The sequence below is a fragment of the Artemia sp. Qi Xiang Cuo genome, chromosome 16 (genome assembly GCF_049724085.1).
Source record: "Artemia sp. Qi Xiang Cuo chromosome 16, ASM4972408v1, whole genome shotgun sequence".
NCBI classification, from domain to species: domain Eukaryota; kingdom Metazoa; phylum Arthropoda; class Branchiopoda; order Anostraca; family Artemiidae; genus Artemia; species Artemia sp. Qi Xiang Cuo.
Genome location: NC_142809.1, coordinates 6,899,990 through 6,960,937, shown reverse-complemented (window position 1 = coordinate 6,960,937; position 60,948 = coordinate 6,899,990). Strand labels below are relative to the sequence as shown.

At 34.3% G+C, this 60,948-nt stretch overlaps 1 protein-coding gene across 1 annotated transcript; it reads right to left on the bottom strand.

The window, feature by feature from the left end:
- Window positions 1–1,622: 1,622 nt before the first annotated feature.
- On the bottom strand, window positions 1,623–37,642 carry LOC148942515 (multiple inositol polyphosphate phosphatase 1-like). The gene is made up of 2 exons (XM_089102140.1): window positions 37,582–37,642; window positions 1,623–4,238 (listed from the first exon to the last, which is right to left on the bottom strand). Exons 1-2 carry the CDS (start codon window positions 37,582–37,584, stop codon window positions 2,847–2,849), a joined length of 1,395 nt encoding a protein of 464 aa, XP_088958266.1. The 5' UTR covers window positions 37,585–37,642; the 3' UTR covers window positions 1,623–2,846.
- Window positions 37,643–60,948: the final 23,306 nt, after the last annotated feature.

Here is a 60,948-nt window from a genome sequence, read left to right as displayed (position 1 = left end):
CTTAATCTAAAACAATTGAAGAGTAAACATCAAATAACCAGTTGGAAAAATCCCCTCTTTTCTATTCCCTAAAAACCCAATCAGCAAGTAGAGTTAACGTAAGTGTTAATATCTTCGGGCTAAATGCCTCTCTAAATATCCCCTTTTTATGGATTTCCAATAGTTTGGCTTACGAGGGCGAGGGGAAATTGGGCTACTCTTAAATTTCAAGAACAGGGACAAATTTTAAAATTTGAACGATGCATCCTCAGCTTTCGTAAGCTCACAACGCTGTTGAAAATGAAAACCCCAAATCCATAAAAAGAAACTAAAACATCAAAGAAATACAGTTTAAAAAATAAAAAGGTAAAATCCACAAAAATAAATATACATATATCTAAGAATGCACAGTAAAGGTTATCTTTAAAATAAACATGATCTACAAAACAAATCAAACAAAACATTATACAGAATTGACACATAGTAAAAAAAAGTACTGTTAGCGCTGAGATGTCCTCTTTTTTTCGCTACTGCTAGCAGGGCACTGGAACATAAGATTAAAGTCATGACTCAGTAGATAATTGCTGAGAGAATATCAATGGTGGTCATAGTCCATTATGACAGGAGTACGGAGTAAAAAAATATTTTCTAGTTGCTCTTCCAAGTGTTAGAAATTTTTAATTTAAAAAACTTATCTTACTCCTATTCCCCTGTCCTGTACAAAAACTAACAATAAGGAGTGTTATATTATCTGCATTAGTGTTATATTAACAATAAACGTGAGATATTATCTGAAATATTGGTTGTTTCAGCAGCAACTATATGAACTGTGTCATTTTTGTAACTTGTTTCACTATGAAACCTGCAAAACAGCAAAAAATTATGAATTGTTTTTTTATGGTGAACTCGAACAAGTGCGATTCTTGAAAAAAAAAAAAAAAAAAAAAAAAAAAAAAAAAAAAACAGGATACTCGACAAAATAAGAAAGTGTCGGGGTATTGCCTAGAGTAGACAGAGCATAGACACAAGTGTTTTTTTTTATGGACAAGCAGTATTTATTACTGCATCATCGTGTATTTACATGTATGTTTGAAGTCAGACAACTTAGATAATAGTGAGCCATTTCCTTTGCTTAAATTACAGATCTTTAAATGTCAGCTTTACTCTGCCTACTGCACACACTACTCAAGGCACGCGTCTGTTTCAAATATTATAAAAATAAAATTATTAAAATATAAACACGATCATAGTCACAATTAATTTAAAAACGCAACTCCTGTACAGTTAATCAAAATTCTTCCTTTATCTGAAAAATAAACTGGCTACTAAAAAATCTCAACTTCTTATTTCAGATTATGTTGACGGTACCTAACTTGAGGGTTCTCAAATTCCAAAGAAGTTACCATAAGAAATCGATAATTAATTCAACTTGCATTTTTCCAACGTCAAACTTGGTTTGTAAGATTTTACTTAATTGTGATTTTGGAAGCATAATGATGAAATTTTTCTAGAAATCAGAATTTGCAACTTAAGACTTTCAGGCAAGGTGCCACTGACATATTAGCTTTATTAGGGTTGCTTATATAATACATCCTAGCATATAATAGCCAGGTAAAAATAATTTTTTTGGTGTGTATAAAAAAAAAAAAAAAAAAAAAAAAAAAAAAAAACACAGATGGAAATTTACATAACAGATTGGTTTACAAATTCTAAATTTTTATGATAGACTCAAATAACAAAGCCAATTTTTAAGCATTGAATTCCGAATAATTATGACTATAGATTAGCAAAATGGGACTAGATTGAGACAAAAAAAATTTTATGGCTTATGGCAGCTCTAATCCAAGTACGCAGAAGACCTCAGAGTAATAAAGAAATTACTGGAAAGCCAGAAAAAAGAAAATAAAACTGAATATAGAGAAGTCTTGGATGGCAACCATGTTCATGATAGTTAGCAAAGTAAGGTGCGAAGCTGAGTATCAAAACAAACACAAGAATGACACGTACTTCAAAATAGGAAACATAATGAATGAAAGTAAAAATAATTGCTCTGTAGGCACAAACAGGGAGGTCTGCCTTGATATTGAAGTCCTGCTAATTTCTATCAATTAAAAGTAGTGGTTGAAATTTAGAGAAAGCTTATTTTCATTTTTTTGAAATTGGTGTAAATATTTGTAACTTATAAAATAGTTTGAATTTTATTATAAATACATTTCTACTGATCACTTTGCTTTGCAAGTGGACTAGTTTCATTTGTGCTATTTTTAGTTCCATGCAGCTCTCCTCACTTGAAATCGTTTTTAATATTTGCTTCTGTCCCATCTCATCTGAAAAGCTGAGAAAAGAGATTAAAACGCCACTCAGACTTAGAATACAAAAAATTAAATGACCCCCCTCCCTACAATACAAAAAAAAAATAAAACTACATGATTTTAGACATTTTGAAAACAAATTACAATTTTCTAGCAAATAAAATTCTCTTCAAAAATTTGCTTGCAGTTTGCGCAAAATCTGTACTCGAATTGATGTATTTAATATCATGTATAATCTAGATCACTTGTATTTTGTTTGTGAAATGACTATGATCCCCACATTTTTTTTTAAATAATTATTTTTTGTGCAATGCAAATAAATAATAAAATTTAACTCTAATTGTGAACAGGATGTGCAGCACAAAAACTGCAAAAATAGCAGCATTAAAAAACAACAAAAATCAAAATGCAGTCTAAAATTTTTGACTGTGAGGACAAGTCTTGATGATAGAAAATGAAAAATGGCTGAAACAATTGCTTTTAGAACTTAAGATATTTAGCTAGAATACCGTCAATATAAACTAAAAACTAGAATCATCAATGTAAACTAAAAAACTAAGCATCTTCAATATCAATAGATTGGTCATTTGACGTTTCAGAGAAGCCAACAGGCAGTCTACAAATTGCCTCAAAATCACAGTTGTTACCAATATCATTGTATCCATTTAAAAATTCTTTTATTTTGCACATTTGGCTTTCACAAAAAGGCAATTTAACTGCTTTTTCTTGGAGGTAAACTGCCACCTTCTCCTCTTCACCACAATTATAAAGCACAAAAGCAATATTTGATGCAAAACTGTCAATAACTGAAGTGCGCCACAGTCTATTTTTTTGTGTCGAATAATTGTCATACCTTAAAGGAGTGGGATCTTTGAAGAGACCCAAACGGGCTAAAAATTTCAGCACTGTCCCAGAATGTGTAAAGTAAAAATGCCCAATTGTTTTATTTTGGGATGACCCCTTTAAAACACTAATTACGTCCTTAATCATAGGACACCCTTGTTGGTAATTAATATCATGTCCGTAACCACTATCATAATAATATTTCAAATCTTCACGATACTCTATGATTGCCAGGTCCTTTGGGGTAAAAACACTGCACCAAGGTGAATGCACAGTGGGGCGCCAAGCTTCGTCAAAGGCGCACATCAAATAAACGATGTCAACCTCACTTTGTGTCAGTGTGCGATTAAATCCAAGCCTGATTGATATAATATGACGCAAATTTGACATTTCTGGACTGTCTTCGAACATTTTTACATGAAATAAAGCATCAAAATTTTTATGAACTTCATAGCGCCATTTCTGGCACTTCTTATAAAATCTCAACAAGGGATCAGGAGTAACTGGAGGACGGAACCAGACTTGATGATGCTCATCTTCAAAAACACCTTTCACAAAAGCCACTGCACTCGCTTCTGTCCTTTGCGACTCAGTATAAGCAAAAACATAACTTTCATTATTATAAGACTCAAACAAAGCCGGGAATCTAGCTTTAAATCGCCTCCCGATGCTCTCAAGCTCTGTATAACCTTCATCAACTAAGAACTTTGCTTCTTGATCAGATGCAGTCAGCCTCCATCCATGTAGGAGTTCAATATCATATTTGCATAACTCGCCTTGCCCATTACCATGATTCTCCAAAATCTGATCTCGTAATAGTGGTAAGTGGTCCCTCATTCTTCGAAGATATTTAACACCAGGATTTCTTGTTCCATGACGTGCAAGAAACCAAATATTATTAGGACTACAGTTCGTCTCAGTTTCATTTGAATTATTCAGCCGAAATTTATTGTTCATATATGCTGTTTTACTCCCATAGTAAGGGTATGTGTCACTACTATGAAATAAACAATGCTCAATTGGTGCATATGCAACACAATAAGAAGACAACACTAAAAATGTGACGGATCTTGATGTCCAATAAGAGAACCCCAGAAGCTCCATCTGAAAGACAAGAAAATAAGCTTCAAGGTTTTGCTTTATTACCATTTGTTGTTGAAAACAGACTTTGAAACAAAGGTTTTGCTTAAGGGCACCCACATAACTTTTCTGGGTTTTGGGGTGGAAAATTTTTTATAGATTGATTGGACGTTAGAAAAGACAGTGTTTTCGCCCCAAAGTTTTTTTTAAGTATTATAAATTTTCATTTTCTTTTTGGTCTTTCACGGAGGCTGAGGAAGGGCTGATGCCTCCTATGGGCCCAACAGGATATTTTCTTGCTGTAATTTTAATTTCTGTCTGAATGTCATCAAGTTTATTTTGTCAAGTAAGTTTGTGAAACTGTGGCATCAGTAGTGATTTTTCCTTCTCCCTGGACCTATAATGAGTTGTAGAGACGTTTGTAAATTTCAATTTGTAGTTAAGCCATTTCAAAAAAAATTAGGCCTTAAACATTAGTTTCAGAATTATTTTACTGCAAAAAATATTTGCACTTTACTGAAAAAATACAAATGAATGTGCACTGTCAGTTTAATATACATATACTGATATTTAGTAATCAAAATGTTAATATTATTTGATTTATTAAAGTTATAAAAGTAAAAAATATCTATCTTTTTTTAGTAAAGTGCAAATTATGTTCTGGCCTTGGAACTGTATAGGGGTTTTGCGCCCAACTTATGTTAATTTCTGCTCGTTTTGAGTTTGACTCGGTTAATTATTATAATTTCTGTTCGTTTTGGGTTTCATTTATTTATCAATGCTGATTTGTGGTAGTTTCACGCTTGGTAGATTATTTGATTTTAGTTTTGCTCATTTTTTGTTTAATGGAGTTCTTTACTTTTCTTTGAAAAACTTATTTTGTGGAAAAAGTTTTTTTAATTAATATAAGAAAAAATTGTGAAAAAAGCACCCCTTATATTTGCTCCTGTCCTTATATTTGTTATACAAACTGTCATAAAAACTATAAACTACCAGTTATTCCAATAAAAGCAAAATTTTTCTCTTTAGGGCTATGAGATAAGTACGTTATGAGGTACATACAAATTATATAGGAAGGGGAAGTAAAATTGTCAAAGAGGAAAGAAAGACACAATTTCCAAAAAAACTGAACATCTCTGAAAGTTGCACTCACCTAGTTCAACTGCTCTTTTTAATAATAAAAAAACATATGGAAAGCGATTTTTTTAACCTTGACCCTCCGTCAAAGCAGCTGCGTCCTGGTGTATCCGATTATTTGGTTTGGGACGGGGTCAGTGGCGTGACTGTAAGCTCAGCCAGAGTCGACCCAGCTCTAAATGGGTACCTGGAGAAATCTGGGGAAGGTAAACAGGAAGGGTGTTCGGAAGCACATGATAGTTGCCCCCCCCCAACCCCCCATTGCACTTCCTGGCTGAAGGACCAAGAAACGGAGATCAGCACCGCCGGTAGAGACTGTAAAGTCTAATGCCGTATTCTTTACCTTATCTCTTTATGGACTTTTACCATATAATAGCCCCCCCCCCCTTAAATGCATCTTTGTATACATATGTTAATGCTAAAACACGTGGAAGTCATGAAACTTGAAAATATAGGAAAAACATGAAGATTTGACAGGTTCACCAGAGTTTAGTACCCTTTGGAGTGGACAGGAGTGTTAGTAGGAACTTCAGGAGGCTCAAGCATGGGCTGAGAAGCATTGCCTAGAATGCGCACAGGAAGACACATTATAAGAAAGAACTTAAAACAAACTTCAGATTTCAGGCGGGGGGGGGGGGTGAATTGTATATAAATCTTTAAGTAGTTTTTGATCAACTGTTTATCTAAGAATTTTTCACTCAAAGGCACGTTGGCTCTATTGGCCAAAATTGTTGTTTTATGTCAAAAAGTGGCTGTGGCAGGATTCCTTTCGTGACTTAGAAAGTGCAATAGAATTTCTAATTTCCATCTAAATTAGTCCCATCAAGGTCATCTACAATCTCTGATTCAGTGCAATTATCTCTAGGAAAAAAGAGGAGACACAACTTTTATAGTACCCATGCATTGCTGTCATCTGGGGGTAGGATAGGTATGTTCTCCCTAGTTCTTTTTGTGCACTTGCCTATTGCCTCCTTTGAAAAATATGTTTTTTGTGGTATTTTCATAGAAAAATTACTTTTCTTTGGATTTTCATGAAAAATTGAAAAAAGACAAATCCCTCCCCCAGATTTTGAAAAATACAATTTGCCGCACCCCAAAAATTTCGTGAATTGATGCCACTTTGCACATGCTAATATGCGATTTTACTTGATTCACTAAGACATGGCAAGTTGCCCATACTGTGCTAATTCCAAAAGCAAAGACTAGTCCTGTTTATATCGATTCATTTAATCCCCTTAATTAAAATTTTGATGGATGTAACCGCCCTAGAACCGACTCTCTTTAGATTCACCTTTGTTTTGTCAAACTGAGTATGCCTGTTCTTTCTGGAGCCATGGGTTCTTGATCTCATGTAGTAATAAAATTAAATCTATCCAAATGCATTCTTTAAGAATGATATATAATGAAGGTGAAACCCTAAATTATTCCCCCTTAAAACAATGTCCATTTATTCACGAAAGCAAAAATCTTGCTGATAAGAAGAAAAAACCAAACCAAGGAGAAAATCCTCGTGTAAATAAAGTGTACAAGTATTTCGAAGGAGGTTCCTGCAACAAGGCAGAATCTCTTTGCATCTCTGATCCCTCACAACCAGGCAATCTAATGTCAAATTCTATCTCTTAAAAACCACTTGCAGAGTTATTTGACTGTAAGGGCTTATAAAACTTGCTATAAGATTCTTTAAAATAATTTTCCATGCAGAAAAAAAAAAATTACTAATGGCTTGAAATGAGTCAATAACTCGTGCGCAGCTAACAGCATGGCTTTTTTTCTGGAAGATTTGTTGATACCAATGTCCTTGAATCATATGACCATATCACTAATTTACTTGATGCAGGGGTACCTAATGACATGATTCTACTTTACTTTTCTAAAGCTTTTGACAAAGTTTGTCAAAAGCGACTTGCAATCAAATTACGTGCTGTCAAACTTGAAGAGAAGTCCCTGCTCTGGATCCTTGATTTCCTTAAATGCAATCTCAATGTGTTCAGTTGTCAAAGCATGTTTTAAGTGTAGTTCCTCAGGGTAGTGTTTTGGGTCCTACACTTTTTAATATCTTCTTTAATGATGCTCCTTTAGCAGTAAACTAATGATGCTCCGTTAGCAGTAAACTAACGCTCTATGCTGACGACCTGAAGCTCATTCGACCAGCCTTGTCCTGTGAAGATAATACCCTTCTACAAAATAATCTTGGAATGCTTGGCCAATGGGCTGAGGCTTGGCAAAATGAACCCCTGTCAATCTTATTGTCTCTCAAGTCACCCACTTTCCTCTGTAAATACTGAGCAACATCCTGGGATTGCTATTGATAATGAATTAAAATGCTAATAAGTAAGCTGCTGGTGCTAATTCAACCATGGGGCTGATTAAGCATACTCTTTCCACTTGTTCTTCTAAATTCATCCGTCTTCTGTGTAAGGAACTTGTGCAGCCTAAGCTTGAAGGTGGAATGTCTCTAGCCTCTCTTTATTTTTAAAAAAAGACATAAAAGTGTTGGAAGATATGCAGAGACATGCCACCAAAGTGATATCTGACATGCAAGAACTTTCCTATCCTGCAAGACCAGCAAAGTTGAAACTATCAACTCTTGTATATGGGAGAAATAGAGGTGATACCATTTTAACCTATAAGTTAATGAGGGCTAATACCCTCTCAGCATTATTTTCCACTGTTGATCCTAAGTCAAGAACTAGAGGTCATAAGTTGAAATTTGTTAAGCAGCCTACCCTATCCAGAGTCCGCGCTTAATTCTTTTCTTCAAGAATCTTCAACACTTGGCATAAACTCCCTGAAATAACTGTTACTACTGAATCTGTGGACATCATTAAACGAAGACTGGATGCTGAGTGGTCCTCAAGAGAGTGCAAACTCAACTGGGAAGCTATGGATCAGGACTCAAATTGTCAACTCTGGAACTCTACAAGGAGAAATCCTTAGGTTGCTCCAAGCTGCAATTTCAGGTAATAGTACATTAGAGTAATATCAATCATACACTCCCTTTGTAAACAAAACTTTATAACCTTATTCTATAATACAGTTGATACTAAACATTTTTCATGGAAATCCCCAAAAATTTGAAGATAGGTGAAGCATTGAACAGAACACAATTGACGAGCCAAAAGTAATGAAAGAGAGAGGTGGTATCAAACTCTCAGCTCCCATTCTTGGGAGACACCTGACAGTTTTAAGAGGCCATAGAATTCCTGTGTTGTTTTAAAATCATGGTGGCAGAGTGTGGTGGCAGAGTGAGCTTGGCACTTTGACAATAAATCACATCAGTCCAGTTTTGTTCAGAAAAAATCACTCGCCCATAATGGAAAAATATACACATCTATTAGTAGAAGTATACAAATATACTACAACCACTAGTGTTGCTAATAATTTTGTGTTAGCATTGGTAGGTATAAGCTTTCCCATTTTGTTATGAATAATCTTTGGTTTATCCAATATACTTAATATAGTACTCTATTATGTTTGAATAACAATTCTTTGAGCAACACAAATATTCAAGTGAGAAATCTTTCTGTTATTTTTTCTGCTTTTAATTACAGCCAGAATGCCTTCTGAAATACATTTTAGCATTTTTTTTGTGGGAGTGCTTTTTTTTTATAAATAATTTAAACATTATTGCAATAAATTTGCAGGCTTGATTCACTTGGATATTAGTGCTGTGGTCTTACTCTCCCAAAGGAAACACAGTAAAGGTGTAGAGTAGGGGCTATTGAGAACAAAAGATGATAAGAAAACAATTTTTACTTCATAATATGTGAAATAATTGTAGCTAACACATTTTGACTACAGCTCTACTATACTTCACACAAGTCTAACATGCAAATATATAGCCCAAATTATATATTTCCCATACATTTTGCCACCTGTCACTCTTGTTTTCTGGTTCTTGTTTCATCACTCTTGTTTTCTGGTGCTTGATTCAATTTATGGGTACATGAGGTGAAACAAGAGAGATGCATTGATGGAATGCATGGGAAATATAAATTATGGGCTATATATTTGTACATTGGGGGGGGGGGGCTGTGGGTAAATTATAGTGAAGCTGTAGTCAAAATGTTATTAGCTATAATTATTCTGCATATTATGAAGTAATAATTGCTTTCTTCACATGATTCCTTCTCAATATCTCGTACTTTAGACCTTTACCAGCTTTACCCCCCCCCCCTTCCTGGTCAAACATATACTTTGAATCGTAAAAAAAAAAACAATGCAACAGCAAAGTCAGTGTATAGAAATTTTGGTAAATATCTATATTAACAGAGTATTCAAATAGCTAAGAAACAAACTTACCTCTAGAAAGAGAATTTACTCCTGAATCCAAATATGACAAATCTGTTTCTTTTGCAAATTCAATTTTCATTTAATCTAACTTAACATATTCTCTCTAACCTTACCCAAATATATAACCCATATTATATATTTCCCATGCATTTATTGATTCTGGATTTTGTCAGTGTCGATTCAATTTACGGGTAAACTAGTTTTAACAAGATTTACGCTAACACAGGTATATAGGTTGTATCTAAAATAAGAGAAAAAGGTATCATCCTTGAGGGCTTGCAAAGGGCTTAAAATTGAATTTGCAATGGAAACATATGTCATATTTGGATTCAGGATAGAATTCTGATTGTAAAGGTAAGTTTGTTTCTTAACTATCTGAATACTCTGTTAATATAAATATTTACCAAAATTTCATTGTCTATAAACAATTCAGGGTATACATTTGACCATGAGGGGAGTCGGACAAAGTTTATATACACATTAAGGAAAGGTATTAGTAGGCATTTTATAATGTTTCAAAGTAATTTTCAGAATAGTATAATGTACGCTGTTCTTATTTCCTAATATCCAGAATAATTGTAGATAACACATTTTGACTACAGCTCTACTATACTTTACCCCCAATCCTCCCCCTAATGTGAAAATATATAGTCCAGATTATATATTTCCCGTGTGACTTCTGACTGTGTCATAGTTGATCCAATTATGGGTTTAAACAAGAGGGATGCATGGGAAATATATACTTCATTCAGTAGCTGTACTGTGAGTAACTATCTATTATATAAAGGAGCTCGTGACGGGAATCCATTTATGGGCATAGAATGACGTAATCAACTAGGACAAATAGATTTCTGAGAAATTGATTACATAATCGGTAGAACCCTATCAGAAGGTCATGCCGGGAATCCATTTATGGGCATAGAATGACGTAATCAACTAGGACAAATGGATTTCTGAGAAATTGATTACATAATCGGAAGAACCCTATCAGGAGGTCATGACGGGAATTCATTTATGGGCATAGAATGACGTAATTGACTAAGACAAGCAAGTTACTTTCTTAATATCCCTCCTAAACCCATTTTCCAACTTGAAGTACTTATCTTTTTCACTCACAACTATACTTTACAGCTTTTTGGATACCTCAACACCAAGAAATACATTTCAAAGACCCTTTCAGAGCAAGTTACTTTCTTAATATCTCTAATAGACCCATTTTGCAACGTGAAATTACTTATCTTTTTCTCCCATAACAACATATTAAAGCTTTTTGTATAACTCTAAACCAATAAAGACTTTACAAAGACCCTTTAAGAGCAAACTGCTTTCTTAATACCCATCCTAAACCCATTTTCAACCTGGAAGTACTTATCTTTTTCACCCTCAACTATACTTTACAGCTTTTTGGATACATCAACATCAAGAAATAATTTTCAAAGACCATTACAGAGCAAGTTACTTTCTTAATGTTCCTCCTAAACCCATTTTTCAACTTAAAGTACTTATATTTTTTAGCCACAACTATACTTTACAGCTTTTTGGATACACCAAGAAATACTTTTCAAAGACCCTTTTAGATCCTTTTCTATTCTTAATGGCTAATCTCCACTCATTTTCAAACGGGATGTACTTATCTTGTTCACTAACCACCCGATATTACAGCTTTTGGGATAGCAAACCACACAGAATTCCATTCATTAGACCATTACAGTGCAAGTTCAAATATTATCAATCAGCCTAACACCAATTTCAAGTATGTGTTACTTGTCTTTTTAACTCATAACTACACTGTAAAGCTTTATTGAATCAGCAACCTCCTGAATATCACAACCTACACCTCAACAGAGCTCGTCAAAGTCGTAATGTCCATTCTAAACTCATATTCCAGCTTGACGTACGTATCATTTTCACCCACCGCTAAACATTCAAGAATTAATTTTAAATCAAAACCCACAACAACATTTATAAGTCAAGAGTTGAGAAAGTTCATTTCTTTATGACCATCCTAAACCCATTTTACAACTTGAACAACTTATATTTTTCACCCACAACTATACTTTACAGCTTTTTGAATGCTCCAACACCAAGCAATACTTTTCAAAGGCATTTCAGAAAAAGTTCTTTTCTTAATATGCTTCTTAAACAAATTTTACAAATTCTAAATTTTTCCATAGTAGATAGAAAAAGCTATATCATAGCTGTGAATGTTTTCTCGAAAGATAAGCAGTTCTATTTCAATTTTAAATTTTCTCAATGCAGTGAAGAAAAGTTCAAGTTCTCTTCTGAATTTTCTCAATGAAAAAGAAATTAGTTTTTATTCAATTCTATTTTTCCAAATAATATAAAAATTTTCCTCTTTAGTTCAGATTTTTCTCAAAGGGATGAAAAATTTAAAATACTATTCCAAATTTTCTCAACGAAGTGAAGAAAAGTTCAAGTTCTCTTCTGAACTGTACCAAAGAACACACTTCAATTCTAATTTCTCCAGAGAAAACAAAAATCTTCCACTTCAATTCTTTATTTCACAAAGACATAAAGAAATTTAAAGTTCAATTCTAATTTTTCGGTGGAAGATAGAAAAAGTAATACCATACTTGTGAATATTTTCACGGAAGATAAAAAGTTTTAGTTCAATTTAAAATTTTCTTAACGAAGTCAAGGAAAGTTCAAGTTCTCTTCTGAATTTTCTCAATGAAAAAGAAATTAGTCATTGATCATTTCTATTTTTCCAAATAATATAAAAATTTTCCACTTTTGTTCAGATCTGTCTCGAAGAGATGAAAAATTTAAAATACTGTTCCAAATTTTTCACAGAAGATAAAAAAGTTCAAGTTCTCTTCAGAATTTTACCAAAGAACACAATTGAATTCTGATTTCTCCAGAGAAAACAAAAATCTTCCACTTCAGTTCTTTATTTCACAAAGACATAAAGAAATTTTAAGTTCAATTATAAATTTTTAGGTGGAAGATAGAAAAATTAATACCATACTTGTGAATATTTTCAAGGAAGATAAAAAGTTCTAGTTCAATTTAAAATTTTATCAACGAAGTGAAGAAAAGTTAAAGTTCTCTTCTGAACTTTACCAAAGAACACACTTCAATTCTAATTTCTCCAGAGAAAACAAAAATCTTCCACTTCAGTTCTTTATTTCACAAAGACATAAAGAAATTTAAAGTTCAATTCTAATTTTTCGGTGGAAGATAGAAAAAGTAACACCATACTTGTGAATATTTTCACGGAAGATAAAAAGTTCTAGTTCAATTTAAAATTTTCACAACGAAGTGAAGAATAGTTCAAGTTCTCTTCTGAACTTTACCAAAGAACACAATTCAATTCTTATTTCTCCAGAGAAAACAAAAATCTTCCACTTCAGTTCTTTATTTCACAAAGACATAAAGAAATTTAAAGTTCAATTCTAATTTTTCGATGGAAGATAGAAAAAGTAATACCATACTTGTGAATATTTCCACGGAAGATAAAAAGTTCTAGTTCAATTTAAAATTTTCTCAACGAAGTCAATGAAAGTTCTAGTTCTCTTCTGAATTTTCTCAATGAAAAAGAAATCAGTCATTGATCATTTCTATTTTTCCAAATAATATAAAAATTTTCCACTATAGTTCAGATCTGTCTCGAAGAGATGAAAAATCTAAAATACTGTTCCAAATTTTCTCAACGAAGCGTAGAAAAGTTTGTTCTCTTCTGAACTTTACCAAAGAACACTTCAATTCTAATTTCTCCAGAGAAAACAAAAATCTTCCACTTCAGTTCTTTATTTCACAAAGACATAAAGAAATTTAAAGTTCAGTTCTAATTTTTCGGTGGAAGATAGAATAATTAATACCATACTTGTGAATATTTTCATGGAAGATAAAAAGTTCTAGTTCAATTTTAAATTTTCTCAACGAAGTGAAGAAAAGTTCAAGTTCTCTCCTGAACTTTACCAAAGAACACACTTCAATTCGAATTTCTCCAGAGAAAAAAAAAATCTTCCACTTAAGTTATTTATTTCACAGACATAAAGAAATTTAAAGTTCAATTCTAATTTTTCGATGGAAGATAGAAAAGTAATATCATACTTGTGAATATTGTCATGGAAGATAAGAAGTTCTAGTTCAATTTAAAATTTTCTCAACGAAGTCAAGGAAAGTTCAAGTTATCTTCTGAATTTTATAAATTAATAAGAAATTATTCATTGATAATTTATATTTTTCCAAATAATATAAAAATTTTACACTTTAGTTCAGATCTGTCTCGAAGAGATGAAAAATTTAAAATACTGTTCCAAATTTTTCACAGAAGATAAAAAAGTTCAAGTTCTCTTCGGAATTTTAACAAAGAACACAATTCAATTCTAATTTCTCCAGAGAAAATAAAAATCTTCCACTTCAGTTCAATATTTCACAATGACATAAAGAAATTTAAAGTTCAATTCTAAATTTTTCGGTGGAAGATATAAAAATTAATACAATACTTGTTAATATTTTCCCGGAAGATAAAAAGTTCTAGTTCAATTTAAAATTTTCTCAACGAAGTGAAGAAAAGTTCAAGTTCTCTTCTGAACTTTACCAAAGAACACACTTCAATTCTAATTTATCCAGAGAAAACAAAAATTTTCCACATCAGTTCTTTATTTCACAAAGACATAAAGAAATTTAAAGTTCAATTCTAATTTTTTGGTGGAAGATAGAAAAAGTAATACCATACTTGTGAATATTTTCACGGAAGATAAAAAGTTCTAGTTAAATTTAAAATTTTCTCAACGAAGTCAAGGAATGTTCAAGTTCTCTTCTGAACTTTACCAAAGAACACACTTCAATTCTAATTTCTCCAGAGAAAACAAAAATCTTCCACTTCAGTTCTTTATTTCACAAAGACAAAGAAATTTAAAGTTCAATTCTAAATTTTTCGGTGGGAGATAGAAAAAGTAATACCACACTAGTGAGTATTTTCACGTAAGATAAAAAGTTATAGTTCATTTAAAAATTTTCTCAATGAAGTGAAGAAAATTTCATATTCTCTTCTGAATTTAAACAAAGAACACAATTCAATTCTAATTTATAAAGACAAAATACAAATCTTCAAATTCAGTTCTTTATTTCACAAAGACATAATGAAATTTAAAGTTCAATTCTAAATTTTTCAGTGGAAGATAGAAAAAGTAATACCATACTTGTGAATATTTTCCCGGAAGATAAAAAGTTCTAGTTCAATTTAAAATTTTCTCAACGAAGTGAAGAAAAGTTCGTTCTCTTCTGAATTTTACTAAAGAACACAATTCATTTCTAATTTCAACAGATAAAATGAAAATCTTCCACTTCAGATCTTTATTTCGCAAAAGACATAAAGAAATTTAAAGTTCAATTCGAAATTTTTCTATGGAAGATAGAAAAAGTAATATCAGACTTGTGATTAATTTCTCAGGTGATGGAAAGTTTTAGTTAAATTTAAAATTTTCTAAGCTGAGTTAAGAAAAGTTCAAGTTCTCTTTTGAACTTTACCAAAGAACACACTTCATTTCTAGTTTCTTAAGAGAAAATAACAATCTTCCACTTCAGTTTTAAGTTCCCCGAAGAAATAAAGAAATTTAAAGTTCTGTTCTAAATTTTTAGATGGAAGATCTAAAAGATCAGTTTTAAGTTCCCCAAAGAAATAAAGAAATTTAAAGTTCTATTCTAAATTTTTAGATGGAAGATAGAAAAAGTAATACTATGATTGTGATTGTTTTCCGAATCGAACCGAATTCGATTCCGAACCGAATCGAAGTGTGTTCTTTGGTAAAGTTGAGAAGAGAACTTGAACTTTTCTTCACTTCGTTGAGAAAATTTGGAACAGTATTTTAAATCTTCCACTTCAGTTTTATGTTCCCCAAAGAAATAAAGAAATTTAAAGTTCTATTCTAAATTTTTAGATGGAAGATAGAAAAAGTAATACTATGATTGCGATTGTTTTCCATGAAGATCAAAAGTTTCACTTTATTTATAATTTTTCTTAAATTGAGTTCTGATTTTTCTCAAAGAGATGAAAAATTTAAAGTTCTGTTCCTAATTTTTCATAGAAGATAGAAAAAGTTATACATTGATTGTGAATATTCAACATGAAGATATGGAACTCCACTTTAATTCCGAGTTTTCTCGAAGAAGTGCAAATTGTTCAAGTTCTCTTCTGAATTTTCTTAAAGAAGAGAAAAAAGTTAACTCAATTCTGAATTTTACCAATGAAAATGAAAAAACCTTCCACTTCAGTTCTTAATTTCGCAAAGACATAAAAAATTTAAAGTTCAGTTCTAAATTTTTCTGTTAAAGATAGGAAAAGTTATACTATGATTTTGATTATTTTCCAGTGAAGATAAAAAGTTACACCTTAATTCTAATTTTCTTAAGTTCACTTTCCGATTTTTTGAAAAGAGATGAAAAATGTATAGTTCTGTTCCAAATTTTTCATAGAAGATAGAAAAAGTTATACATTGATTTGAATATTAGACATGAAGATAAGTTAATGAAGAAGAAGTTAACCTAACCTTTTCCGGCGAGTATGGTTAGGTTAGGCTAGATTAAGTTAGGTTAGATTAGGTTAGGTTAGCCTACATACGCCTCACTTAGGTTAGCTTAGGTTAGGTGAGAGACAGGCAAAAAGTTAGGTGTATGATTAGGTTAGGTTAGATTAAGCTAGGTTAGCCTACGTACGCGCGCGTACGTAGGCTAACCTAGCCTAACCTAACTTAATCTAACCTAACCTAATCATACACCTAACTTTTTGCCTGTCTCTCACCTAACCTAAGCTCACCTAAGTGAAGCGTACGTAGGCTAACCTAACCTAACTTAACCTAACCTAATCTAACCTAGCTTAATCTAGCCTAACCTAACCATACTCACCGGAAAAGGATAGGTTAACTTATCATTAGCGCTCATGATAAGTTAACCTAACCTAACCTAACTTAAACATGTAGAAATGTTTCTATTTATTTATTAATATTTATTTATACCTAACCTAACCTATTGTTTTGGAGGTTAGATGAACGAGTTTGAACGATTGTCTTTAATAATAGAACGAGTCACTCATTTTCTAATTTAAAAATTTGAGGGGTAAATCAATAAGACAAAGGAGCCAAAATTTAATTTAAAATTAGAATAGAACTTTAAAATTTTTCATCTCTTTGAGAAAAAAAACCAGAACTTAAGTGGAACCTTTTTATTTTCTTGGAAAAATTAGAAGAGAACTTTTAATTTTTTATGTCTTTGAGAAATTAAGAACTGTAGTGGAAGCTTTTTTAATTTTAATTGGTAAAATTCAGAATTGAGATAACTTTTTTCACTTCTTTAAGAAAATTCAGAAGAGAAATTGAACATTTTGCACTTCTTAGAGAAAACTCAGAATTAAAGTGATGTTCCTTATCTTCATGTCGAATATTCAAATCAATGTATAACTTTTTCTATCTTCAATGAAAAATTTGGAACAGAACTTTAAATTTTTCATCTCTGCAAAAAATCGAAGTGTGTTCTTTGGTAAAGTTGAGAAGAGAACTTGAACTTTTCTTCACTTCGTTGAGAAAATTTGGAACAGTATTTTAAATCTTCCACTTCAGTTTTAAGTTCCCCAAAGAAATAAAGAAATTTAAAGTTCTATTCTAAATTTTTAGATGGAAGATAGAAAAATTAATACTATGATTGTGATTGTTTTCCATGAAGATCAAAAGTTTCACTTTATTTATAATTTTTCTTAAATTGAGTTCTGATTTTTCTCAAAGAAATGAAAAATTTAAAGTTCTGTTCCAAATTTTTCATAGAAGATAGAAAAAGTTATACATTGACTGTGAATATTCAACATGATGATAAGGAACTCCACTTTAATTCAGAGTTTTCTCGAAGAAGTTCAAATTGTTTAAGTTCTATTATGAATTTTCTTAAAGAAGAGAAAAAAGTTATCTGAAGTCATAATTTTACCGATTAGAATGAAAAAAACCCTTCTCTTCAGTTCTTAATTTAGTAATTACATGAGAACCGTTAAGGTTGCTTCAAAATTATTCTATGAAAGATAGGAAAATTTATACTCTGATTTTGATTATTTTCCAGTGAAGATAAAAAGTTTCACTTTAATTCTAATTTTCTTAAGTTCACTTCCGATTTTTGCAAAGAGATGAAAAATTTAAAGTTCTGTTCCAAATTTTTCATAGAAGATAGAAAAAGTTATATATTGATTTGAATATTCGACATGAAGATAAGGAGCATCACTATAATTCTGAGTTTTCTCGAAGAAGTACAAAATGTTCAAGTTCTCTTCCGAATTTTCTTAAAGAAGTGAAAAAAGTCAGCTCAATTCTGAATTTTACCAGTGAAAATGAAAAAAGCTTCCACTTCAGTTCTTAATTCCTCAAAGACATAAAAAATTCAAAGTTCTCTTCTAATTTTTCCAAGAAAATAAAAAGACTCCACTTCAGTTCTGGTTTTTTTCTCAAAGAGATGAAAAATTTAAAGTTCTTTTCTAATTTTAAATTAAATTTTAGCTCCTTTGTCTTATGGGTTTACCCATCAAAATTTTAAATTAGAAAATGAGTGACTCGTTCTATTATTAAAGACAATCGTTCAAACTCGTTCATCTAACCTCCAAAACAATAGGTTAGGTTAGGTATAAATAAATATTAATAAATAAATAGAAACATTTCTACATGTTTAAGTTAGGTTTGGTTAGGTTAACTTATCATGAGCGCTAATGATAAGTTAACCTAACCTTTTCCGGCGAGTATGGTTAGGTTAGGCTAGATTAAGTTAGGTTAGATTAGGTTAGGTTAGCCTACATACGCCTCACTTAGGTTAGCTTAGGTTAGGTGAGAGACAGGCAAAAAGTTAGGTGTATGATTAGGTTAGGTTAGATTAAGTTAGGTTAGCCTACGTACGCGCGCGTACGTAGGCGAACCTAGCCTAACCTAACTTAACCTAACCTAACTTAATCTAACCTAATCATAAACCTAACTTTTTGCCTGTCTCTCACCTAACCTAAGCTAACCTAAGTGAAGCGTATGTAGGTTAACCTAACCTAACTTAACCTAACCTAATCTAACCTAGCTTAATCTAGCCTAACCTAACCATACTCACCGGAAAAGGTTAGGTTAACTTATCATTATCGCTCATGATAAGTTAACCTAACCTAACCTAACTTAAACATGTAGAAATGTTTCTATTTATTTATTAATATTTATTTATACCTAACCTAACCTATTGTTTTGGAGGTTAGATGAACGAGTTTGAACGATTGTGTTTAATAATAGAACGAGTCACTCATTTTCTAATTTAAAAATTTGATGGGTAAATCCATAAGACATAGGAGCTAAAATTTAATTTAAAATTAGAATAGAACTTTAAATTTTTCATCTCTTTGAGAAACAAAAACAGAACTGAAGTGGAGCTTTTTTATTTTCTTGTAAAAATTAAAAGAGAACTTTGAATTTTGTATGTCTTTGAGGAATTAAGAACTGAAGTGGAAGTTTTTTTTATTTTCATTGGTAAAATTCAGAATTGAGCTAACTTTTTTCACTTCTTTAAGAAAATTCAGAAGAGAACTTGAACATTTTGCACTTCTTCGAGAAAACTCAGAATTAAAGTGATGCTCCTTATCTTCATGTCGAATATTCAAATCAATGTATAACTTTTTCTATCTTCAATGAAAAATTTGGAACAGAACTTTAAATTTTTCATCTCTGCAAAAAATCGAAGTGTGTTCTTTGGTAAAGTTGAGAAGAGAACTTGAACTTTTCTTCACTTCGTTGAGAAAATTTGGAACAGTATTTTAAATCTTCCACTTCAGTTTTAAGTTCCCCAAAGAAATAAAGAAATTTAAAGTTCTATTCTAAATTTTTAGATGGAAGATAGAAAAAGTAATACTATGATTGTGATTGTTTTCCATGAAGATCAAAAGTTTCACTTTATTTATAATTTTTCTTAAATTCAGTTCTGAATTTTTCTCAAAGAGATGAAAAATTTAAAGTTCTGTTCCAAATTTTTCATAGAAGATAGAAAAAGTTATACATTGATTGTGAATATTCAACATGAAGATAAGGAACTCCACTTTAATTCAGAGTTTTCTCGAAGAAGTGCAAATTTTTCAAGTTCTCTTCTAAATTTTCTTAAAGAAGAGAAAACCATTAACTCAATTCAGAATTTTACCAATGAAAATGAAAAAAACCTTCCGCATCAGTTCTTAATTTATCAATGGCATAAAAACCTTTTTTTTCAGTTCTAAATTATTCTGTAAAAGATAGGAAAAGTTATACTATGACTTTGATTATTTTCCAGTGAAGATAAAAAGTTTCACTTTAATTCTAATTTTCTTAAGTTCACTTCCGATTTTTTCAAAGAGATGAAAAATTTAAAGTTCTGTTCCAAATTTTTCATAGAAGATAGAAAAAGTTATACATTGATTTGAATATTCGACATGAAGATAAGAAGCATCACTATAATTCTGAGTTTTCTCGAAGAAGTGCAAAATGTTCAAGTTCTCTTCTGAATTTTCTTAAAGACGTGAAAAAAGTTAGCTCAATTCTGAATTTTACCAATGAAAAAGAATAAAGCTTCCATTTGAGTTATTAATTCCTCAAATATATAAAAAATTCAAAGTTCTCTTCTAATTTTTCCAAGAAAATAAAAAGGCTCCACTTCAGTTCTGGTTTTTTTCTCAAAGAGATGAAAAATTTAAAGTTCTATTCTAATTTTAAATTAAATTTTAGCTCCTTTGTCTTATGGATTTACCCATCAAATTTTTAAATTAGAAAATGAGTGACTCGTTCTATTATTAAAGACAATCGTTCAAACTCGTTCATCTAACCTCCAAAACAATAGGGTAGGTTAGGTATAAATAAATATTAATAAATAAATAGAAACATTTCTACTTGTTTAAGTTAGGTTTGGTTAGGTTAACTTATCATGAGCGCTAATGATAAGTTAACCTAACCTTTTCCGGCGAGTATGGTTAGGTTAGGCTAGATTAAGTTAGGTTAGATTAGGTTAGGTTAGCCTACATACGCCTCACTTAGGTTAGCTTAGGTTAGGTGAGAGACAGGCAAAAGTTAGGTGTATGATTAGGTTAGGTTAGATTAAGTTAGGTTAGCCTACGTACGCGCGCGTACGTAGGCTAACCTAGCCTAACCTAACTTAATCTAACCTAACCTAATCATACACCTAACTTTTTGCCTGTCTCTCACCTAACCTAAGCTAACCTAAGTGAAGCGTACGTAGGCTAACCTAACCTAACTTAACCTAACCTAATCTAACCTAGCTTAATCTAGCCTAACCTAACCATACTCGCCGGAAAAGGTTAGGTTAACTTATCATTAGCGCTCATGATAAGTTAACCTAACCTAACCTAACTTAAACATGTAGAAATGTTTATATTTATTTATTAATATTTATTTATAACTAACCTAACCTATTGTTTTGGAGGTTAGATGAACGAGTTTGAACGATTGTGTTTAATAATAGAACGAGTCACTCATTTTCTAATTTAAAAATTTGATGGGTAAATCCATAAGACAAAGGAGCTAAAATTTAATTTAAAATTAGAATAGAACTTTAAATTTTTCATCTCTTTGAGAAAAAAAACAGAACTGAAGTGGAGCCTTTTTATTTTCTTGGAAAAATTAGAAGAGAACTTTGAATTTTTTATGTCTTTGAGGAATTAAGAACTGAAGTGGAGGTTTTTTTCATTTTCATTGGTAAAATTCAGAATTGAGTTAACTTTTTTCTCTTCTTTAAGAAAATTCAGAAGAGAACTTGAACATTTTGCACTTCTTCGAGAAAACTCAGAATTAAAGTGATGCTCCTTATCTTCATGTCGAATATTAAAATCAATGTATAACTTTTTCTATCTTCAATGAAAAATTTGGAACAGAACTTTAAATTTTTCATCTCTGCAAAAAATCGAAGTGTGTTCTTTGGTAAAGTTGAGAAGAGAACTTGAACTTTTCTTCACTTCGTTGAGAAAATTTGGAACAGTATTTTAAATTTTTCATCTCTTTGAGAAAAATCTGAACTAAAGTGGAAAATGTTTATATTATTTGGAAAAATAGAATTGAATAAAAACTGATTTCTTTTTCATTGAGAAAATTCAGAAGAGAACTTGAACTTTTCTTCACTTCATTGAGAAAATTTAAAATTGAAATAGAACTGCTTATCTTTCGAGAAAATATTCACAGTTATGATATAGCTTTTTCTATCTACTATGGAAAAATTTAGAATTTGTAAAATTGGTTTAAGAAGCATATTAAGAAAAGAACTTGTTCTGAAATGCCTTTGAAAAGTATTGCTTGGTGTTGGAGCATTCAAAAAGCTGTAAAGTATAGTTGTGGGTGAAAAAGATAAGTACTTCAAGTTGGAAAATGGGTTTAGGAGGGACATTAAGAAAGTAACTTGCTCTGAAATGGTCTGAAAAGTATTTCTTGGTGTTGAGGTATCCAAAAAGCTGTAAAGTATAGATGTGGGTGAAAAAGATAAGTACTTCAAGTTGGAAAATGGGTTTAGGAGGGACATTAAGAAAGTAACTTGCTCTGAAATGGTCTTTGAAAAGTATTTCTTGGTGTTGAGGTATCCAAAAAGCTGTAAAGTATAGTTGTGGGTGAAAAAGATAAGTACTTCAAGTTGAAAAATGGGTTTAGGAGGGACATTAAGAAAGTAACTTGCTCTGAAATCGTCTTTGAAAAGTATTTCTTCGTGTTGAGGTATCCAAAAAGCTGTAAAGTATAGTTGTGAGTGAAAAAGATAAGTACTTCAAGTTGGAAAATGTGTTTAGGAGGGACATTAAGAAAGTAACTTGCCCTGAAATTGTCTTTGAAAGGTATTTCTTGGTGTTGAGGTAACCAAAAAGCTATAAAGTATAGTTGTGGGTGAAACAGATAAGTAATTCAAGTTTGAAAATGGGTTTAGGAGGGACATTAAGAAAGTAACTTGCTCTGAAATGGTCTTTTATAAGTATTTCGTGGTGCTGTGTTATCCAAAAGCTTTAAAGTATAGTTTTGTGTTAAATAGATAATTACTTCAAGTTGCAAAATGGGTTGAAGAGGAGCATTAAGAAAGTAAATTGCTCTGAAATGGTCTTTGAAAAGTATTTCTTGGTGTTGAGATACTCAAAAAGCTGTAAAGTATAGTTGTGGGTGAAAAAGATAAGCACTTCAAGTTGCAAAATGGGTTTAGGAGGAACATTAAGAAAGTAACTTGCTCTGAAAAGTTCTTTGAAAGGTATTTCTTGGTGTTGAGGTATCCAAAAAGCTGTAAAGTATAGTTGTGAGTGAAAAAGATAAGTACTTCGAGTTGGAATATGGGTTTAGGAGGGACATTAAGAATGTAACTTGCTCTGAAATGGTCTTTAAAAAATATTTCTTAATGTTGAGGTATCCAAAAAGCTGTAAAGTATAGTTGTGAGTGAAAAAGATAAGTACTTCAAGTTGGAAAATGGGTTTAGGAGGAACATTAAGAAAGTAACTTGCTCTGAAATGGTCTTTGAAAAGTATTTCTTGATGTTGAGGTATCGAAAAAGCTGTAAAATATAGTTGTGGGTGAAAAAGATAAGTACTTAAAGTAGGAAAATGGGTTTATGAGGGAAATTAAGAAAGTAACTTGCTCTGATATAATGTTTGAAAAGTTTTTCTTGGTGTTGAGGTTTCCAAAAGCTGTAAAGTATATATGTGGGTGAAAAAGATAAGTACTTCAAGTTGCAAAATGGGTTTAGGAGGGACATTAAGAAAGTAACTTGCTCTGAAATGGTCTTTGAAAAGTATTTCTTGGTGTTGGGACAATCAAAAAGCTGTAAAGTATAGTTGTGGCTGAAAAATATAAGTACTTCAAGTTGTAAAATGGGTCTAGTAGGTAAATTAAGAAAGTAACTTGCTCTGAAATGGTCTTTGAAATGTATTTCTTGGTGTTGAGCTAACCAAAAAGCTGTAAAGTATAGTTGTGAGTGAAAAAGATAAGTACTTCAATTTGGAAAATGGGTTTAGGAGGGACATTCAGAATGTAACTTCCTCTGAAATGGTGTTTGAAAAATATTTCTTGGTGTTGAGGTATCCAAAAAGCTGTATAGTATAGATCCGTGTGAAACAGATACGTAATTCGAGTTGTAAAATGGGTTTAGGAGGGACGAAAAGAAAGTAACTTGCTCTGAAATGGTCGTTGAAAAGTATTTCATTATGTTGAGGCATCCAAAAAGCTGTAAAGTATAGTTGTAGGTGAAATAGATAATTACTTCAAGTTGATAAATGGGTTTAGGAGGGACAGTAAGATAGTAACTTGCTCTGAAATGGTCTTTGAAAAGTATTTCTTGGTGTTGAGGTATCCAAAAAGCTGTAAAGTATAGTTGTGGGTGAAAAAGATAAGTACTTCATGTTGCAAATTGGGCTTTTGAGGGACCTTAAGAAAGGAACTTGCTCTGAAATGGTCTTTGAAAAGTATTTATTGGTGTTGATTTATCCAACAAGCTGTAAAGTATAGTTGTGAGTGAAAAAGATAAGTACTTCAAGTTGGAAACTGAGTTTAGGAGGGACAATAAGAAAGGATATTGCTCTTAAATGGTCTATTAAAAGTACGAGTAGGATTAGATGTATCAAAGAACCTGTAACCTATCCGTGTTATAGACAGGGATTCCAACTTTAAGTTGGAAATGATAGTAGGTGGGACAATCAGAATGGAATTTGCTCTGAAATTGTCTTTGAAAAGTATTTCTTGGCGAGATGGTAACCAAAAGCTGTAAAGTATAGTTGTGGGTGAAAAAGATACGTACTTCAAGTTGCAAATTGGGTTTAGGAGGTGCATTAAGAAAGTAACTTGCTCTGAAATGGTCTTTGAAAAGTATTTCTTGGTGTTGGGACACTCAAAAAGCTGTAAAGTATAGTTGTGGGTGAAAAAGATAAGTACTTCAGGTTGCAAAATGGGTTTAGGAGGAACATTAAGAAAGTAACTAGCTCTGAAAAGGTCTTTGAAATGTATTTCTGGGTGTTGAGGTATCCAAAAAGCTGTAAAGTGTAGTTGTGAGTTAAAAAGATAAGTACTTCAAGTTGGAAAATGGGTTTAGGAGGGACATTAAGAATGTAACTTGCTCTGAAATGGTCTTTGAAAAGTATTTCTTGGTGTTGAGTTATCCAAAAAGCTTTAAAGTATAGTTGTGTGTTAAAAATATAAGTACTTAAATTTTTAAATTGGGTTTATGAGGGAAATTAAGAATGTAACTTGCTGTAAATTGGTCTTTGAAATTTTTTTCTTTATGTTGATGTATCCAAAAAGATGGAATGTGTAGTTGAAGGAGGAAAGGATATGTAATTCCATTTGGAAAAATGATCTTGGGACGGACCTTAAGAAAGTAACTTGCTCTGAAATGGTCTTTGAAAAGTATTTCTTGGTGTTGAGGTATCCAAAAGCTGTAAAGTATAGGTGTGGGTGAAAAAGATAAGTACTTCAAGTTGCAAAATGGGTTTAGGAGGGACATTAAGAAAGTTACTTGCTCTGAAATGGTCTTTGAAAAGTATTTCTTGGTGTTGGGACACTCAAAAAGCTGTAAAGTATAGTTGTGGGTGAAAAATATAAGTACTTCAAGTTGAAAAAAGGGTTTAGGAGGGACATTAAGAATGTAACTTGCTCTGAAATGGTCTTTGAAAAGTATTTCTTGGTGTTGAGGTATCCAAAAAGCTGTAAAGTATAGTTGTGAGTGAAAAAGATAAGTACTTCAAGATGGAAAATGGGTTTAGGAGGGACATTAAGAATGTAAATTGCTCTGAAATGGTCTTTGAAATATATTTCTTGGTGTTGAGGTATCCAAAAAGCTGTAAAGTATAGTTGTGGGTGAAAACGATAAGTACTTCCATGTTTGAAAATGGGTTTAGGAGGAACATTAAGAAAGTAACTTGCTCTGAAATGGTCTTTGAAAAGTATTTCTTGATGTTGAGGTATCCAAAATGCTGTAAAGTATAGTTGTGGGTGAAAAACATAAGTACTTCAAGTTGGAAAATGGGTGTAGGAGGGACATTAAGAAAGTAACTTGCTCTGAAATGGACTTTGAAAAGTATTTCTTTATGTTGAGGCATCCAAAAAGCTGTAAAGTATAGTTGTGGGTGAAAAAGAAAAGTACTTCCTTTTGGAAAAAGGGTATAGGAGGGATTTTAAGAATTTATCTTGTTCTGTAATGGTGTTTGTAAAGTATTTCTTGGTGTTGATATATCCAAAATGCTGTCAAGTATAGTTGTGGGTGAAAAAGATAAGTACTTCAAGTTGCAAAATGGGTTTAGGAGGGATATTAAGAAAGTAACTTGCTCTGAACCCGTCTTTGAAAAGTATTTCTTGGTGTTGAGGTATCCAACAAGCTGTAAAGTATAGTTGTGAGTGAAAAAGATATGTACTTCAAGTTGAAAAATGGGTTTAGGAGGGACATTAAGAAAGTAACTTGCTTGTCTTAGTCGATTACGTCATTCTATGCCCATAAATGAATTCCCGTCATGACCTTCTGATAGGGTTCTACCGATTATGTAATCAATTTCTCAGAAATCCATTTGTCCTAGTTGATTACGTCATTCTATAACCATAAATGAATTCCCGTCAGGACCTCCTGATAGGGTTATACCGATTATGTAATCAATTTCTCAGAAATCCAATTGTCTTAGTCGATTACGTCATTCTATGCCCATAAATGAATTCCCGTCATGACCTTCTTATAGGGTTCTACCGATTATGCAATCAATTTCTCAGAAATCCATTTGTCCTAGTTGATTACGTCATTCTATGCCCATAAATGTATTCCCGTCATGACCTTCTGAGAGGGTTCTACCGATTATTTAATCAATTTCTCAGAAATCCATTTGTCTTAGTGGATTACGTCATTCTATGCCCATAAATGGATTCCCGTCACGAGCTCCTTATAGGGTTCTACCGATTATGTAATCAATTTCTCAGGAATTCTCTCCCTTCGATTACGTAAACCATATATCTCTTCCCCATCGTTACCTTAGAAACAATAAATTAATTCTCCTTTCTTATATCAGTAATTCCCCGTAAAAACAACAATGAATTCCCCTTTCGTGAATCAATAACTCTCCTAAGAAACAAAAAAATAATTCCCCTTTCTTGAATCAATAATTCCCCTTAAAAAAACAAATTAATTCCCCTTTCGTGACATATCAATCAATCTTGACATCACCTGTCAGACATTATTAAACTTCGCCTGGAAACAATTTGATTAATGATTGCCAGTACCTGTCAGACATTATTAAACTTTGCCCGGAAACAATTTGATTAATGACTGACTTTAGGTCATTGACCCCATTAACCACGTGTTCTCCCTAATGACTCTATGCCCATATTTGGTGTGGGGTTCGGATCAATAGGGTCATTACTACTCTGGTGTTAGCCGTGCCAGTAACTAACATCCAAAACGGACAGCACGATAAGATCACCGTTGGTAAATTATTTATCTTACTAGAGGTAGGCGAATATTTTGATCTTAATTTTAATCTGAATTTAGTATGGGGCGTCATCTTGATTGCCATCTCGATCACTGGAAGCTCGATTGCCCAGGTTACCATGGACATTTTGTCACATAATTTTAACCAGGTGTTAGTAGCCATTCTAGAAAATGGAAAGAAACTTGACTTGGTGAATGATAAGCTAACAGTGCTAGCCGTCTGTGTTTCCAAATTAGATGTGTCCCAGCTGGAACAATGTACTAAAGTTACTAGCCTTGGAATTCAAATTGCATTTCTAACAAATGAAAATATGTTACTGAAATCGCAAATATCCATCCTTGTGGCTAAAACCCATTCACATGCAGTTTTAGATTTATTGAATAGGGCTTCTAAACTAGAAATTGAACAGAGGGGTAAAATATATTTGTTTCGAATGCAGCCTGTGAAAACGAAAAGGCTGCTACCTATTTATTTCATGATATAGTTACAATTGGGCTTGAACAGCCTACAGTGCCACCATTTAAAGTTATCCAGTGTAAAAAGGATGCCAGATTTTTTAAAGTTGAATTTGGTGACAAGGAAACAAAAATAGGCCTATTACACAGTACAAATAAACTAAAAAAATAAGGTTATTGGTCCATTCAAAGAATTGTCTCTAAGTGATGATGGACAATGGGATGAATAACACAATCTTTCAGCAGCAGCCTCTTCTGCAATCTTCAGCCAGTCCTTATCCCAACAATGTCTGTGTTGACGGAAGCCACCCCAAGGATCCAGGTCATTCTTGAAGGTCTGCAAGAGATTCTTTCTTTGGCCACCTGGTCTCCATTTCCAAGTTGGAAGGGGGTCACAGGTGAGGACATCGCGGGATATAGTTCCAGCTGGCCATCATAGTGTGTGCCCCAGGAATTTCAGTCGTTGGTGTTTTATGATTACTGTGAGGGGGGGCCTTCTGGGCACAACGCCTTTGAACCTCAGCATTTGAGATATGAAACTATCTGCTGATCAGTTGCATGTCTCATACAGTAATGGTCGAATACTTCTAGTGTTAATGTTTCTTTGGCCTTTAAAGCCCAAGTTTCACAGGTGTACAGCAGGATCAATCAAATAGTTGCCTTGAAGACATTCACAGAACTTGCTAGACCGGTTACTAGACAAGATTATAGCAAGCATAGTCAAAGAGGTCAATACAGGTGAAAGAATTGAGTGTTTTTTTGTATGAATGTAACCAATTGAGAGAGAATTTTATCATCATTGAAAGGCTATGAAGAAGTTTGTAGTAATAATAATCGATCAAGTGTTTGTTTACCCTTGTGCATGGTTATACTGTATGTTTTCTGCTGATTATACTGATTTCTGTTTCTGTTTGCCTTTATCTAAATGTTGTGTCTTTTTTTTTCTTTGATGTCCTTTTGTATTTTTCATTAATTATTTTGTTGTTATCTCACATTACAAGAGCTGAGAGCGTGTATTTACTTGTGCATAGTATTTGCCCTATTTGACACCACAGACCATTTAGTTCTTTATTAGATAGTGGATAGAGAACTTGTTCTTCCCCCAGGGGCTCATAGCATAGTGGATTTAGAAAATCAGAGGATAAATTTTTATGATTATTTTAATGAAAGTATTAAAAGAAATTTGGATTTTATAGTTCTGGTTTCTGAACCCCCTGAAGATACTAAATTTATATTTAGTTATGACTTTAATTATCTAGGGTGCCAACATGGTAGATCACAGGGTTTTAGGATTTTTCATTTGAATTGCCAATGCCTTAATACAACTTTTGATTTTCTAATTAATTTAGCTAATCTTAAATAAAATCTCAAATAGGGATAAAGTCTTTCTAATAGACAATGATAAATTTCAGAAACAGTGACACAATTCACAAAAATACTAGACATTTTGGTCACATATGCAGTGACTGTCATCAGTAGTAAAACTTCAGTAAAACCAGTAGTTTTACAACTGATGACGGTCACTGCATATGAGACCAAAATATCTAGTATTTTTGGGAATTTTATCACTGTTTGTGAAATCTATCTCTGTCTATTAAAAGAACTTTATCCCTATTAGAACTTTTATTTATTGTCATGGAAAGGCAGCGTGGTCTCTGAAATTAAGAAGCTAATCGTATTTTTTTTCCATGGCCTTGCTTCTTCTTCTTCTATTTCAGCAGGCGGGATTTCCAGTCAAGACTATTCAGCCCTTTTCCTTTTGCTTCACTCTGTGAGCTGAACAGAGCTACTGACTTGGTTGCCTCTTATTTATTGGATATCCTCAGATTTCTTTCAGTAAATCTTTTGACTCTAGGAGTTGAAATATAAGAAGATAGATATTGACTTCTGTGCTCTGTGTGCAGGTATAGTCAGCTTGACTCTTGGCTGATAGTGAGATTTTGTGGTGTTTGAAGCACTTTAACAGTTTACAATGCAAGATATACTGTGGAGACATCGGTATATTACATTCAAATAGATAATGGTCAATTGTTTCATTATTGATATTACAATACCTGCAAAGAGGGGAAGAGGAAACTGAGCCGCTAGAATTAGCGAACTGATAGGAAAATGCCAAGAAATTTAGTCCATTTGAACCAGATCGAATTCTATGATAAATTTTAAAAAAGACATTATTGGGAAAGGGAGATAGCAGTGGATTATTCTTATTAAGCGTAACATTCGATAGTCTCCAGCGGTAAATATCTTTAATAGAGATTGGTCTCCCACTTGGTTGGTCAATATTTATAGCATTTTTTGCTATTTCATCTGCCTGATGATTACCACTTATACCTGAGTGGCTAGGAACATACTGAAGATAAGTTCTTATACCTCTTGAAGCAAGATTATCAATAATTATAAGACAATGATAAGTGTCAAGGCTTGACAAAGAGTCAGAATAAACTATAATATTTGTAAATATAGCAATTAAGTGCTGATTATTCATAATGTGCTCTAATATCATGATTGTGGCATTTAACTCTGCAGACTCTATAAACACATTTTCATACATTCTCTCACCCATTGCCATATTCAGGTGAGGGACGCAAGCTCCACTTGCCACCTTCTCATTCAATTTGGACCCATCAACAAAAATTTGGAAGTGGTTTTTATATGTGATTGTACTAAATCCAGCAAACGTTTTCTAGATGAAAGCAATGGGGGTGAATTCTTTAGTCCACTTTTAGAAATCAGTATTTATTATGGGAATTGACCAACTCCATAGAGGGGATTGGCGGAAAGTAGGTAGACTTTGCTGGCATGGGGAACTTCTTCTGAGTATTGGCATACTCATTTGCAATGCCTCTACACATGGCTGGGTTTCTTAACCAATTACGCAGGGTGTGTGAGTTATGTGCTTCAATTTTTGGAAGATACTTTATCAAGAGAAAGCTACGTCTTTCCTTTATTGTTGTTAATCCACTCTCTGTAAGCAGAAACTTAGTGCTTGTGGGTTTCCTAAGGCCAAATATGAGACGGATTATATCGTTTTGTGTTGTTTCATTTTTTTTTTGCATCTGGGTCTTTGCAAACGCACCATAAACAATGAGCCCATAGTCAATATGGGGTCTTATATGTAACTTATAAAACTGGAGTAAGGTTTTCTCCTTACAACCTCAGGGTGTAGAAAGAAGTCTTTTTAATATACTTGTTTTTCTACGGCATCTTTTTTATTGTGTTTGAAATGTAGAGGTAGAAGCTAAGTTTTTGGTCAAGCATGAGACCAAGGTAATTCATATGATTATCATCAGGAATAGTTGTTCCATTTAGAGTTAATCTTGCATTAACATAATTTCGCTTGTGGCGAAATTGGATTATTTTCGACTTGGTGGGTGCAATGGGTAAATCTGAATATTGTGAAAATTTTTCGAATTGTAAAAGTGACTTCTGCAGCTTTGACTGTGCGATCTCAATGGTATTGCCAGTTGACCATAGTACCAGATCATCAGCATATTGTAGATTTGTGTGGGGGAGGTTCATGTCCCAGAGATAGAGGGCAAGAGGAGCCAGCTTAGGACTGTAGAAGACCTTTGGTTATTGTTTTTTGGGGTGAAGAGGCTGAACCAACACACACAATGAATCTTCGATTTTCTATGAAAGGTTTTATAAAAGATACTAGCATGGGGGGTAGTCCAAGGTTTGCAATTTTAGTTAAAAGGAATTGGTGGTTCACATTGTCATATGCCCCTTCAAAATCTAGGAAAGCTGCAACTATTTTTTTGAGAATGATTCATTATTCCATTTGTTAACAATCTGAAAGCATCTGTTGAGGAGTGGTGTTTCCTGAAACCAGTTTGAGTGTGAGGTATCATATTATTTTTCCCAACAAACCAGAGGAGTCGATGATAGATCATTTTCTCCATTATTTTTCCCATCACAGGAGTAATCATTATAGGCCTATAAGACTCAGGGTTATATTTGGGTTTATTTTCCTTTAAAATTGACAGGAGAGATGAAAATTTCCAGATATTGGGGGAATGTAGATGAAGCCCAAGCATGATTATAACAATTTAGGAGTTCCTGTTTATATGAAGGGGTGAGATTCTTTATCCATATAGGGTGTATGTTGTCATAGCTGCTGGTAGCCTTGGCCCTAATATGACGGATTGTATTATTCATTTCATGGATTGAAAATGGACTGGTTATGTACTCGGACCCTGGGCGAGATTGATAAATTGGATTTATAACAATTGGGGAAGTGTTGCTGCAATTATTTGACGTAAGCTTATAAACAAAAAGAGTTGCAAATAGCTTTGACTTTTCATGATCATTGTCATAATTGGTATTATTATGTATTAGCTCATACTGGAGCGGGTTGGGGGGAGTTTTTTTTCCCACAGATGTGGCTTATGAGTTTATGTATAATTGGTTCACGTGTTTCTCTGGAGAGATTATGTGTAAAATTATTCCAGTAATTATATTTAGCATTTATTATAGTCCTTTTTAGATTAGATTCTGCTCGTAATTTCCTTAAATATGTAGCAGGAGATGGTTTCTTAGGAATGTTCTCCTAGCTGCCTTTTTTGTTCTCCAGTTATTTTGGCACTCATTCGTCCACCATGATTTGGGAGTGTATTTGGGGATTGTTTTTATGGGTGTCGTTTTGGGGACAGCATGATTAGCTGTATTTATTAGTATGGATGCCAAAACTTCAGCATGTGTGTCAGCTGTTGCATTTGAGATGCATGATTTTGGGTGAAAGTTGTAATTTCATCATTAAGCTTATTTTGGAACGTAGTCTAATTTGCTTTATTGGTAACATATTTGGAGGTATGTGGCAGAGATTCAGCAGGTTTATTTAGAGAAGAAACTATGGCAAAGTGGTCTGTGCAGAGGTTATCAATTTTATTTATATAAATTTTATTTAAAATATTTACTGATACAATTTGTAGATCGATTGTAGAGAAACTGCCACTTTTGGGGTTGAAATATGTATTTAGATTTGGAGGGCTAGCAACTGCTAATTCAGTATTATTTGAAATCAAACACTTAATAAACTTACCAGCTTTATTTGCTGGTTTATCCCCCCACAAAAGGCTGTGGGCATTAAAATCTCCACAAATAATAATATTTTTTAACATATTAGAATTACTTATATAACTGAAGAAATCCATGGCATCTGTAGTTTGGCCATTAGGGTTATAAAAGCTTATTATGTAAGTTTTGGTATTATTCAGCCAAACATTGATACCAATTGTATCAACATCATTTACAAAATCTGGAAAGTTGATGCCACAAAATTTTATATTATTATTAATTACTAGAGCTATGCCACCTCCTTTTCTCTCTGGTGATCTATCCTTTCAAAGACTTAATTTACTGATTTTGGGTCAAATGAGTTTCCTGGAGGCAAGCGTTATTAATGGATTTATTATCCATAAAAGATATTAGTTCATTCAACATATTTTATTAAAGTTATCTTATGGTCTACTTGAGTTTTGATTGATATGGGGTTGGGTGTTGAGGTGTTTTTCATATGTCTCTTTATAAATATTAATCTTAATTAAAAGTAAATAACGATCTTTTTTGCTTGAATGATAATATGGCTAGTTCTGTAGGTGTTTTCAAATTCAGCTATTAGTTTTGTTTTCTCTGATTGCTGTATATTCATGGCCTGATCTGCATTACAGTTAGAATGAATAGGCATATATTTGGAGTTGGCATGTTTGGTTGTACATCTGGCTTGTCAGTTAAGGGATTAATTCCTGGTAGTGTTTCTGGTTTGTTTCTTCTTTGGAGGGGGGCAGGGGCAGGCAGTCTTCATCTCAATGGATGAGGAGGCTTGTTGGTTTGGTGATTCTTTCTGATAGGGATGTGAGCTAGGGGCTTAGATGATGGAGTTTTGTGGGGGGTGCTTGTTGCATTGGGAGGGTTTGACTTGGGAGTTATGGTAGATTTCATTACAGGTATTATTTGGTGTGGTTGGGCAGCATTTGCTGCCATAGCTGCAAAAGGGTGTGGAGTGGCCTTCTCTGTTGCTATTTGGAGTGTTAGTGCTCTTTTTCTATATGCAGGGCACAGTAATTTATTGGTAGACTCATGTGAGCCTTTGCATTTTATACATGTAGCCTGGGTGTTGTTACAAGTTGTCAATTCTTTAGGATGGGGGCCTTTACAATTACTACAGGCTTGGAGAATTTCGCTGCATCTACTTGTTGTGTGTCCCAGTTTCAGACACTTCTGGCACTGGATAGGCTTTGGCCTGTACACCTTGTGTGGTTTGATTTGCCCAAAAAGGAATAACTTTTCTGGAATATTAATTTTTTCTTTCAGTGCAAATAAGAAATATTTGCTTGTTTTTAGGGCATTAGAGTCAGGTTTACCCAGTGAGGTGACATCTTCAACTGGGATTGTGTTGCCAGCTCTATCAGAGAGCCCTTCTTTTAACTCCTGAATAGGTATTTCTGGGGGGATATTGTACACTACTATTTTTGTTAGTGATTGGTTTGGGTTCCATGTAGTAGAGCTAATTGTGATAGTCATCAGAGTTTGGTGGTTGATTATTATATCTGCTGATTTCTGATCTTTGACTTCGATAAACGAAGATTAATGACGGTTAATGTTTACAGAGAGAATTGATTTTAACAATTCGACAAGTGCAACCCTGAGTGTATTAATATCTGGCTTCTCCAAGGGGGTATTAGGAAAATATTTGATGTAAATTCCTTAGTTTTGAGAAGGAAAAGCTTGGACAGGAGGAGGGGAAATACTTTTGATTGGGGAGAATTTTTTTCCTTTTTTTTTTTGGAGCTGCTAGAAAGGACCTCTTGAAATCCATTTTCATTGATAGTGACATTAGCCTCAACACTAATCATTGTCCTGTTCTCTGAATTTGAACTATCATATGAGCTTTGAGATAGTGTGCTTGACCAGCCTGGGTGTTTTCATCTTTTTAGGGATTTTATGGGGTAGGGTCTGGGGGGACCTTGGGAGATGTTCTTAGAATTGCCATTGCCTATTTGAACGAGCTTAGATACAAAAGAAAATTACAATACCAGACTGTCTGCACTCTTGTGAAGAGAAAACTTCACCATCCACAAGAAACCCACCACACTGTGGTCCAGAGGAGGGTTTTGAGCACAATTGGTTGGGTTTGCTGCTGATTAATTGGGAATAATATACCACAAGAAATTTTATTATAAATTTCTTAAAGTGTTGTTGCTGCTGCCCTCATCAAACTTACACTATCTTTTAATATATGTATAGAATACAAATAAGAAATAATGCTGTAGCTTCAAAAGTGCATCAGACATTACCAAAGTGCTTCTTGATGGAGACTTCTTGCTTTGATGGAGACTTGGCTGGGTGATCATAACTCTGCTCTTCTGGATATACTGGGGTATATTTTGCTTATACAGAACTGAGAGCTACGTCAGCAGAGGGGTCTTGCAGCATATGTATGTGAAAATCCATGATGATCTGGGCAAATATAATGAAATGGTGCATGAACACTAGTTCTACAAGCTAGATTAAACAATGTTGATGCTTATTTAGTCTTTGTGTACAGATCTCCCTCTGGCTCTATTCAAGAATTCATTGATAATTTTCATGAACAGCTGGCAAAAGTGCAATTTAGCAATTAGCCTTGTTTCATTCTAGGTGATTTCAACATCAACATGCTAGATATCAAGTCTTTGGGGACTTCCCAACTTTTAAATATATGTCTTTCTTATGGCTTAATCCCTACAGTTAACATTCCAACTAGATTTTCTAGGACTTCTGCAAAGCTTTTGGACAATATATTTTCAAATGTACCTTTTAGATCTCCAGTGGTTTTTGTAAATGTTGAATCTGACCACTTTGGTGTTTTTGCTGAATTTGAGGCATTTACTTGTAAGTGAGAAATTTCTGACTTGAGTAAAAGGGCTGTAGTTCTTGATCAAAATGCCCCCTTAAAACTAAATAATAATTTGGTTCATATTGATTGGATGTCCCTGCTTGGAGAGGAAAATGATGCAAATATTAAATTTGTGTTTTTTTATGGTAAGCTATTGGAAAAGGCTAATAAAGTGGGAGTTGTTAAGAATAAGGGCAAAACATATTGGGAAGAAGCCATGGATAACACTGGATCAACCTACACAACCTTACAAGCTTTAAAATTTACAGATGAGAATAAAGAACAATACTGCGTTTTTTGTAATGGTTTGACTAATCTTCTCTGAGTGGCAAAAAAAAGGTACTTTAGCATGAAATTTGGTATAGCATATAGCATATACAAAGGTATTTTAGCATGGTATAGCATACATGGTGTGGTTTCCCACAGGGATATGTTATTGGCCTTATTTCTCTTCCTTTTGTTCATTAATGATATGCCTAATTGTGTCCATAGTTGTTGTTTTAGTGTTAGTGATATGACTAAAAGTCTCCAGAATGAAACTGTGTCATTATTTGTGGGTGACACTGTGGCTATCAGCACTGCAAAGACAGAAGAATTACTCCTGACATCGATGAAAGATAATGTGGATAGGTTACATTCCTGGTTGAAAGTAAGTAGGCTTAAGATTAATCTTGGTAAATCAAATTTTATCATTTTTTCCCAATCTCCTGTTTTTTATCCTTGGATTCATTCAAGTGCCATGCACAGTCTGTGAGTAAAATTTTGTGTTGAAACCTAGGAATAATGAGAAAACTTAGGCATCTTTTCTTGACATATGTCCTATGCCTCCTTTATTTTCCCCTTGTCCATCCATATATTCTGTATTGTAGTAGCATTTAGCTTGGAACATTTGCTTCTATTGTCTGGCCTGTACAAATTCTTCAGAATAACAATGTTCATTTGTTGGTTGGTCTGCAACCCTGGGATCCAGTACAGAACAACTACAGGCAAATAAGGATACTATCAGCTCCTGGACTGCAAGAGCTTTATACACTTTTGTTTATTTTTAGACTTCAACATGATACAAATCTTTCATGTTTTGACAGTTTAGATAATTTGAGATCCATGATCCACAATTATGACACTCAATTCTTTGGAGAGATTAATACTCTATTGATTGTTTTGACCTGGTCAATGCTTTCTGTGCTTCATAGGAAGATTAGAAATTGGAATCATCTACATGAGAGTTTTAAAAATAATAGTGACATTTCTATGTTTAAGAGTGCAATTAAAGAAATCCTTTTTAGTAAGTATGAATTCTAGTTCTTTTGTTGCTTGTATTTTTGGTGGGTCAGGGGGCAAACAAATAAATATTTGAGTAGCTTATTATGGCCCCTTGGGGATTGACCTTAACAGTAATGTTGAGTTAGCTTTGTTTTGTTGTAAGGTTTGTGATGCTGAATAGGGTGTACAATTTGTCTTAGTTTTTTTTCAGAATTTATTTAGTCCTGTATTATTTTCTAATGTATTTTTGCCATCCCCTCAGACATATTTTTCTACTTCTTGGGGTGGCTGTTATACTGACATTGTTTCTTTTTTGTTTATTAATTTTATCTCTCTGCATGCACTTTGAAAATTGACTATAGTAGTCAACAGGAGTAAAATTCTAGTTTGGCTACTATTTGCTATCTTGGAGAGGGGTTAGGTTAGGAAAAGGAAACTTTCAGTTATGAATTCAGGGCCAAAAAACCACTCTGAGAAGGTATTACAAGCTTCTATGTAAACCCTGTTCTGATTTCAAAGTCTTAGAAATTAGCCTACTTGACAGGCATATAGCCTAACTATTAAAATTTTGAGAATTTTAGAAAGGGCAAACCAAGGACTGAGAGGGGTAGTTGCCTCCTCAGTCTCATAGAAAAATATGCCCCTGAATACTTTCCCAAGGTAGCCTATACTTTGGTCTTTAGACATATCCCTGAAAGTTTCATTGACCTAACCTAACCCCTTTCCAAGATGGCAAAAAGTGGCTAAAGTAGATTTTCACCATCATCAAACTTTTATTTATGTGGTGCAATTATAAAACTGGCATAGCTTAGCCTATTGGAAATATACAAACAAGAAGTCACTAGGCTATACTAAAATTCTATAAGATTCTGGGTAAATTTTAAATTATTGTCCGAAGTTAAAGTAGATTTCTTTACCATTTCAACTAAATTTGTTCCATCAGCCTCTGAAAATTTTGTGACTTATTTGATTAGAAATTTTGCTATCAAATGTCAGTGTTGCGACTCGACCGATACAAAAAAGCAGTGCCGCTCCATGAAATAAGCGGTGTTTTTGCGGTATCCTTTCTACAAAAACGTGGTATAATTTATAGTATACTTTGACACCCGTAATGGAAACACGTCGCCACTAAATTCAACAAAAAACTTACTTTTAAAAAGCAATTAATTCCTTGCTACTTTTCAAGCAAATGGATACTGTTCTTTATTTATTTTTTTTTATTGTGGATTTTGCAATAGACTTTGAACAAGAAAGGTAGAATAAATTGAAAAGAGACATCCCCCAGATATCCACCCCATATAAAAAAGGGAAAATTATTCCCCAATGATAAATCCATATCTTTTTCCCACTTTCTGGGACTCTCACCCGTTCTTCATCACTAATAGCTCGTCCAGACCATCCGTTCTCTAGAAAAATGAAAGCAGGATAATCTACTCTTTTTTTTTTTAAACTAAATTAAAAATTTATTTATCAATATTCGTTTCATTTTCGGTACTTTCTCCAGAAATACTGTGTATACTGTCGTTTTTGTCCCATTTTTCTATTTTTGTATCCTCTCATATACCGACCTTGAAAACGAAAAAGAGAGATAAATGTGCCAGTCTACATTTCCAGTCTTCCGCCACATTTTTTTTTTTTTTTTTTTTTAATAAAGTTTACAGTTTGACGCACTCCAAAAGACGATAATAATAGATTTAAAATTTTATACTGGCTCAGCAAATATGTCAAACGAAATTCTCGAACCAGATGCTCATTTTTCCCCCTTTTTAATTTTAGACGCTTTGCGCTACAGAAGCAGTTTTTACACAACTTACTTCCATAAAATATATTTCAAAAAAATTAATTTATAGAACAATAAAATTCCTAGTGATGTTCTTCTAAAATTTTCAACTTTTCGAGAGGGCATATTATTTACTTGCTTTAAAAAAATATCAGCGTGATTTGGTTTTTAATTTGTCAGCATATTTTTATTCCTTCTGTCGCTCCAAAGCAAAACAGGTGGTGACACCATTGTCTATATAAGTGCCCAAGGCTTAATTGTTTGAAACTTTTTCTCTTGACCCCCCTCCCCCCTTTCGTTGCCGCAGACTCCATCACCAGGACAAACCCTAGTTAAAATGACTGATCATAGGCAGCCCAATCGCAGTGCCGAAGTAAATAACGATGTTATTTATCTTTACGAACGAATTCCAGGGCAATTCGTAACGAAGGAGTTGTCGTAGAAACTTGAAAAGGTCTCATTTGATTGGAAACTGGAATGGCTAGTGCCCTTTTTAATAGTTTAAAGTGATTGGAAGGCAACTAACACCCCTTCAATGCCCACCATTTCCCCAAACACATCCAATCAAAATTTTGAGATAGACATTTTGTTCAGCGTATGTTTTTAAGGAAGACACTCCCCCACAGCCCTAGGGGCAAGGGTCGTAAGTTATGCCCTGGGGACATATAAGGTTATCATGGAAGACTTTGTCGTAGAAACTTCATAAGGGGCCCATTTGATAAGAAATTCAATGGGCTAGTGCCCTTTTTAATGGTCGAAAGTGGCTGGAGGGCAACTAACACTTCTCTCAGACCCACCTTTTCCCCAAACACATCCAAGGGCAAGGGTTGTAACTTATGCCCTGGGGTATGTAAGGTTTTTCTTATAGAAAGCGTTGCCGTAGAAACGTCAAAAAGGGCTCATTTGATTGGAAACTGAAATGGCTAGTGCCCTTTTTAATAGTCGAAAGCGACTGGAAAGCAACTAACGCCCCTTTCACGCCCACTATTTATCCAAACACATACAATCAAAATTTTAAGATAGCCATTTCTTTCAAAGTAGTTGAAAGGTTGGGAAATTATATCTTTGAGGATGATACTCCCTCCACAGCCCTCAGGGTAAGGGTTGTAGGCTATGCCCTGGGGGCAAATAAGGTTTTTATTGAAGGTTTTGTCGTAGAAACTTGGAAAAGGGCTAATTCGATTGGAAATTCAAAGGGCTAGTGCCCTTTTTAATAGTAGAAAGTGATTGGAGGATAACTAACCCCTTTATCATGCCGACCTTTCCCCCAAACAAATCCAATAAAATTTTTTAGATAGCCATTTTGTTTAAAATAGTAAAACATTTTTGAAATTAGGTCTTTGAGGATGATAACCCCCTCAGAGCCCTTCGGGCAAGGGTGTTAAGTTATGTCCTGGGAACAAATAAGGTTTTTATAGATAGTGATGTCGTAGAAACTTCAAAAAGGGCTCTTTCGATTGGAAATTAGAAGGGCTTGCACCTTTTTAATGATCGAAAGTGATTTGAGGATAACTAACACCCCTCTCACACCTCCATTTCCCCAAAAACATCTAATCAAATTTTGATATAGCCATTTTGTTCGATGTAGTTAGAAAGTCTGAAAATTATGTTTTTTAGGATGACACTCCCCCCACAGGGCACGGATTGTAAGTTATGCCCCGGGGGCATATAAGGCTTTTTTTTATCGAAAGTGTTGTCGTAGAAACTTCAAAAGGGAATCATTCGATTGGAAATTGAAACGACTAGTGCCCTGTTGAATAGTAGAAAGTGATTGGAGGGCAAGTTACCCCCCTCTATCACCCATCATTCCCCCAAACACATCCAATCAAAATTTTGAGATAGCCATTTTGTTCAATGTAGTTGAAAGGTCTGGAAATTATGTCTTTGAGGATGATAACCCACTTACAGCCCTCAGGGCAAGGGTTGTAAGTTATGTCCTGGGGTATATAAGGTTTTTACAGAAAGTGTTGTCGTAGAAGCTTCAAAAAGGGCTCATTCGATTGGAAATTGAAAGGGCTAGTTCCCTTTTTAATATTTGGAGTGATTGAAGGGCAGCTAATCTCCCTCTCCCGCCCAACATTTCCCCAAAAACACCCAATCAAAATTTCGAGATTGCAATTTTGTTCAACGTAGTTGAAAGTTCTGGAAATTAGGTCTTTGAGGATAACAACCCCCCCCCCCCCCACCCGGCCCTATGGGCAATGGTTGCAAGTTATGCCCCGGGGGGCATATAAAGCTTTTATTGAAAGTGTTGTCGTAGAAACTTCAAAAGGGGTCATGCGATTGGAAATTGAAAGGGCTAGTGCCTTTTTTGGTAGTTGAGAGTGATTGGAGAGCAACTAACGCCCCTCTCACTCCCATCATTTTCCCAAACACATCCAAGCAAAATTTAGAGATAGCCGAATCGTTCAGATTGGTTGAAAATTTTGAAAATTACATCCTTTAGGATGACGACCCCCTCACAGTCCTAAGGGCAAGGGTTGTAATGTTCGTCCTGTAGGAAGATAAGGTGTTTATAGAAAGTGTTATCGTAGAAAATGAAAAAGGGCTCGTTCGATTGGAAATTGAAAGGGCTAGTGCCCTTTTTAATAGTAGAATGTGATTGGAAGGCTTGACATTATCACAGACAGCCCGATAGCGCTGCCTAAGTAAAGAACGATGTGGGGACAATGTATTATTTATTTTTCTTTTTCTTCTTCATACCCGGGTACTTCGTATCGAAGGAGTTGTCGTAGAAACTTCGAAAAGGGATCATTCGATTGGAAATTGGTGGGACTAGTGCTCTTTTTAATAGTCGAAAGTGACTGGAAGGTAACTAGCCCCCCCCCACGCCCATCATTCACCCAAACACTTCGAATCAAAATTTTGAGATAGCCATTTTGTTCAGCGTAGTTGATTTCCAGATAGAAAATATGTTTTTGAGGAGGACAATCCCCTACAACCCTCGGGGCAAGGGTTTTTAGTTATGCCCTGAGGGCATATAAGCTTCTTATAGAAGGCACTATCGTAGAAACTACAAAAAAGGCTCATTCGGTTGGAAATTCAAAGGGCTAGTGCCCTTTTTAATATTCGAAAGTGATTGGAGGGCAACTAGCCCCCCCCCCCCTACGCCCATCATTCCCCAAAACACATCCAATCAAAATTTTATTGGCTTGTGCCCTTTTTAATAGTCGAAAGTGATTGGAAGGCAACTAACACACCTTCAACGCCCACCATTTCCTGAAATACATCCAATCAAAATTTTGAGATAACCATTTTGTTCAGCGTAGTTGATTTCAAGATAGAAATTATGTTTTTAAGGAGGAGAATCCCCCACAGCCTTCAGGGCAAGGTTGTAAGTTATGCCCTGGGGGCATATAAGGTTTTTTATAGAAGGTGTTGTCATAGAAACTTCAAAAAAGGCTCATTCGAATGGAATTTCAAAGGGCTAGTGACCTTTTCAATAGTCAAAAGTGATTGGAGGGCAACTAGCTCCCCCCACTCTGATAATTGCCCCAAACACATCCACTCAAAATTTTGAGATAGCCATTTTGTTCAGCGTAGTTGATTTCCAGATAGAAAATATTTTTTGGAGAAGGACACTCCCCCACAGCCTTAAGAGGAAGTGTTGTAAGTTATGCCCTGGGGGCATATAAGGTTTGTATAGAAGTCGTTGTCGTAGAAACTTCAAAAAAGGCTCATTCGGTTGGAAATTCAAAGGGCTAGTACCCTTTTCAATAGTCGAAAGTGATTGGAGGGCAACTAACCCCCCTCTCACCCCCACTTTTTCCCCAAACACATCCAATCAAACTTTTGAGATAGCCATTTTATTCAACGTAGTTTTAAGTTCTGTAAATTAGGTCTTTGAGGGTGACAACCCACTTACAGCCCTCAGGACAAGGGTTGTAAGTTAAAAAAAAAGGCTCATTCGATTACAAATTGAAATGACTAGTACCCTTTTTAATAGTCGAAAGTAATTGGTAGGCAACTAACACCCCACCAACGCCCACCATTTCCCCAAACACAACCAATCAAAATTTTGGGATAGCCATTTTGTTCCACGCAGTTAAAGTTCAGGAAATTATACTTTTGAGAAGGACACTCCCCCACAGTCTTCAGGACAAGGGTTATAAGTTATGCCCAGCGGGCATATAAGTTTTTATTGAAATCTTTGTCGTAAAAACTTGATAAAGGGCTCATTCGATTGGAAATTCAAAGGTCTAGTGCCCTTTTAAATAGTTGAAAGTGATTTGAGGGCAACTAGCCCCCCCCCTCCTTCACCCACCTTTTCCCCAAACACATCCAATAAAAATTTTTAGATAGCCATTTTGTTCAGTGTTGTGGATTTTCAGATAGAAATTATGTTTTTGAGGAGGACACTCCCCCACATCCCTCAGGGCAAGGGTTGTAAGTTATACCCTGGGGGAATATTCGATGACCCCAGCCATTTTGTTCAGGGTTATGGATTTCCAGATGGAAATTATGTTTTTGAGGAGGACACTCTCCCACAGACCTCAAGGCAAGAGTTATAAGTTATGCCCTGGGGGTATATAAGATTTTTTCGAAGTCTTTGTCGTAGAAACTTGAAAAAGGGCTCATTTGATTGGAAATTCAAAGGGCTAGTGCCCTTTCTAATAATCGACCCGGATTTGAGGGCAACTAACCCAACTCTTACGCCCATCTTTCCCCCAAACATATCAAATCAGAATTTTTAGACAGCCATTTTATTCAACGCAGTCGAAAGTTTTGGAAATTCGGTCTTTAAGGATGAAAACCCATACCCCCCAAACCCCTCAGGGCAAGGGTTTTAAGTTAGGCCATTGGAGCATGTAAGGTTTTTAGAGAGAGCGGCGTTGTAAAAACCTCAAAAAGGGTTCAGCCGATTAGAAACTGAAAGGGCTAGTGCCCCACTAATGGTCGAAATTGATTGAAGGGAAACTAACCTTCCTCTCACGCCCACCATTTCCCCAAACACATCCAATCAAAATTTTCAGATAGCCATTTTGTTCAACGTAGTAGAAAGTTCTGGAAATTAGGTCTGTGAGGTTGAATACCCCTCCCCCCTAGCCCTTAGGGTGAGGGTTGTAAGTTATCCCCTGGGGGCATATAAGGTTTTTATTGAAAGCGTTGTCGTAGAAACTTTCAAAGGGCTCATTTAATTGGAAATTGAAAGGGCTAGTGCCTTTTTAATAGTTAAAAGTGATTGGAGAAAAACTAACGCCCCTCTCACGCCCACCATTTTCTCAGACACATTCAATCAAAATTTTGAGATAGCCATTTTGTTTAACGTAGTTGAAAGTTCTGGAAATTAGGTCTTAGAGGATGAAAATCACCATCACAGCCCTTAGGGTAACGGTTGTAATATATGCCCTGGGGGCATATACGGTGTTTATGGAAGGTGTTGTCGTAGAAACTCAAAATGGGCTCATCTGATTGGAAATGGAAAGGCCTAGTTCCCTTTTTAGTAGTCAAAAGTGATTGGAAGGCTTGACATTTTTATAGTAAAGATCGATATGGATATAATGTATTATTTTTTTGTTGGTGTTGTTGTTTAGACCAGGGCACATTGTATCGAAGGAGTTGTCGTAGGAACTTCGAAAAGGCCTCATTCGATTGAAAATAGAAAGAGATGATGCCCTTTTTAATAGTCGAAAGTGATTGTAGGTAAACTAATCCCCCACCCACGCCCACCCTCCAATTTGACTTTATTTTTAAAAAATAAATGTTTCCATAATATTAAATCAAAATGCACTGTGTTAATGCTAATTCCCAAAAAGGCATCTCAGCAGTATCCCAAGAACGACTGAGGGTATTATGTTCAAACTGTCGGGGCTGCTTCTGCTCTTAAAATTTAACCAAATCAAAATAGCGTAAGTGTACCCAAGCTATCAAAGAAAATAAATATATTTTTTTTGCGAATGGTATCAAGTTTTCCATTTCAGGTCAACTAGAGGAAAATAAATCAACTAGAGGGCAGTATGAAACTAAATTAAACACTACTATTTGTTTCCAGATTTTGAAAAGATTGCATGTTGTTAAAAATTGCTGAAAATTTTTCTCCAGCATACTAATAGCAGGCCAAACGATAAATTCTTAAAAAAACGAAAAGATTTAAAATATTATTTTTTTCTCCCTGAAAAGACTATATCAATATAAAACGAACAGAAATTAATTAAAAAACTTTTTCCACAAAATAAGTTTTTCAAAGAAAAGTAAAGAATTCCATTAAACAAAAAATTAGCAAAAATAAAATCAAATAATCTACCAAGCGTGAAACTACCACAAATCAGCATCGATAAATAAATGAAATCCAAAACGAACAGAAATTACAATAAATAACCAAGTCAAACTCAAAACGAGCAGAAATTAACATAAGTTTGGCGCAAAACCCCTATTTTTTCCCAAGGCCAGAACAAAATTTGCACTTTACTGAAAAAAATATAAATTTTTTTACTTTTATAACTTTAATAAATCAAATAATATTAACATTTTGATTACTAAATATCAGTATATGTATATTAAACTGACAATGCACATTCATTTGTATTTTTTACACTCGATATGAACTGCCATCCCGGGTCCATCTTTGCCTTATTCCATGTGCCAGAGGTATAGTACTAAAAGAACTACTGATGACTGGGAACTCTTAGCTCGTAACTAGAGGGGTCAGAAAATAGAGGAAGTCATTTATCTTTTCAGTGCAGCAAAATGGATCAAGTGTTGGTTTGATGATCACGTTTGAGGGATATTTAATAACAAGAGTCCCAATACACTGTGTTAGCATTACAAAACTCGAGAATACGCCTTTTCGAGTTTTCAAATGAAAGACAACAGGTAGAAACCAAAGCAAGGAATATCTGTTGTTCCGCCTGAGTGAAGACTCAGATATACTTGTTCCTATATGCATTTTGTCATTTTGCACTGTGTTAAAATTGATTGCGAAATTTTTGCATAAATCTTCCCGACTCTTAGATTTTTTTTTTACAATTATGACTTGCAACCAGGGCAATATTAATGACAACTAAATTTCAAAACTGTAACCCAAGGTTATTTTTCTTCAACAAACCTCTTGACTAAGTGATTTATTTCCATTGGTGGTGGAATCTCCAATCTTGTTCTGTATGGGAACGCCCGTCTCCTTAACATAGTCCGTCGCTCCAACCAACTGACTGAAAATAACAGACACTGATCCGTGATTACCCTCTAACAGATCATTTTAATCTACCAGTAAATCCATTATGACATTACAGAAACTGACACAGAAATGTTTTGCTATAGACTGATCTATTGTCTAGTCAATATCGACTGAGAAAAGGTTAGTTGACAAGGTTTAGGTTGACAAGAAGCTTTTCATGGAAATGAAATGCCAGAGCCAATGTTAGTGGCCAATGTTAGTTGAGGAATGTTAGTTGCTTTTATTCTAATCAGACTACTATGGCTCAGCAAATCTGGCCATGGCATACGGTTCACCAACTTCAGCAAGTTTTCAGTAACCGAATAGGGTATATCATGTTCAACAAGAAATGAGACAAGCCTTGCTTCAATAGTGGTCTCCTACTCGTTTTTGGAAAAAGTGATGAACAAGTGGCAGAGTCTGAGAAGACGAAGCAATCCATGTATTTTCATTAACCCCTGACAATAAAGGTTACAGATGGGCTTCCCAATGGAACCATCAAACAGCCTAGGCTACAAGAAGGAATAAGCGGTTTATAACCTGCTTCCTCTGGACAGCAACTCTGCAACTTTGTATTCACGTTTGATTTGCATATCAATGAATGATATGCAATAAGAAATCGGTTAAACTTAAACAATAGATTATTTTCTAAATTTTGGAATGCATGTTCTACAGGAAATGAGTGTTAGCCTATATTCAGCATCTCATTCAGCATCCGCCAGTGAAGGTCACATATATTTTGTAAAGGATTAAAGAGTGACACAATTTTGTAAAGGATTAAATCTTACGCAATTACCTGAATGCACTCAAATATCGTTGAAATGAACTCGGAGTGATATTTATCTCGTTTGCACCGGACCTAGCCAGAAGAAGTTCAAGATTTTGGCGAAAGCTGTTGTTGGATTTTTTTGTTGCTGATCTTGAAACAGCTGTTTATCGTGGCTAAATTAACGGTTTAGCATATTGCACGGAGCTCCGCGTGGGTAAACCAGGAGCACTCTGAGGTAGGCCTCTATATATATTTTTTTTTTTTTTTTTTTTTTTTTGCTGGCTGATTTTAAGAAGATGACGAAAAATAAAAGGAAAAAGATTGAAAGTTTCCTGAATGATTTGGCTGCTTCCAGTGATCGAGAAAATTCTGTGATGTTGCAAAATCTAGCGGACAATTTAAGCTTAGTTTTGACAACGGCTCAAGACAATTCCAAAGCGTTAACTGATCTTTTTGCTAGTATTAGAGGACTGGAGTTCAGAATTTCAAAGCTTGAGAGTGCGACGCAAGATTCGAACCGGGAAGTATCTGAGTTAAAACCAAAAGTAACAAAGATTGAAACTGATACTGATAGCTGTAAGCTTCAAATGTCGGTTGTGGTTGAGCAAACGGTTAATTTATGGTCACAGTTTTCTAATATGCGACAAGCTTTGATGAAAGTGGAAAGTAAAGAAACAGAAAAAAACATCTTGGCTTGGAATGTAGTTTCTGCAGACATAAATAAAATTTTATTGCAAAGATTAGAATGCTTAGGTGTTAAAGGAGTGAGTTTGAAGTGGTTTGAAAGTTAGTTGTGTGGGAGGTCTATTAAAGTGATGATTGATGATGCTATTTCTTCCCCTTATCAAGTGTCGTGTGATGTGCCACAGGGATCGGTCCTTGGTCCACTTCTATATCTGGTTTATGTGGATAGCAGGAGGTTTTATATTCCAGATTGTTGCTTAAAGTCATTCACTGATGACACTGCAGTTACGTTTTATGTCGTTGTTTGGATAGTATCGTATTGAAAGTGAATTGTGTTCTGAGGTATTTCCATGTTTTTACTAGTTTGAGATGGTTATCATTAAATTTTACAAAGACTAATTTTATTTTATATTATAGATTAGGTAATCCCAGTGATATTGATGGTAGAATTCTGTTTAATAATAAGCCAGTAGTTCAAGTTCAAGAAATCCGGTACTTAGGCTTTTACATTGATTGTAATTTTTCATGGAAACGCCACAGTGATGTTGTTGCCACAAAGGTTGCACGTGGCCTTGGAGCGATTCGTTGTTTTAAAAATTTCTTACCTCAGAGAGTTTTATTGCTTTTATACCATGCTTTGATCCACCCATATAATTCGTATGGCTGTATGTTATGGGCAAGTAATTTTTATGTGAATTTTAAACGTGTTCAGACTCTTCAAAATAGAGCGATGCGTCTTATTGGTGGGTATGTTGAAGGTGTAAACAACACTTCAGCTTGCTTCAACAAGTTGCAAGTGTTGAATGTAGGACAGCTACGAGACTACCAAATGGGAGTTTTTGCTTGTCAATGCTGGAATGATGTTAGTCCAGAGGTGTTTTGTGGTTATTTTAATGACAATAGGTCTTTGCACCATTATGAAACTCGTCATGTTAGTGATTTCATTGTTCCGAATAGAAGTGGAACCAGGGCCGGCTTCCATACTAGATTTTCAGGACCTAATGTGTGGAACTCTATTCCGTAGAGCAATTGGGCGGCTGAGCACCTGGGGTTGTGTAAAAATAAATTAAAAAAGTATTTGTTAGGTCAAGGCTCATAGTTTTTTTTTTTCTCTTTATTATTATTATTATTATTTATCTTTATTATTATTATTATTAAATGAATTGATGAGAGATTGATTGATTTTTGTTGTTGTTGTTTTGTAGTGTTTGTATGTAATTTGTGTGTGTTGTTTTTTAGTGTATGTACCCGCCCTGTCGCAAGTGCTTTTTGGTATCTTTCTTGGGGCGGGTATTGGCATATTTGTTAAATGTATTTTGATGTTAAATAAAATTAACTGAACTGAAAACTGAACTGAACTACTGTAATTGAGTCAATCCAATAAAAGAATATGTGAAAGTTCAAGTGGAATCGAGAGATGCCAAACTCGCTATTTTGAAGAATAGTAGGAAGTTACGCGGAAAAACAGTTTCGAACCAGTCTGGAATTTATTTGACACATGATGCCCCATTATCTGTGCGTGAAACGCGGAAGAAACTAGCGTCAGTGCGTGATAAAATTCGTGCATGTAATATCCAAGGACTTGAAACCTGGGTAACAAAATCTATCCCGCCTATGATCTGTGTGAAATGCCAACATCGAAACGTACCGGAAAAATATTCACTTGACGAGTTGCCGCCACTAAGCAATTTTATTCATTATGAAAATCATGGAGAAGGTCAAAGCGGCAGTGACTTGATGGATACTGTATAGATAATTTCGGAGACCACACTGCCTTTCCATGACGATAAAATAAAAGTCCAAAATAGGGATAAATTCCTTTTTAATAGACAGTTTATAATAAATTTTACAAAAAATACCAGATATGTTTACTACTGATGACGGTCTCTGTATATGTGACCGAAATATCTGGTATTTTTGTGAAATTTATTATACACTGCCTATTAAAAAGTAGTTTATCCCTATTTTGGACTTTTATTTTACCGGATACTGTGTAATAATAAAGAAGTGACGAAAGTTTTTTTTCCTTTGTTATAGGTGGTGGGTTTTATTATCATTTATTATTATATTATTTATTATATAATGAATGTTGAGGAGAAGAAAATAGTGATGATGTGCCGCCCGTTGCATTATTATCTTGCTGAGTTGTGTTGTACTATTGAATGATGAGTTCCAACAGTAATAGCGGTTGTTTTTGTTTTGTTATTTTTGAGTGTATATTTGGATGTAAAGCAAAACAGGAAAATTTAGTATTATGGAGACATCATGTATCAATTGTTATGCATTCGGGTTGCCAAAATTTTGAATGTATTAGGTAGGCCTATAACCGCGGACCTTAGAAGTAAAATTGAGCTGCTCGAGAGAAATCCGGTTGATTTTTTTTGAAAAATGGAATGTTGTTCTACAAGAAGGTTTGGATGAGGATAGCCAAGTGCTAACGTCTGATTTTAGTGATTCTGCGAAGTATGTATTTTCTAGTAATTTGTTTAGAGATAACCCTGTAAAAGATAGAGAGTTGAATTTGTTTCATCTAAACTGTAGAGGTCTAAATAGTTCACACCTATATTTGTCAGAGTTAGTTGAAAATAGCCATGGTATTCGCGTATTAGGTCTGACGGAAACGTGGTTGAATGTTAGTAATGAACATTTATTAGATATTAATGGCTATGTTTCTTTACGGGAAAAATAGGTGCGAGTACAGGCATGGTGGATTGGCGGCTTACATATGAAAGATCTTAAGCCGAACCGGCCAGCCATGACAAAAAACCAACAAAGAGAAAAATCTCTAAAAAAAAACAAACAAACGAGACTGTGGCCAGTGGAGAGAAAAGGAAAACAACATAAACAAAACACCGCGAATATTTCGCCTGTATAACAAAAAGGCGTATTAAGCACGAAAGACACAAACAAAAAACGACCCCCAAATAAATAAAAAGATAAAACTAAAACCCAATAAAACCACCACCAAAAAAAAAAACAAAAATTTACAAACGGCGCAAACAGAAACACGGATGGAAAAGATGCTAATATAGAGTTAATTCAGTGAGGACACCAGAGTAACTGAGGAAAAATAAAAAAACTGAAAAGTACTATAATTATTTAGATGCGAAATAATACTTTTGTACGCTATTACTGAAGCAAATCGTTTTGGTCTAACAGGTAAAATAGTCCCCTGGTGATTATTTAAAATCTTTACTCCCTTATTGACAATTGATTCACTCTTTAGAAGGTTATCATAAATTGGGTCAATATTTAAATTACCCGTGTCCCTATTTATGGAAAGGTTAGCACACATATGTTTTTTAATTTCTATGGCTTCCCTGGCCCATTGGGTGTACCCCTTATCATTAGAAATAGCCAAGGCTTCATCAAATTTTACAAAATGGTCTGGTTGAATCCAAATATGCTCTGCTAAAGCTGAAACGAAAGTTTCTGGAGGCTTGCTTAATTGTAGGGTTTGTTCTATTTAATTACGGTGTTCAATAAACCTTTCAACAAATTGTTGGTGAGTCCTACCAATATAGAACTTCCCACAAGAACACGGAATTTTATACACCCCACTTACTAAATTTCCCCGAGTTAAATCCTTACCAGAACTAAAAAAACTACTCATTGGCCTCAGCGATTGGAAACATGTATCAATACCAAATTTACGTAAAACCCGTGAAAGTTTCTCCCCCAAACCAGGTACATATGGTAGTGAAATGAAGGTTTTTGATACAACTAAATCTAAAGACTGAGAAACCTCAATAACCCTACTACTATGTTTGGCCCGTCTATTTTCAATTATTTTATCAATGAACTTAATTGGATAACTATTACAAAATAAAATATCCCTCAAGTATAACAATTCTGAATCAAGAAAGTCCTGGGAACAGATTTTAAAGGCTCTATCCACTAGTGAAATTACAACCTCCCTTTTCACCGACATAGGGTGGCAAGAATCAAAATTTAAATACCTATCATTGTTCGTAGGTTTTCTGTAAATCGAGAAAAGTAAATTGAGATCCCTTTTAATTAATAAAATATCAAGAAAAGGTAATTTATTATTATCCTCAAATTCAACTGTAAATTTAATATTATTATCAAAACTATTTAAATGCTTACAAAAAAGGTCTAAGGAGTCCAATCCATGTTTCCAAACGCACATCACATCATCCATGAACCTACCCCAGAATCAATGAGAGATTCTAAAACTGTTTATAGCGGAGTTTTCAATGGCATCTATGAATAGATTTGCAAATAAAGGAGAAAGAGAAGCCCCCATAGGTAACCCAAAAATTTGTCTATAAAACTCCCCTCGAAAACCAAAATAAAAAGAAAATTCATTTACCAGAATACATTTTTTTTTTTTTTGGTGGGGTTTTTATTGGTTTTTTGTTTTTTCTTGTTTTTTTTTTTTTTTTTTTTTTTTTTTGTTTTTTATTTTTGTGTCTTTCGTGCTGAAGACGCCTTGTTTTTATACAGGCGAAATATTCGCGTTGTTTTGTTTCTTTTGTTTTCCTTTTCTCTCCACTGGCCACAGTCTCGTTTGTTTTTTTTTTTTTTTTTATAGATTTTTCTCTTTTTTGGTTTTTTGCGGCTTACATAAAATCAGACCTGGAAGTCAAGGTGAGGGATGATTTATCAGTTTGGTTCATCAATTTATCAGATGATTTATCACATTAAAATGGCACTGGAGAGCATGGTATTGGAAGTTAAGCGCCGACAAGAGAGTCTTTTTGTTGTTATTGTTTCTAGACCGCCATCGTCCCCTTTATTTCGGGTTTTTGAGTTGTTGGAGGAATTATTGGAAAAGCTACCTGTATGTAGGTCTCAGTGTGTGATTATGGGGGATTTTAATATTTATTTGAATGTTGATAACCGAGAATCTCGACAGTTAGTTAACATGACGTTTAGTTATAGCCTTTTCCCTATAAATAATATTTCCACTAGGGTAACTAATAATAGTGCGACATTAATTGATAACATTTTCGTGAATATAAAGCAAAATGTGAAGTATTGTCGACCGCGAATGGTAATAAACGATACATTCGACCACTGCTGGGTTATGGTTACTTGTGAAGTAAAGGGACTCAGTCCTTATGGTTCTGGATCGAATAAAGATCGTGCTTATCTTAATCAACGGTCTTTGTCTAAGTCCAAGAATGAACTGGAGAAAATGCATTGGAGTTTCTTAGGTGAGTGTAAATCTTATAGTGAAAAAATGAGCAAATGGTATGAGAAGATGATTTTTTTTTGCTTGAAAGGACGTGTGTAAATGTGTCTTTTATGCAAGATAAAACCTTGTTATCCTAGGAAACCTTGGATGACAAAAGCACTTCTGAAATCTCTGAAAAAAAGGCACAGCCTCTATATGGTCAGTGTTCTCAGTGACCGTGAAATAGATCGACAAATTTATAAAAAGTATAATTTCGCGCATTAAATAAGTTGCTGCGGAAAACAAAAAATTAGTATTTCAAAAATAAGTTGCAAGAAAATCAAGGAAATCCTGCTAAAACTTGGGACACCATAAGGTCAGTTATTGGAGGAAAAAAAGCTGTCTTTGCCGCAGGCTAAAACATCTTATGTTATCATTAAAAGTAATAACTCTTATCTTACCGGTGATTCTTTCAGATTTTGTGTCATTAATAAATGGTTGTCTCAAAGAAGGGGAGTTCCCTGATCATTTTAAGAAAGCCAGAGTTGTAACTTTGCATGAAGGGGCTGATCGAAGTGATTTCAACAACTATAGACCGATTTCACTCCTACGGATTTTTATCGCGGATTTTTGAAAAGATAATATATATACGAATAAATACATTTCTGGAACTAATTTTTTTTTTTACAAGAATCAATTTGGATTAGGAAAGGTTTTCTAACGGAGCATTTTATACAGTTTCTGACAACTACAATGGATGATGCACTTGATGAAAAGCTTAAAGCCGCAACTATTTTTTTGGATTTCCTCAAGGCATTTGAGTCCGTAGGCAATGTGATCCTGCCGTAAAAACTGAAAATTTCCGGACTCTATGGTTATGCCCTGAACATTCTCGCTTCATTTTTGAGTAGATGATCACTATATATATGACTGAACAAGGTTGAGTCGGGAGATTTCCCATTAAATTGTGGAGTACCCAAAGGCTCCCCTCTTGGCCCCTTGCTGATCGCGATTTATATAAATGATCTTCATTGCGCCTTCTCTGAGTTGGTGACGGATTTGAGTGAAGAGAAGGCAAATTTGAAACCAAGAGAATCACCTGTTCTTTTTACTGACGACACCAACCATTCAGTTATGGCACTCACTGAGAGTCAACTTTTGTTATTAATGAAGGAAGATCTGATCCGCATAGAGGGACGGATGAAACTCAACAAGCTCAAAATTAATTACAACATGTCTACCTTTATTGTTTTTGCGATATTGGCCAACTATTACCTGTTGTTGAAAGAACTTGATATTGGTGAATCGGTCATATCACGAAGAAAAGTTGTGAAATATTTGGGCGTTGTGATTGATGAAACACTGAGTTATACAGAACAATTCAGAAGATTTCAAGAAATATAGGAATTTTAAGAAAACTGAAATACCAGTTTCCTCAAAAAGTGTTACGGCTGCTTTATTTTTCACTAATACATCCATATTTATTGTATTGTTGTTTGATATGGTCTAATATCTTTTCGACCCATCTTTAGCAGTTCCGGTCAGTACAAAACCAAGCGATAAGAGTAATATAGGCGGTTGAGGGCCGAATTTCTGTAAGATCTATTTATTCTCGCGTCCAAGTACTGCCGTTCTCTGGATGAAGTAAGTTTTATAAGGTTTTGTTTATGTTTGATATTATTAATCATATTGTGCTGGTTTGCTTTTGGAATATGTTTTCTACTGCTGCGGATTTTCACAGTTATGGAACTAGACTGGTAAGCCAGTATAGGAGACCACTGAGAGTGTCGACAAGGTCTGTATTTTCCAGTCGCCATGCTCTTCCAGCGCTGTGGAATGGGTTGATGTCTTTGTTGCATAATGAGTCAGATAGGACTGATTTCCCTTGCCAGTTAAGACGTCATTGCCTGTATGAGTATGAGTTTAGATTTTTTTTTTCTCGAGCAAAATTATAATTGTAATGTTGTTTTGATATGTTGGTAGTTGGAAGGTGTGGTAACCCGATGCAGATGTGTAATTTAGTGTATTCTAGGAGTAGCCATACAAGCCCAGAATACTGGGCTTCGTGTTTTTTTTTGTATCTATTAGTTATGTAATAAAGATCTCCATTTTATTATATTATTATTTGAATACAGTATTAAGCTCTAAATGGAATAGCATTTTTATTTCTTAACCATTGTTCTGCATTATGAATTTCAAACATATTTACAAGAACTTCTTTTACTGCATCCTATACTGTTTAGTCTACTAGCTGTAAAAGTGGAAAGGTATGGCCCAAAAGAAGCAAGATAAGATAGCCTGGGACTACTTCTTTGCGAAATTCTAGTATAGTAATGGCTCTGCTTGGCAGTGTCTGTACACCTTTACCATATTAATGGTTGAAAATAACTTTCTTTCTGACACCTGACTGATATGTAAAATATTTGCTCTTGGAAGCACGTTAATTACTAGCTTGAATTTTCGCGAGTTCCGCAGTAATCTATCCAGCCATATGTCATTAGAAGTAGAGAGCAAACATTTGTCGGTGATAAAAGTCATTTCGGGGTATAAATACGCTGATCAAAGTCATTTCGTGGTATAATTGCGGTATGCGGTATAATCAGAAAAAAGTGCGGCATTTCTCTCCAAATTACGGTATTATACCACAAAATGCACGCACGGAATTGCACGCACGGAATGAATCCAATGTCGCTCATACGCCAAAAACATCCCGTTAGGCCACATCATACAAAAAGTATAGTGTAAGTTCAGTCTAGATATCTAGTCTGAGTGCCCTATCTTGCAATGTTTAAAAAAGGGTCGGGTATCTATTCGCCATTTGGCTGTCTATTTTTTTGGCTGTCTAAAGTTTATATCGGATACAAATGCGAGGTAAGTTTAAACTTTGCCCTCACCCTACCCCCCTTACCCACCCTCTAATGTGCAAATATACACCCTGAATTGGTACATATAGGGGTGGGGTACAATTCATTTGCGGCAAAAGTGATAATTAAATTTGGAAAGACCATAAAAAAAGGCACTGTGTGGTATATTTACTTTATTCGTAAGTCAATAATATGAACAACAACAAAAATAAACCTAATTTTTACTGTTCAGACGCATGGGATTTTGACAATATCTTTTCAGGATTTTAAAAAATTGCAATAAGCGTAACTGAACGTTAGGTAAGTATTAAGCATTAAATTATTGTAAGATTGCCCCTTCTTATCAGGGCTAAAGGTCTTGATAGCGTATTATATCTGAGGCTTTGGTAAAAATCGGTACTCAGAATTCAGTGACAACTGATATTTATTATAAAAGGAAATAAAAGGAAAATATTCTAACTCTAATTATTTTGAACACTTCTAAACCTCTTCTAGGTCTGTTGTCTAATATTCTATGGGTCTGCTTGTTCAATCCACAAACGTTTACCGAGAAAAAAGGATTTAGTTAATTCTAGGCTATCTAATGCTCCTAATTGAAATAACTACGCTTAAAGAATCAGACTGACTTGGGTACCGTTGTAATTAAAATTCTTTGCATCAAATTATTGTTCCTAGGTATAACCTTTTTATCAAATCTCAATGGTTGTATAAATTAAACCAAGTTTCAGGTTTATATCCTGAAAGGGAAATTAGTGTTCTTTGGAACTTTGATAAAGTAAAACTTTCTAGAGAAAATTGGATCCTTGGACAGAAGAGATTGGAAATCTGAATCTAGCAATTTAATACCTCTTTCTTCCCGCCCTTCTGTAAAACATCAGGACTGCCTCTATATAATATTAGCGGGGTTAAGAAATGCAAAGGTGGATAAAAAGAGGAATGGATCCCTCTTTCGTATAACGTTAGAAAATTTGCTAGGGGAGGAATATTGTATTGTCCTCTAGTTCCAATCTTCTTATGTGTATATATAAGTTTTTAATAAACGCTAGGTAAGTTTCAGAGAGGTCACTAAGCTGGAAGGAGGAGGCAAAAGGCTCTTTAATTTATTCTTTAAGGTAAAGGAGTTTATATTGTACTTAAGCCTTTGGTTATTCCCACGTTCAAGTTTATAAGACGAACTAATTTTATTTCTATTCCAATCTATTGAAAATGCTGTATTTCACCTAAGGCCCCCAAGTCTTTCTAATCCAATATATCCCAAATCACTAAATTATAATAGAATTTCGTGCTTTGACTTCAGCACTAGTTTTTTTTTCTCCTGTATACGTATTAAATTTATTACTCAGCCTGGTTTATCCAGGTGACAGAAATCTTTCAGAAGTTTACTTTTTATATTAATTTTATCTTCGAAGAGGAATTCAAACAGACAATGGTAGCCTAACTTAATTACAAAGAAAACACTTGCTCGTTGTTAGTTCCAAAAAAGACCCCATTTCCGTTCCAGAACTATTATTTTAAGCTGTGTCTTATTTTGTCATTCTTGTCTCCTATTGGCCAGAGACCAGTTTTGATGCAATCCCTATTTTTGTAACAAGGCTAATAATAATTCTTTGGTCAATATGTTGGTTTCCGCTTTCCCTATATTCAAAAAACCCTGTTTTGTTCTATATCTTGTCATGTAATATTTACGTAATATTTTAGCCATTGAACTCTGATTTTGAAATAGTCCGGTTTATTTGCATTTTATGGACCTTGTTGAATCAAGGGTATTATTATTCAAGTGTGATTTCACAATGTTAGGTTTGGTTTTCTTACATAAAGATCAAAATAATGCTTCGTTATTTTTACCATTACCCAAAAGTCATAGTAAAGCTTTGCTATTTTTACAATTTAGTCAGGTTATGATAGCTAACTCACAAACTCCCACACTTAAATTCTTAGTACAGTTATTGTTTTCTTAATGAAACCTCAACTTTGCTAAGAATCAATTTAATTCAATTTCTTCTGGTTCCACAGTTATGTGAAAGCCTTGAGACTTTTGTTTCCTATAGTCTACCCATAGTTTTCTTAATTTTTTTTTAATATTATTCCTATAGAAACTAGTCCAACTAAAGAAATAAGTAGGTTAAAAATATTGAAAGTAAATGTCCAATAGTTAGCTATTTTCTTTCCTCTGTCTTCTCTTAAGGAAATTTGCATTTTCCTTAGTTCATCTATGCCAATCTGCGTCTTGGAGTTGTTCTGGAAATATATAGAGATTAAATCTTCGAATTCATTGTCCCAGTCATTCTTTATCCCAGCTAGGGAGAGGTTCCCCTTTAATTTCGTCTGTTATAGGATCTAAGGACTCGTCCCCTACCTTTGATTTTTGTTTCGGAATTTCAGGGTTCATGGCTAAGAACCTGTCTTGGTCGTTTATCTTTTTAAGTTGTCTTATATTTACTAAACGTCTTTTACAAGTTTTTAACTCGTGTAACAAAAGACGTTTTTATATAATTCCGTAAACACTAGATAGGGTTCCCTATAAGAAAATTTTTTTGATGAACACTCGTGAATGACATACACTAAATTATTAGGTAAGATTTTTATTTCCAATATTTTTTTGTTGTATTATGCTGCTTGGCTCTTTCCGGCCTTTTTTTAATTCATTAATACATATTTGTCGGCTGACAAATACCTCTTGAAAGAGATTAGATACCCATTCATCTTCAGAACAGAACCCCTCCCAATTATCTGTGCTAGTGACTCGTCTTTCATAGTTCTAGTATTATCTGTGCTAGTGACTCCTCTTTCATAGTCCTAGTCTTATCCATGCTAGTGATCCCTCTTTCATAGTCCTAGTCTTGTCCGTGCTAGTGACTCTTCTTTCATAGTCCTAGTCTTGTCCCTGCTAGTGACTCCTCTTTCATAGTCATAGTGTTGTTTGTGCTAGTGACTCCTCTTTCATAGTCCTAGTCTTGTCCGTGCTAGTGACTCCTCTTTCATAGTCCTAGTCTTGTCCGTGCTAGTGACTCCTCTTTCATAGTCCTAGTCTTGTCATTTTTTCTAAACTCCTTTGTATTAGTTTAAGGGTCGTAATCCACGAATGGATTTCATTTGGATTTTTCAGTAACGAGATGGGAGGTGATTGCTCCACAAATAGGTTTTGAAGCCTACTTGTGACTTTGGCATCTCTATATTGCACTTCTAGAACGTTTATTCTAGACTGTGCTTGTTGTAGTGCAATTTCTAACTCTTTAATTTTGTTTTTATCTAAACTCATGATGGGTCTATTCTTTTCAACTCTTAGTTTGGGAAACGTTTTGACCCCTTATATTGGTGTAAATCGCTAAAATGGTTCTATTTATAAATTGTGTGAGAATTTCCTCAGTACCTCGATTTAAATTTACCTTCAAGTTTTGTATTCTAATTACACCCACTTAAAGATGATTAACATATGGCCCTATTTGAGTAAATTATTGACGATTCGGATGCTAGAACTTGTAGCAAAGAGAAATAAAAAGAGAGAAAAGAAAGGATCTTAGGAAGGTAAAAGGCTGTCTGAACTTCCCTTTCAACTTTTCTACCTTTTCAAACTTTTCTGTCCCTGATAGGTTTGGAAAAAAAGATTACACACTTTCTTTGGAGGATAGAGGACTAAATTTTACCAAATTTTATAATTTTTATTAGCCCTCCCCCCCTTAAACGAAAGTTGCACCGAACTTGAGTACCGCTGTCACCAGTTGTAAGGTTGCCCCTTCATATCAGGGCAAAAAATTTTGGTAGCGTGCTATATCTAAGGCTTGGTTAAGAATCGGTACTCAGAATTCAGTGACAACTGTATTTATTATAAAAGGAAATAAAAGGAAAATATTCTAACTCTAATTATTTTGAACACTTCTAAACCTCTTCTAGGTCTGTTGTCTAATATTCTATGGGTCTACTTGTGCAATCCACAAATGTTTAACGAGAAAAAAGGATTAAGTTAATTCTAGGCTATCTAATGCTTCTAATTAAAATAACAACACTTAAAATAACAACTCAGTCTGAATAATCAGACTGACTTGGGTACCGTTGTAATTAAAATTCTTTGCATCAAATTATTGTTTCTAGGAGTAACCTTTTTATCAAATCTCGATGGTTGTATAAGTTAAACCAAGTTTCAGGTTTATATCCTGAACAGAAAGTTAGTGTTCTTAGTAACTTTTATAAACTACAACTTTCTAGAGAAAATAGGATCTTTGGACGGAAGAGATTGGAAATCTTAATCTAGTAATTTAATCCCTCTTTCTTCCCTAGCCCTTCTGTAAAACATCGGGACTGCCTCTATATAATATTAGAACGGGTTGAGAAATGCAAAGGTGGCTAAAAAGAGAAATGGATCCCTCTTTCGTATAACGTCAGAGAATTCGCTAGGGGAGGAATATTGTATTTTCCTCTAGTTCCAATCTTCTAATATGTATATATAAGTTTTTAATAAACGCTAGGTAAGTTCCAAAGAGGTCACTAGACTGGAAGGAGGAGGCAAAAGGCTCTTTAATTTATTCTTTAAGGTCAAGGAGTTTATATTGTACTTAAACCTTTGGTTATTCTCACGTTCAAGTTTCTAAGACGATCTAATTTTATTTCTATTTCAATCCTTAGAAAATGCTGTATTTCACCTAGGGTCCCCAAGTATTTCTAATCCAATATATCCGAAATCACTAAATTAAAATAAAATGTCGTGCTATGACAGTAGTAAGGGGTCTATTCGTTTAAAAGGGACAAGGAAACCTACGCCTGAGGCATGAATATGCGTGTGTATTTTCAAGGAACTTTCTACTACGTTGAACAAAATGGCAATCTGAAAATTTTGATTGGATGTGTTTGGGGAAATGGCGGGCGTGAGAGGAGGGTTAGTTACCCTCCAATTACTTTCAACTATTAAAAAGGGCTCTAACCCTCTCAATTTCCAATTGAATGAGCTCCGTTTGAAGTTTTTACGACAACGCTATCTATAAAAACCTTATATACCCCCAGGGCATAACTTACCACCTTTGCCCTGGGGGCTCTGGGGGGTTTGTCATCCTCAAATACATAATTTCCAGAACTTTCAACTACGTTGAACAAATGGCTATCTCTAAACTTTGATTAAATGTGTTGTGGGAAATGGTGGGCGTGAGAGGAGGATTAATTACTCTCCACTCACTTTCGACTATTAAAAAGGGCACTAGCCCTTTCAATTTCCAATCAAATGACCCCTTTTTGAAATTTCTACTACAGCTTTCTATATAAACCTTATATGCCCCAAGGGCATAACTTACAGCCCTTGCATCGAGGGCTCTGAGGGGGTTATCATCGTAAAACACCTAATTTCTAGAACTTCCAACTACGTTGAACAAAATGGATATCTCAAAATTTTGATTGAATGTGTTTGGGGGAATTGTGGGCATGAGAGCGGGGTTAGTTGCCCTTCAATCACTTTCTACTATTAAAAAAGGCACTAGCCCTTTCAATTGAGTTAGCCCTTTTTAAAGTTTCTATAACATCGCTTTCTATAAAAACCTTATATAATCCCACGGCATAACTTACAACTCTTGCCCTGAGGGCTGTGGAGGGGGGGGGCTGTTATCCTTAAAGACCTAATTTCCAAAATGTTCAACTACGTTGAATAAAATGACTATCTAAAAATTTTGATTGGATGTGTTTGGAGAAAAGGTGGTCGTTTGAGAGGGGCAAGGTCCCCCTAAATCCCTTTTGACTATTAAAAATGGAACTAACCCTTTTAATTTTAAATCGAAAGAGCTATCTCTCAAATTTTTATGACAAACCTTTCTATACAATCATAATATGCACCCAGGGCATAACTTATAACCCTTGCCCTGAAGACTGTGGGGGAAGTGTCCTGCTAAAAGGTATAATTTCCAGAACTTTCAACT